Raw genomic sequence first — 72,089 nt, 5'->3', positions numbered from 1 at the left:
AAGACCCTTGCGCCCATCGGTCTCAACGTAGACTTTGATCTGAAGCCATTCTTGTGATTATTGTGACTTTGCCATTGTAATTGTGTGTAAACTTGTATAGTCAAATTAATCTATGATCATATGCTATCCATTTGTTTGTATGCTGTTCTTTGTATGACATTTTAATATTTGATTATTAACCAATGATATTAGGCCACTCCTGGCCATGATTACAGACACCTGTGTCTTTTGACAATATATAAACGAGTCATACCGCAGTGTTTGTGATTATACTCTGATGAAGACAGCTTGGCTGTCGAAACGTTGGTATTACATTTTTGCATCTGAGCTCCAAGAGTGTGCGGCTTTCTTTTATTTTCATGCACTCACGAGACTCCCAGTTACTCAATAAATGTTCCTTTTGTTCCATAAAGATGATTTTTATATCCAAAATACCTCCATTTGTTTGGCGCGTTATGTTCAGAAATCCACAGGCTCGAGCGGTCACGACATCGCAGACGAAAATTCCAAATAGTATCCGTAATGTCCACAGAAACATGTTAAACGTTTTTTATAATCAATCCTCGGGTTGTTTTTAAAATATATAATCGATAATACATTTATCAGCTTTTTCAATAGGAGAGGGAGAGACAATGGCTGCCCCACTCTGTTTGCGCAAGCAAAACTCTGCGAACACCCAGCTATCCACTGACGCGATGTTATCTTTCTCGCTCATTCTTCAAAATAAAAGCCTGACACCTTGAGGAAGCCATAGGAAAAGGAATCTGGTTGATATCCCTTTAAATGGAGCGAAGGCAGGCTATGGAACATGGGGCTTTTAAAAAAGAAGCCACTTCCTGGTTTGATTTTCCTCAGGTTTTCACCTGCAATATCAGTTCTGTTATACTCACAGACAATATTTTGACAGTTTTGGAAACTTTAGAGTGTGTTCTATCCTAATATATATATATGCATATTCTAGTTTCTGGGCCTGAGAAATAGGCAGTTTCAAATGGGTACGTTTTTTAGCCAAAAACAAAAATCCTGCCCCCTACACTCAAGATGTTTTAATGGTGATTTGTCATTGTCAAAAGATAAAAGAGGCAGATTTGACTGTAAACGTCAGTGTAGTAAAATTATTTTAGAACCTAGACACCGTGTACCGGAACCTATTCTAATCCAACCCCGCCATTGTCACAACCCAAGTAATATCTCCATACCACGTCTAATGAATCCTATTTTGGAATGTTAACATGTGTTAATTATAGTTTTCCCACAAGGATGTAGCTGGATAAATGGAACATGAAATTCTACCTGGCCCGTTAAACGAAATGTGGGGCACACCACCATTCAGGTAGAAACATATGAGCGCTCTCCACATCAATATGGCTCAGCTACGTTTAATGATCATTATTGGATCTGTGGTAACAAGGCATATCTTATTTACCAACAAATTGGACAGTGTGCTATGTTTTTGGTCAACTAAATATCTCCATTGTTGTAATGCATAAAAATAATTACTCCATTCCACACAGATTAAGACGGATTAGGAGGAGCATTTCACAATTGAATGACGTTCCAAGAGAGTCACGACTTGAGAAGTTTTGGCATGGATTAATTCTTTGACATGGGGCATCGGATAATGACCATGACTTAGTCCAATTGGGATTTAATTTATAAACTTTGGTAAATTTAAACCACTTCAGCATTTTCGATAATGAGACCGGAATTACAAGCAGCTCGCCTTACAGAATAGATTAGCACTTGATATGTTACTAAGGGGGGGGGCAAATTATAGGTGAACATTGCTGTACATTCATACCCCAGGGTGAGGGTAACTTGACTATTGTCGTGGAACATCTGGAAGAGCTCAGTGCCGATCTCACAAAAGAACACCAACCGGACAACAATTGGAATCCGTTTGGATGGGTTCAATCATTATTTGGTGTTATGGGAACAACAGTTTCCATTGGCTCATTAATGGCCAAGTAATATTTTTTGCTGTGCTATTTCTTATTGTCTGTGTTAAAAATCTTTGTTGTAAAGTGCTGGATACTGCCCTCACTCTGCCATTGCTTGATGTTCATGCTGACTCTGAGGATGATGATGATGAGAATAATGATGATGTATCTATAAATGATAGAATGCCTGATTTTCCAGACCTATTTCCCATTCCTGATTACATATCTGATGATGTGGACCCTAACCCTGATCTTAGAGCTAAGGGTATTGAACTAATGGTCCGCTCAGTTTGTTGGACATATCCCAAGAAAGGTAGATGTTCTTGGCGTTAAAAATCAATGAATGGTAAGGATGGACATTTTCATAATTCTGACATCCTATCTTTGTGCGTAGTGTCAGCATGATGATTGTCCTATTGCTGTAATGAAGCTTGTGTGTGATTTTATCTTTTGTTTCGTTTTCTATTCCCGATTGACTGTTTTTGGAAAAGAAAGGTCTAAAACTCAGCAACCCAAAGGAAGGGTGTTTATAATGGATGAAATATCAGGCACCAGAAAATATGTACATGTTTATCAATAATCATGTAATGCTTGTACCCTTACATTTTTCTGGAAGACACTTTGTTTCTTGAGAGGAGAATGTGATGGAAAAATGATGTGTTTACCTAATTTGTTGGATATTTAACACGTATTTACTTTACAAACAGTCAAAAATTTCTGTACTGCTAATGCTGTGTTAAGTTCTTGACGCTAACCATCCTTTAAGTGGGATAATTGTCATCAGCAACTGCTGAAAAGCATAGTGCCACAGTCAAATAATATTACTAAAATATTCATATTCATGAAATCACAAGTGCAATATAGGAAAACACAGTTTAGCCTTTTGTTAATCCACCTGTCGTCTCAGATTTTGAAATCATGCTTTACAGCGAAAGCAATCCAAGCGTTTATGTAAGTTTATCGATCGCATGACAAAACATTAAGTACACTTAGCTTGGTCACGAAAATCAGAAAAGCAATCAAATTAATTGTTTACCTTTGATGATCTTCAGATGTTTTCACTCATGAGACTCCCAGTTACACATGAAATGTTCCTTTTGTTCCATAAAGATTATTTTTATATTCAAAATACCTCCGTTTCTTTGGCACGTTATGTTTAGAAATCCACAGGAAAGAGCGGTCACGACAACGCAGACGAAAATTCCAAATAATATCTGTAATGTCCACAGAAACATGTCAAATGTTTTTTATAATCAATCCTCGGGTTGTTTTTAAAATATATAATCGATAATATATCAACCGCAACGATCTTGTTCAGTAGGAGAGGGAAAGGAAATGGCTGTCCGAACTCTGTTGCGCGAGCAAAACTCATGTGACCACCTGACGCGATGTTAGCTTTCTGGCTTATTTTTTCAGGAATCTAATCATTTGAACCTGTTGCATAAATTTTGTAAAAACAAACATGTTGGTTAGCAAATCTAAAACCTTTTAAAAAATTGGTGCTGTTTCATCATTCAGCGTAATAGTCAAACTAACTTTTTCCCACTCTTAGCTACAATGTTAGCATGTCCCAAAGGTCAATACTGTTCAGATCGTACATTAATGATCTTCTTTCTGTCTGTACAGGGCCTGAAGTTCCAAGGTATGCAGATGATACAGTGATATATGCTTTCATAGATCAAATGGTGGCTCGCTCAGTCTAGGTTCTCTACCTGGCTATCAAATAATCTAGGTCATTTTATACCAGAGAAAGTATCTATTTCAATGGGACTCGCTGAACAGGGGGATGTATATAAATCTTCATAAAAACATGAAACTCACTGTTTATTCTTTTGGATGAGGGTGCCCTTTTATTGCCCTTCTTAATTGCTGGGATTACATTTTTATTTTTATTTTTATTTTTATTTCACCTTTATTTAACCAGGTAGGCTAGTTGAGAACAAGTTCTCATTTGCAACTGCGACCTGGCCAAGATAAAGCATAGCAGTGTGAACAGACAACACAGAGTTACACATGGAATAAACAATTAACAAGTCAATAACACAGTAGAAAAAAATGGGCAGTCTATATACAATGTGTGCAAAAGGCATGAGGAGGTAGGCGAATAATACAGTTTTGCAGATTAACACTGGAGTGATAAATGATCAGATGGTCATGTACAGGTAGAGATATTGGTGTGTAAAAGAGCAGAAAAATAAATAAATAAAAACAGTATAAAAAACAGTATGGGAATGAGGTAGGTGAAAATGGGTGGGCTATTTTCCTATAGACTATGTACAGCTGCAGCGATCGGTTAGCTGCTCGGATAGCTGATGTTTGAAGTTGGTGAGGGAGATAAAAGTCTCCAACTTCAGTGATTTTTGCAATTCGTTCCAGTCACAGGCAGCAGAGTACTGGAACGAAAGGCGGCCAAATGATGTGTTGGCTTTAGGGATGATCAGTGAGATACACCTGCTGGAGCGCGTGCTACGGATGGGTGTTGCCATCGTGACCAGTGAACTGAGATAAGGCGGAGCTTTACCTAGCATGGACTTGTAGATAACCTGGAGCCAGTGGGTCTGGCGACGAATATGTAGTGAGGGCCAGCCGACTAGAGCATACAAGTCGCAGTGGTGGGTGGTATAAGGTGCTTTAGTGACAAAACGGATGGCACTGTGATAGACTGCATCCAGTTTGCTGAGTAGAGTGTTGGAAGCCATTTTGTAGATGACATCGCTGAAGTCGAGGATCGGTAGGATAGTCAGTTTGGCAGCGTGAGTACCTTGTCACACACATTAGAAGTGTTCTGCATTTTTAGATGTCTTTCTAGTAGCCTGCCTGTCTCCTCACCTCCCTCATAAAAACTGTTTCTAAGCCTAAAAAGTGCATATTCTGCATTTTTGTTTTACATTTTGTTCAACTGAAATGTGATATCTGTGAAATGTCTTGCCAAATCCCTTTCCAAGACACATACAGTATCTCAGTTTCTAATCTTTTTACTGCTTCAGCCCCTTCTCTCTTCTTTTTGAACGCATATGCTATTATTTTCCCTCTAGTATATGCTTTAGAGGTTACCCATACTGTGGAAATCCTTTCAGTTAAGCTGATGTTGATCTCCAAAAAAGGATCTAAGATCATCTGCTAGTGATTGGCTAAATAGCTAATCTTGTAAATGCATGGGGTTGAGTCTAAATCTACCCTTCCTCACATTTCCAGAGTTTATATCAACATGTAACTCTACTATAGCATGATCTGTGAAGGTGATGGGCCCAATCTTGCAATCAATCACATTATCAACCATGAAATTAGATATCAAGAAGGAATCTATTATGGAGTGTGTCTTGTGACAGTGGGTGAAAAAAGCATATTCTTTACCATTCTTAATCTCCATGTCTGTAAGGCCCATATCTTCTGCTAGCATACAGTGGGCCAAAAATGTATTTAGTCAGCCACCAATTGTGCAAGTGGGAGAACATGCATAATTGGTGGCTGACTAAATACTTTTTTGCCCCACTAGATGTATTGCAGGTCTATCCTTTGGCATGGAGTTACCTGTAAATGTACTTCTATCAATCATATTGTCCATCACTTGGTTAAAGTCTCCAGCAAGGACAATCTGCCCCTCCATATTTCCCAGTAAAATGTTGACCTCATGAAAAAGAATTAGGGTCCTCCTCGTTAGGAGCATATATGTTGCATAACACTACCTTAATCCCATTCATGTCACACTCTGATGTTTCACCTGTCTTTGTGCTTATCTCCACCCCCCTCCAGGTGTAGCCCGTCTTCCTCATTATCCCCAGTGTATTTATACCTGTGTTCTGTTTGTCTGTTAACAGTTTGTTTTGTATGTCAAGCCTACCAGCATTTTTCCACATGCTCCTGTCTTGGTCTCGTTCCTGTTTTCTAGTTTTCACAATTTTACCATTCTGCCTGCCTCGACCCTGAGCCTGCCTGCCTTTCTGTACCTTGTCACACAACCCTGGATTTTTGACCTCTGCCTGCCCTGACCCCGAGACGGCCTGCCATTCTGTACCTTATGGACTCCGAGCTGGAATACTGACCTCTGCCTGCCCTTTGACCTATCATTTTGCCTGCCCCGTTCCAGTAATAAACGTTTGTTAATCCGACACTGTCTGCATCTGGGTCTTCTCCTGAAACGTGATCATGTATAAGAGCCTCAATGCAGATAAGCCTGCCAAACTCAGTGTTGCTTCAATATTACAAAATTGAATATTTTGCTTATCAGAATAATACATGAGCTATGATACACTTCTGCAACCCAGCCTCTAAATGTCAGTGCTTCTGTATCTGTTAAATGTGATTCCTGCTTGAATACAATATCCACCTGATTTGATTTTAAATATGTAAAAATATTTTTCCTCTTCACTTGGTTACCACAACACTTTCTGTTCCAAGAAATTATGTTGACATAACCATCAGCCATTTTTGCTCTGAGTTGTTATAGCCTGTGTAATTATAGTTAAGTGTACCATTTAACACGTGACAATTCTAATTTACATCATTATATAAAATGTCACAATATATGCTGCTGCTGTACAATAAAACAGTGCAAATAAATTTAGAAAACCAATCCCAAAATAAAACAAAGAAACTAGGAATCATCACAGAACTGTTTTTGATGATGCAGAAGATAACCTGCAGCCTCAACTCAAAATTCCTTATGTAAGGCAATTAAGGATCAGCCACTTTTTTTCCATTTTCACCTAAAATGACAACCAAATCTAACTGCCTGTAGCTCAGGCCCTGAAGCAGGGATATGCATATTCTTGGTACCATTTGAAAGGAAACACTTTGAGGTTTGTGGAAATGTGTAAGGAATGTAGAAGAATATAACACAATAGATCTGGTAAAAGATAATACACAGAAGAAAAACAAAAAAATATGTATTTTTTTTGTACCATCATCTCTGGAATGCCATAATATATTATTCCATCCCAGGTGCAATTTAGATTTTGGCCACTAGATGGCAGCTGTGTATGTGCAAATTGTCAGACTGATCCAATGAACCATTGCATTTCTGTTCAAAATGTTGTATCAAGACTGCCCAAATGTGCCTTGAAAACTGTGCACTCTCCTCAAACAATAGCATGGTATTATTTCACTGTAATAGCTACTGTAAATTGGACAGTGCAGTTAGATTAAGAATTTAAGCTTTCTGCCAATATCAAATATGTCTGTCCTGGGAAATCTTCTTGTTCCTTACAACCTCATGATACTCAACTCGTCTAAAGAAGGCCAGTGGTATTGCTTTTTTAATCAGCACATCAGCACAACAGGACAACAGTTTTCAGCTGTGCTAACATAATTGTATCTGTACCGTTTTAAACTCACTTTCTGCACCTGCTTTCTGACTCCTGGCGTGTACGTTACAGAATAACACCTGTTCAATGTCCCCCGGAGGGTCGTAAACCACTGACTACCGGATCTCACCCTCTTTTCATGTTTCCCACCTCACGCTGGTGGTTCCTGGTCCCCTGGAAGTTTCAAATATTTTATTAGTTACAGTTCATATGGAAATCAGTCAATTGAAATAAATTCATTACTAATCTATGGATTTCACATGACTGGGAATACAGATATGCATTTGCTGGTCCCATATACCTTACAAAAAGGTAGGGGCGTGGATCAGAAAAGCAGTCAGTATCTGGTGTGACCACCATTTGCCTCATGCAGAAACACAGATCTCCTTCACATAGAGTTGATCAGGCTGTCAATTGTGGCCTGTGGAATATTGTCCCACTCCTGTTCAATTCCTTTGTGAAGTTGCTGGATATTGGCGGTAACTGGAACATGCTGTTGTACACTGAGATCCAGAGCATCCCAAACATGCTCAATGGGTGACATGCAGGCCATGGAAGAAGTGGGACATTTTCAGCTTCCAGGAATTGTGTACAGATCCTTGCAACATGGGGCCGTGCACTATCCTGCTGAAACATGAGGTGATGGAGGCAGATGACTGCAACAACAATGATCCTCCGGATCTCGTCACTGTATCTATGTGCATTTAAATTGCCATTTTATAAAATTCCTTTGTGTTCGTTGTTCGTAGCTTATGCCTGCCAATACCATAACCCCACGACACAATGGAGCACTTTGACATCAGAAAACCGCTCACCCACGCGACACCATACACTTGGTCTGATGTTGGACGTACTGCCAAATTCTCTAAAACGACGTTGGAGGCAGTTTATGCTAGAGATTTCTTCTACCATTCAATTATCTGGCAACAGTTCTGAGGGACATTTCTGCAGTCAGCAATTGCCTTCAAAATATAAGACATCTGTTGTGTTGTTTGACAAAACTGCACACTTTAGAGTTGCCTTTTACTGTCCCTAGCACATAGTGCACCTGTGTAATGATCATGCTGTTTAATCTTATTGATATGCCACACCTGTCAGGTGGATGGATCATCTTGGCAAAATAGAAAAGCTCACTAACAGGATGTAAACAAATTTGTGTGTAAAATTTTTAAGAAATAAGCTTTTTTTTTTTTTTGTGTATGGAACATGGGACCACCACTTTATATGTTGCGTTTATATTTTTGATCAGTGTCGTAAGTACACCATCATGCTTTCGGGATAGGTGTCCTTTCAAAATTATTTCCAAGTCGAAGCCAGTTTTTTTCCGAGTTGTCTCAAACTCACTGAAGTCTGAGATTTCCCAGTTCCAAGTTTCCAGTAGTTTTGAATGTTGCAGAAATCATGCTGGATTGACATCATGGCCAGTGTTCTCAAATTTTACCAATTGGATATCACGGAATTGGGGAGAAAAACAGGGTAAATAAATAAAAAGGATAAACATTCACATGCAACACCATGTACCAGAAGTTACGATCTTGTCTCATTGCTGCAACTCCCCTAAGGACTCAACGAAGGTCGAGACCTAAGCCACACTGCTTCTTGACATCCTGCTCGCTTAACCCGGAAGCCAGCTGCACCAATGTGTCAAAATGACAACCGAAGTCAGCTTGCAGGCACCCGGCCCGGAGTAGCTAGAGCATGATGAGACAAGGAAATCACGGCTGGCCAATCCCTCCCCTAACCCAGACGACACTGGGCCAATTGTGCTCCATCCCATGGGTCTCCCAGACTAGGCCGGCTGTGACACAGCCTGGATCAAACCCGAGGCTGCAGTCGCGCCTCAACACTCAATGTAAAATTTGCGATTTCCAACTTGTTGTTTGATGTTCATGTCCAATGGCTGATGAGCACCGATATGTTTAATCTATAATTTATCTTCATATGACAAGGGTTGAAAAGGATTTGCCAGTAGATTGTCGACTTCATTCATTATTGATGACTTCTTGTCTAGCTTGCCTTGATCAGTCCGATCAATGCTGCGGTAGATATAACGTGACTTGACATCATTTTATCTGTGGCCAATGACCTTGAGCCTTCATGGATGGGCACTTCTAATGTAAGTCTATGGCAGCACCCAAGAGGCTTGAATTTTTTAGCTCTACCCATAGATTTTGCAGTGATGTAGTGTCCCGAGTGACAGAACACTGAGCCAATCACGGCACAACTAGAGACCACAGAAGCACTGAGCTAGGCTGAAACACCTGCATTTTGGAGCTCAAGAAAGCAAAAAAAGAGACCTGTTTGCATGCGGCTGTCACACCAGCCTTCGCTTTGGCTCCCCATCCTGTCCAGCTCAGGCGTTCGGTGTTGCCGAACCTACTGCTGGCAAACGCCCTTCACTCATCAACCCCTGACTTGTCTCGTCATCATTACACACCTGGTTCTAATCCCCACTATCACTGTATATATATACTCCCTCTGTCATTGGTCTTTGTCGGTCATGTTACTTGTTTTTCTGAGAGGAATCTCTCCTACTATTTCCTAAGCACTTCATAAAACGTATGTTACATACAGTGTCAACATTTTCGATCACTATGCTTGATGTACAGTTACAAGATGACATGGCGTCATACTCCAGGTTGTTCTGAACAGAATGAGCCTGTTTGTCTATATTCCGTCTCTCACAGTTGATAAACAATTACAGACCTCTACATGCTTTGTAGGTAGGAAAACCTGCAAAATCGGCAGTGTATCAAATACTTGTTCTCCCCACTGTATATGTATACACTTTGGAGAAGTGTGTGGCCAATTGGAGACACCAGTTAGTCCTCTCCCTCAAACCCTTTGTAAGGGTTGTCGTCGGTGGAAGAAGGATCAGACTAAAGCGCAGCGTGGTAAGTGTTCATGATGATTTATTCAAAATAAACCGAACACTGAAATACAAAACAATAAACGATGTGAACAAAACGAACACCGAAACAGTACCGTGTGGCGACAAACACCCACAAACCAACAGTGAAACCCAGGCTACCTAAGTATGATTCTCAATCAGAGACAAGTAACGACACCTACCTCTGATTGAGAACCATACTAGGCCAAACACAAAAACCAACATAGAGAAAAAAACAGACTGCCCACTCCAACTCACGCCCTGACCATACTAGAACAAAGAATAAAATAACAGAACTATGGTCAGAACGTGAAACCCTTGTCATTTTTTATCTTATGTTACATGATGCACCTACCCCACATTTTCCAGGAATATTCTTATCATGTTACTGGATGTATCCAGGGTATTTTTAGATTTTGTTATCAACAAATGTGGCGTAAAGTAAAGTAAATGTAAAATGCACACAAAATCAACCGTGTTTGGAGTCAGTCTTGTTTCAGGTGAACTGCTGTGTCCTCGACTGTGGTCTAATAATTTTCCCGTAATCTCCAAACGGTTTTCTTGCTTCACGAGTCACATCTTTTTCATGTTCTTACCAATGTTTTGTTTTAGTTGTATGAAAAGCTCTTCCAAAATAAAGTAATTATACTGATCATGATGTTGTGGTTGTTGTTGTAGTAGTAGTGCCATACCAGATCCCTGTTCTGGTCCTGCAGCAGGATGACCAGGAGAAGGCAGGCCTTAGTGAAGATGCTGCTTCCCTTGTCAGGCACCTTGTCTCCTGCCTTCTCCCTGTAGATCTGCAGCAGATCCAGCAGCATGTCCACAGAGTTCTCTACGTCACACACCGCCTTGATTGTCTTGTCATACTGGTGGAGGGGGACACTCTTAAGGAAGGAAGGCAGCCACGAAGGCAGATAATGTTCATGTTTAGTAAAAAAATATATGAAAAAAAACATTTGATATTCTGAACAGGGCAATACATATCACATAAAGTGAAAATAATAAGAATGACTTTTTTTTACCTGTGTGGGATTGATTTGGGCCTGGGCACAACACAACACAACACAACACAACACAACACAACACAACAACACAACACAACACAGTGGCTGTATGAAAGCACTACAGGATTGTGGGAGGAGGACCCACCTTGGAGAGGTTGAGGAGGATCTGGATGACATAGGTAATGAACCCCATGCAGGAGATGATCCGTTTGCAGCTGCGGATGAGCGCCGAAGATGACCAGCGTGGCTCCGTTCGACACCAGACGCTCACAACACTCCGGGGACAGCCAGAATGCACACAGGCACACAATCCTTCTACTGCCAATCAGTTTCCCTAACACAGAGTTCATCATATCAGTAGTCCAATAGCACCATCCAGTGTACTACTCTGGCTCACATAATTTGCTGCAACCATTCATATGGTAATGAGAAACATTTTAAGTACACCAAGTGTACAAAACATTAGGAACACCTTCCTATATTGAGTTGCACCCCTTTTGGCTTTTTTCCTTTGTCGGGGCAAGGTGACGAAAGCATTCCACAGGGATGCTGGTCCATGGGGCGGTGTGGTCTGCCCAACGTCTGCCCAACGCATCACAGGAGCAAACTACCTGGCCTCCAGGACACCTACAGCAAACGATTTCACAAGAAGGCCAAAAAGATTATCAAGGACAACAACCACCCGAGCCACGGCCTTCACCCCGCTATCATCCAGAAGGCGAGATCAGTACAGGTGCATCAAAGCAGGGACCGAGAGACTGAAAAACAGCTTCTATCTCAAGGCCATCAGACTGTTAAATAGACATCACCGGTTATGTAACCTGCACATTAGAGGCTGCTGCCCTTTAAACATATTCTTGAAATCACTGGCCACTTTAATAATGGAACACTAGTCACTTTAATAATGTTTACATATTTTTGCTTTACTCATCTCATATGTACTGTATTCTATTCTACTGCATTTTAGTCTATGCCACTCTGGCATTGCTTATCCTAATATTTATATATTCAATAATTCCATTATTTTACTTGTAGGTTTGTGTGTATTGTTGTGAATTGTTAGATATTACTGCACTGTTGAAGCTAGAAACACAAGCATTTTGCTACACCCGCAATACCATCTGCTAAGCATGTGTTTCAATGTGTTTCAATCTCGTTGTTTCTGAGACCACATTATAGAAGAGAAGTGATAGTTGGCCTCAGACAACAAAACACACTGATCCAAGGTCAGTTGACTTCATTCATCCTAATAGGAACAGTACTTTATCGGTCATCTTAACTGATCCTAGATCAGCAGTTAAAGGTAAAGTTGGAGTCAGAAAGGTTAAATACACCTTAGCCAAATACATTTAAACTCTGTTTTTCACAATTCCTGACATCTTCCAGACATATTAATAAGAATCTCCAATCCAAAATGAAATCTAGAATCGGCGTCCTATTTCGCAACAAAGCCTCCATCAGATATTTTGTCATTTACAAAATATCCTCCAACACTCAGCAAATTGGATGTAGTCTATCACAGTGCCATCCGTTTTGTCACCAAAGCCCCATATATTACCCACCACTGCGACCTGTATGCTCTTGTTGGCTGGTCCTCACTACATATTCGTCGCCAAACCCACTGGCTCCAGGTCATCTTTAAGTCTTCGTTAGGTAAACCCCTGCCTTTTCTCAGCTCAATGCACACACACACACACGGACACGGACACGCACACACACACACACATAGCAACACCCACCCGTAGCACACGCTCCAGCAGGTATATTTCACTGGTCATCCCCAAAACCTACACCCCCTGTGGCCGCCTTTCCTTCCAGTTCTCTGCTGCCAATGACTGGGACGAATTTCAAAAATCACAGAAGCTGGAGACTTATATAGTCCTCTCAAACTTTTCGACATCAACTGTCAGAGCAGCTTACCGATCACTGTACCTGTACACAGCCCATCTGTAAATAGCACACCCAACTACCTCATCCCCATATTGTTATTTATTTATTTTTGCTCTTCTGCACCCCAGTCCCCAGTATCTCTACTTGCACATCATCATCTGCACATCTATCACTCTAGTGTTAATTCTAAATTGTAATTATTTCGCCACTATGGTCTATTTATTGCCTTACCTCCCTAATCTTACTATATTTGCACAAACTGTACATGGATATTTCTATGGTGTTTTATTGACTGTGCGATTGCTTATCCCATGTGGAACTCTGTTGTTTTTTGTCACACTGTTCTCAACTTGTTCTCAACTGGCCCAACTGGTTAAATAAAGGTGAAATAAAACATTTAATTTAAAAAACAGTCGCGTCAAACAGCGTAGCCAGAATAACAGCAAAGTAGGTTTGCGTTGGTTTGCGTTTGTTTAAGCTGTTTTCTTGTGACATTTATTTGGATACATCCATAACAATGAGCTAATGATGCACAATTTCACCTGGCATAGAAAATGTGGTCTCTCGTCAGGACACTGTTGTTCAGAGCAGAAGAGCTAGCCAACAACACAATCACTTCAAACTGAAGCTGGAAAGACAGCCAACCAACTGCATTTCTATTGACATTTCTTTATATATATCCATAAAAATGATGCCAGCTGTTTCATGATTTCGACGGCTGAGAAAAGCTGCTTGCCTGTCTCGTCCCGACTGCTGACACATTCATTACTCTGGGACAGCTGGAGATCGAATTTAAATATCGAAACAATGCTGCAAATCACAGCGAGACAGACGGCAAGGTTTATAGAAATCTCCACTGTTGAAAACTAAATGTTAGTTTAAAAGAAATATGAGATAATATCTAGATCATTTTTTATAGTGGAGAAGTTGAAAAAATGCCTGGTTGGGCTGATGAGACAGCGGATTTTGCAGTCAGATGGACCAGAGTAAATAGTCATTTTAGCCGTTGGTAACTTGTGGAATAGACACAAGCTGGAATACGGTTTTAACCAATCAGCATTTAGTTTCCCAAAGGCTGAAGCAGTCCCCCTTTCTCGCCATCTCCAATTTCGCACAATTCTTGAGCTCAGGGCATGCCCGGCCCAGCATGCATTTGTAGGCCATTTGCTTCTATAGCCCCTTGCTTTAGCTACTGTCATTGAATTAGCTAAATATTTTCATAAAGAAATGTAACCTTTAATTAACTAGTCAAGTCAGGTGCAAAATCAAGGTGACTTACAAAATGAGGAACAAGAGCAAGAGAGGGAGTGCTGTGATGTAGTGTGTAACGGTTTTCTGTATGTGTAGGAGAGTCAGACCAAAATGCGGCGTGGCTAATTCGATCCATGTTTAATGAAACAAAGTAAACATGAATCAAATACAAAAACAAAAAACGTAACACGAAAACCGAAACAGCCTAATACTGGTGCAAAGTAACACAGAGACAGTAACAAGGACAATCACCCAACACCAAACAGGCTACCTAAATATGGTTCCCAATCAGAGACAATGACTAACACCTGCCTCTGATTGAGAACCATATCAGGCCAAACATAGAACTAGACAAACTAGACATGTAACATAGAATGCCCACTCAGCACACACCCTGACCAACCAAAACATAAAAACATACAAAGCAAACTATGGTCAGGGTGTGACAGTACCCCCCCCCCCCCCTAAGGTGCGGACTCCGGCCGCAAAACCTGAAACTATTGGGGAGGGTCTGGGTGGGCCCCCACTTCACCATAGTTTTAGTCCCCCACCTTGTCCGCTTTCGTGGTCTCCGAAACACGGCGACCCTACTTAATGACCCCACTGGACTGAGGGGCAGCTCGGGACAGAGGGACGGCTGCTCGGGACAGAGGGGCGGCTGCTCGGGACAGATGGGCGGCTGCTCGGGACAGAGGGGCGGCTGCTCGGGACAGAGGGGCTCTGGCGCCTCTGGGCTGAGGGGCTCTGGCGCCTCTGGGCAGAGGGGCTCTGGCGCCTCTGGGCAGAGGGGCTCTGGCGCCTCTGGGCAGAGGGGCTCTGGCAGCTCTGGGCAGAGGGGCTCTGGCGCCTCTGGGCAGAGGGGCTCTGGCAGCTCTGGGCAGAGGGGCTCTGGCAGCTCTGGGCAGAGGGGATCTTCAGACTCCGGCAGCAGCGCCGGACAGGCGGGAGACTCCGGCAGCAGCGCCGGACAGGCGGGAGAGTCCGGCAGCAGCGCGGGACAGGCGGGAGACTCCGGCAGCAGCGCGGGACAGGCGGGAGACTCCGGCAGCAGGACAGGCGGGAGACTCCGGCAGCAGCGCCGGACAGGCGGGAGAAGCGCCGGACAGGCGGGAGACTCCGGCAGCAGCGCCGGACAGGCGGGAGACTCCGGCAGCAGCGCGGGACAGGCGGGAGACTCCGACAGCAGCACCGGACAGGCGGGAGACTCCGGCAGCAGCGCCGGACAGGCGGGAGACTCCGGCAGCACTGGAGAGGAGGAAGGCTCCGGCAGCACTGGACAGGCGGGAGGCTCCGGCAGCGCTAGAGAGGAGGAAGGCTCCGGCAGCGCTGGACAGACGGGAGCACCTGTGAGCCGGAGAGACAGCCTGGTGCGGGGGGCTGCCACCGGAGGGCTGGTGCGTGAAGGTGGTGACGGATAGACCGGACCGTGCAGGCGCACTGGAGCTCTTGAGCACCGAGCCTGCCCAACCCTATCTGGTTGCATGCTCCCGGTCGTCCTGCCAGTGCGGCGAGGTGGAATAGCCCGCACTGGGCTATGCAGGCGAACCGGGGACACCATGCGCAAGGCTGGTGCCATGTAAGCAGGCCCAAGGAGACGCACTGGAGACCAGATGCGTAGAGCCGGCTTCATGGCACTTGGCTCGATGCCCACTCTAGCCCGGCCGATACGCGGAGCTGTAATGTATCGCACCGGGCTATGCACCCACACTGGGGACACTGTGCGCTTCACAGCATAACACGGTGCCTGCCCGATCTCTCCAGCCCCCCAGTAACCACAGGAAGTTGACACAGGTCTCCTACCTGGCTTCGCCATACTTCCTGTGAGCCCCACCCCAATCAATTTTAGGGGCCGACTCTCGGGCTTCCATCCACGCCGCCGTGCTGCCTCCTCATACCAGCACCTCTCCGCCTTTACCGCCTCCAGCTCTTCTTTGGGGCGGTGATATTCTCCAGGCTGTGCCCAGGGTCCTTTACCATCCAACTCATCCTCCCATGTTCAGTACTCCTCTTTGGGCTGCTCCTGTTGCTTCTTCTCCTGCTGCACCTTGGGGCGGCTACACTCCCCTGGTTTAGCCCAGGGTCCTCTCCCATCGAGGATTTCCTCCCATGTCCAAGAGTCCTGTGTCTTTGGCCGCTGTTGCTGCTGTCCGTTACCACGCCGCTTGGTCCTGTTGTGGTGGGTGATTCTGTAACGGTTTTCTGTATGTGAAGGAGAGTCAGACCAAAATGCAGACAGACAGCTTGATGAAAACCGGTCAATATTCAGGTCCCCAAGGAAGTAGACCTCTCTGTTTACATCACATACACCATACACGGATTGAGCAGCAGTACCAGGAGAATGCGTGTGTCACGTTTGTTGTATGGAGGAGACCAAGGTGCAGCGTGATACGAATACATACTCTTTAATTAAATGAAGAAACACAAAAAAACGTACAAAATAACTAAACAAACGTGAAGCTATGTAAACTGAGTGCTGACACAGGCAACTATACATAGACAATAACCCACAGATAAACCAAGGAACATGGCTACCTAAATATCCCAATCAGAGACAACGATAAACAGCTGCCTCTGAGTGAGAACCAATCTAGGCAACCATAGACATATAAACCCCCAGACTAGAAAACCCCTAGACATACAAAAAAACTAGACAATACAAAAAATCAAACACACCACCCTTGTCACACCCTGACCAAACCAAATAATAAAGAAAACCAAGAAAACTAAGGTCAGGGCATGACAGAGTGAGTGAGTCTCGAGTAAAGCCCCCATTTGTTTGTGTAGCAAAACCTTTCAGGATTTTAGAGTCCTGGAGAGGCTGTGAAAAGCCTAGCTTGTTCTATTTCAGATCCGGTTGTTTCCACCAACGAATTGGCTGAATCAAGAAGGTTTGCCGCATCCCATAATAGCCTGTCGTCTGCCTCTGAAATGTAATTTAAAACGGTGAAATCCCCCGGTTTGGTTGTTTCATTGTGAATGTTCGGTGAGCCGGATTCCTCCATGTGCTCTAGATGTGTGAGGTCTTCTGTGCCGTTGGACGCCGGGGGGGAATCTGAAAGAAAATAATACAAACAAAATAGGTTATTAACTTCTTAAGGTATAGGGGGCAGCATTTTCACTTTTGGATAAATAGCGTGCCCAATTTCAACTTCCTGCTACTCATGCCAAGAATATAAGATATGCATATTATTAGTAGATTTGGATAGAAAACACTCTGAAGTTTCTAAAACTGTTTGAATCATGTCTGTGAGTACAGGCAAAACCCCGAGGACTAACCGTTCAGATTATTTTTTTTAGGTCTCTGTTCAGTGAGTTCTCATTGGGAAACGATATTTCTTAGGCACTTGTTTTACCGCTTCCACTGGATGTCACCAGTCTTTGGAATTTGGTTGAGGTTATTCCTTTGTGCAATGAAGAAGTACGGCCATCTAGGAAATGGGTAACACTGTTGAGAGTTGCGCAAGACTTGAAAAGTAGCATTGGTTTGTTGTCTTCCTGTATTGAACACAGATAGACCAGTCTTCAATTTGATCGATTATTAACGTCTAAAAATACCTAAAGTTGTACTACAAAAGTAGTTTGGAATGTTTTGGCAAAGTTTACAGGCAACTTTTGAGATATTTTGTAGTGACGTTGCGCAATTTGGAAGCTGTTTTTTTCTGGATCAAACGCGCCAAATAAATAGACATTTTGGATATATATGGACGGAATTAATCGAACAAAAGGACCAATTGTGATGTTTATGGGACATATTGGAGTGCCAACAAAATAAGCTTGTCAAAGGTAAGGCGTGTTTTATATTTTATTTCTGCGTTTTGTGTAGCGCCTGCAGGGTTGAAATATGCTACTCTCTTTGTTTATTGTTCTGCTATCATCAAATAATAACTTTTTATGCTTTCGCCGAAAAGCCTTTTTAAAATCTGACATGTTGGCTGGATTCACAACGAGTGTAGCTGTAATTTAGTATCTTACATATGGTGTATTTTGTCGGGATGTATCAGCGTTTACAGATAGGCTATAGCCTATTTTTCTAAGCTAGGCCTATGACACTGAGATGTGCAGTCTGAAGTGGATCATGAGTCCCAAGTCATCCTATAATTAACATTGCCACCAGCATATGCCTAAAAAAACTCTAAATCCCCAACCTTCAAACAAGTGTCATGCAGTGCACAACAACAACATTCATCGTTTAGTGTCATATCCATCTTTGAGAATGGCCCACTGGAATGTACTAAAATTAAAACAGGTGTGCACTTCACACCCTGTGTTAAATGCTGTGGGTCTCTTCATATGCATTCCACTCATTACATGGCATGCCACTGCTGGTGATCTTGTCCCATTGATTCTGCTGGAGGTGTTACGGTAAGTTTGGGTTGACATGGTATCAACTGAGGGTATCTGAGGTATTGGGAGCATTAGGGTGAGGGTTACTTTGGTAACTTGAGGGTTAGTTTGGAGGCACCTTTGGCAGCGATTACAGCCTCGAGTCTTAGCTGTGACGCTACAAGCTTGGCACTCCTGCATTGTCTTGGCTGTGTGCTTGGGGTCGTAATCCTGTTGGAAGGTGAACCTTAGCCCCAGTCTGAAGTCCTGAGCCCTTTGGAGCAGGTTTTCATAACCTACCCTCAATCCTGACTAGTCTCCCAGTTTATGCTGCTGAAAAGCATCCCCACAGCATGATGCCGCCACCACCATGCTTCACCATAGGGAAGGTTTCCTTCAGATGTGACGCTTGGAGTTCAATCTTGATTTCATCAGAACAGAGAATCTTGTTTCTCATGATCTGAGAGTCTTTAGTTGCCTTTTGGCAAACTCATAGTGGGCTGTCATGTGCCTTTTACAGAGGAGGGGCCTCCGTCTCGCTACTCTACCATAAATACCTGATTGGTGGAGTACTGCAGAGATGGTTGTGCTACTGGAAGGTTCTCCCATCTCTACAGAGGAACTCTAGGGCTCTATCAGAGTGACCATTGGGTTCTTGGTCACCTCCCTGACCAATGCCCTTCTCCCCTGATTGCGCAGTTTGGCTGGGTGGCCTGCTCTCGGAAGAGTCTTGGTGTTTTCAAACTTCCTCCATTTAAGAATGATGGAGGACACTGTGTTCTTGGGGACATTCAATGCTGAAGAAATATTTTGGTACCCTTTCCCAGGGCACTACAGACAATTCCTTCAACCTCATGGCTTGGTTTTTGCTCTGACATTTACTGTCAACTGTGGGACCTTATCTACACACAGGTGTGTGACTTTCCAAATCATGTCTAATCAATTGCATTTACCACAGGTGGAGTCCAATCATGTTGTAGAAACATCTCAAGGATGATCAATGGAAACAGGATGCACCTGAGCTCAATTTCAAGTCTCATGTTTAATACATTTGCTAAACAAATGTAAATCCTGTTTTCACTTTGCCATTGTGGAGTATTTTGTGTAAATTGCTGAGGAAAACATTTAATTCAATCAATTTTTGAATAAGGCTGTGTCACGCCCTGGTCGTAATATATTGTGTTTGTCTTCATTTATTTGGTCAGGCCAGGGTGTGACATGGGTTTATTGTGGTGTGTTTTGTCTTGGGGTTTTGTGGGGTGTTGGGTGTGTGGCTTAGTGGGGTTATCTAGCAAAGTCTATGGCTGTCTGGAGTGGTTCTCAATCTGAGGCAGGTGTGTAATCGTTGTCTCTGATTGGGAACCATATTTAGGCAGCCATATTCTTTGAGTGTCCTTAGTGTCCTTGTTCCTGTCTCTGTGTTAGTTTACACAAGTATAGGCTGTTTCGGTTTTCGTTACGTTCTTTGTTTTGTAGTGTTTGTTATTGATTCATGTTTTACGTTTGTTTATTAAACATGGATCACAATCTACACTCTGCATTTTGGTCTGACTCTCCTTCACCACAAGAGAACCGTTACAGAAAGTGTTTAGTATTATATAGTCATTATTTAATGGAACTCCCTTCCATGTCATATTGCTCAAATGAGCAGCAAACCTAGTTAAAAACAAACAAACAGATAAAGCAACACTTCACAGCACAACACCTCTCGACCTATTTGTCCAATATATTTTGTTAGTTCCTGATTGGATTTTTATCTGGGTTTCGCCTCTAGCATCAGTTCTGTTGCACTCACAGACAATATCTTTGCAGTTTGGGAAACATCAGAGTGTTTTCTATCCAAAGCTGTCAATTATATGCATAGTCAAGCATATTTTCGTGACAAAATATCTTGTTTAAAACTGGAATGTTTTTCATCCAAAAATTAAAATATCGCCCCCTAGTCGTAAAAGGTTAATAAGACGGCTATGTGTGCTGTTTTTAAATTGAGCGTTTGTCTATTAATGTTCTGTATTATGTAATGTTTTGTGTGGACCTCAGGAAGAGTAGCTGCTGCTTTCGCAACAGCAAATGGGGGTCCTAATAATACAAAACAAAAAATGTGGGGTATCATCAGCATACAAGTGCAGGTTACATTTTTTTACAGACAAGTCAACGGGTTAATGTAAAGAGTAAATAGTACAAGACGCAGAATCGACCCCTGTGGGACACCTTTTCTTATGTCCAGAAAACCTGATCTAACACCGTCAGTAGTTACACATTGAGGTCTATCTGTCAAGTATTTTTTTAACCAGTTACATGCAGGCTGGTATAGGGCATTTGAGGAAAGCGTCTGAATTAGCAGTGAGTGATTAACAGTATCGAAGGCTTTTGACAGGTCAATGAAGAGGGGAGCACAATGTTGCCTTTAATCCATACAGTTAACAACATAATTTATACTGTAGCTAGGGATGCAACAGAGATAGTGTTATGATCTGGTCTAAAACCAGACTGATGTATGTTTAGAATACATTTCAAAGTTAAGAAAGATCTTAGCTGAGAATTAATCAAGGATTCTACAATTTTAGCTTGGTAAGAAAGTTTAGAAATAGGTCACAAGGGTCACAACCTTTGTGAAGGGGGAGTATATGGACCACCTTCCAAACCCAATGTTTTTAATGTAGTTTTTTTAGCCCATATATATTGTTGTAACTTTTTAGTCACTCAAATATCGCATGAATGCACATTAGACATGGCAAAATACATACAATTGCAAGACAATTTTCTTTAAAACTGCTACATTTTCTTTCACCCCATAACAAAATGTGTAGAATTGCAGGTAATAAGCTTTAAACCTGCAACATTCTCTTCACCAACATGAGGCGTGTGAAAAGTTTGTGTCATGAACAGAGCTTGTGCCAATAGAAATAGACGTGGTGCGTGTGCACACGCGGGATGTTCCCCAATGCTAGAAGGAGGGCCCCCAAGTGAAAAAGTTTGGGAAGCCCTGAGCTAGAGGTTGGTAGAGAGAAAAGCAATCGATTGACTGACCAGGGTCAAATAAACCACCATTTCTCTCAAATAAAAAGTCTGTCGAGATAAAATGATGATTAAAAGCAACACTTATCCCATTTTTCTCAGTTATGCCAGAGTCAGACAGAACTTGCTTAGGCAGAGAAGAAGATGCATTTGTATGTGCATGTACTAAATGTAAAAAGGATCTGCAGCAGAGTCAGAGCTTAAAAAGTAGCTTGATTTAGCTTACTTAATCGAGATAGTACATCTGCAATGTGCCGAGATGGGTGGTGCATGCATGTTTACTAACCTTCCGCTCCCATTGAAAGCTTTTGTTTGTTTCGTAAATGACATGGGTGCTATAGCATCTACAGCAGGGGTAGCCAATCCTCATCCTCCTGGACACCTACTGGGTGTAGAGGCTTTTGCTCCAGCCCTACTCAAAAAACACCTGAGGTAACGTTGGCCATCCCCGATCTACAGTATGCATGATGCCAGCTCATCTGAGTGGAAGTTCTATATTCCTGTATGCTGGGCATTAGGAGGAGCCATGCTGTTCATTCCTCCCTCCCTCTACGATGTGTTTTGTAAAAACAAATGAATGGATTAATCCACTAATTAGTATTGGAGGCAACCTTTTTACAGCCAAACAAATGAAAAGAGGAAAAACATAACTGTGACTGACTGGCAGGCCAGGTGGTGTGTCATTAAGCTCTGCTGTGCTGTGTGATTAAGTAGCCCCACAGCAGCTATGAGGCTGTGCTTCGAATGAATGGAGTGATAAATGCCTCAAATGAGTGACTTCTGTCTGCCTGCGGTCGCTATGGCAATAGAGGCAAGGCAGAAATGGAACTGTGGAATTGGTTGCCATGGAGGCACGCTGTGATGCTTTGTGAGACTCTTAAGTTTGCATATGTCCTTGTACTGGAATGGATAATGGTAGGATTCTTTTTTTCAAATGTGGAAAGAGAGGCTTTTGTGTCAAAGGCTATTATAGAACACAATGGTTGTGTGGGACAATGCAAAGCATGACTCATTGTAACACACGGCTAAGTTCACCCTCACTAAACACTTACCCTTTTCAATATCGATACAATTTTCTGGTGGTACTGAGTACTGACATATTGGAACGAGAATGTAAAAAAGAGAAAGAGAATGTATGAAAGACCTTTTCATTAAATAATTAAATAATATATACCAGAAAAGTATACTGTGACATTTCAATTCCCCCCCTGGGGATCAATCAATATTAGTTGAATCAGAAATGTTTGTGCACGGACAGAACAAAAGCCAGAAAACCCTTGGCCCTCCAGATCTGGAGCGTCCCACCCCTATGCTAACAGAAACACATCAATCAGACAATCAATCAAAACTATATTTCCTGTCCCCAGGTGCGTCTCGCCTGAAGGCGAGGTCAGAGGTACCGGTAACGGACCAGTGTTCCCCAACCCCTGCTACAGCCAGGCCATCTGTCATAGCCGTGGTGATGGCTACTCGTGTTTCTGCGTGCCTGGGTTCCAGGGTGTGCAGTGCCTGATAGAGGTGAACAAGTGTGTCACAGCCCTGCAGGAACGGAGCCACCTGTATAGACAGGGTGAGCAGGTACGACTGTCTCTGCAGCCCAGGGTTTACAGGTAAGATGAGAAGCGACAGCTCCTTCAGGGCTTTGTTCAGTAGTTACCAAATGGGAGAAAATGTTTTGAAACAGGCATGTGTTATGTGAATTTAGGTCGCAAACCTTCTTAAATGGTTTAGATCAAGGAGTGGCCAATCTTAGCTGCAGATGTCCGGTGTATGTGAGTGCAGGCTTTTGCTCCAGCCAGGAAGTAACACATCTCTTATTAAACTAGTTTTTAATTATAACTTTGATAAGTTGTATCATGTGTGTTCCCGGGCACAGGATGAAGATTGCTCACCACTGATCCAATGAGTAAAACAGATGCCATCTAGTGGCAATTTGAGTTATGTACACTAGTCCTCAAATCTAACCCTCTGTTCTATAGCCTCTTCTATGCCATAGCCCATACATTTAAAAATAGAAATACAAAAACATGAAATCAGGATATCTATAGGCTTTCCATGCTCGATAACATCCAGTTATAGAAATAGAGATTTGCTCATGAAAGATCATCTATGGGTAATCCTAGCTCTTTAGAGAATCTTAGGAAAGATTAAATACACACTTAGAAAATATTATATTTCTCTATGTAGTCCATCGCCCTGTGTTCTGGTTTACAGTATGATTGATCGGGGATTCAGAATTACATAGTAGAACACAGATGAAAGCCACGCAGGGGGGCTTATGTCAAAACTGACACAGAAACAAACATTAACAACACGAGTAAAGGAAACAGAGCCTCTAATATCAGTATATAATGATAAGTAAGCCATTCAACATGAAAGCATTTGACATTGAGTATTATCTCCACAGGTGCATGTTGATATTCCCCTTCATGTTTCCATAAACTGACCTGTCCAGATGATTTGGCCAATGTGTATTATACGACCAGAACCCTGTGACTGACTCTGTCGGCCATATTGGATGTTTGATGTTCCAGATGCCACCTGTGAGGTCCAGATTGATGAGTGTCAAGGGTGGGAGTTGTCATGACTACGTCAACAGTTTCTCGTGTACCTGCATGTCCAGTTTCACAGACCACTGTGAAATCGAAATTGACGAGTGCCAAGACCAGCCATGCCAAAAATGGGGCTCTGTGTCCTGAAGGGGTTTTAATGAGTAAGAAGTTTGTGTGTGTGTGAGAGATTTGAATTTTGTGGAGTAAAACAAGAAACGCCGTGCATAATGCTTGCTTGTATAGCTTCACTTTTTATTGGAAAGGTAATTAGCACTGAAACTGAAAGATATGTAACTAAAAATCGTTATCGTTCAGGTACAGCTGCAACTGCTCTCAGACCACCTTCACTGGGCGACACTGTGAAACTCCTCTCCTTCCATGCAATCCCCAGCCCTGTGTCAACAGCGCCACCTGTGTGGAGGACGAGGGGAACTATACATGTGACTGCTGGCCAGGTACAGTACAGTACAGTCACACAGTTACAGAACAGAAAGCACAGTAGTCATTTGTCATTTGTTCTTGAAATGGCACCTGCAGCCCCTCTCTAGACGTCCCCTAAGAAGGTATGAGAGTATGGTGGAGTGAGGGAAAGACAGGGATCTCATTCTAAGAACTTGGTGAGAACGTGGTTGTCCTATGGTTATTTTGCATTCAAGCTTCCCACAACTTCCTGGAAATAGTGCAGGATAATTGCTTTGTTTTGGAACATTCTCAGCACATTAAGGAACTTGACAAAAAAAACTTTATTTTCTTGGTTTCCTAAAGATTCACGAATGGTTCAATTTATTTTAAGTATTATTCTAGGAACACTAAATGATTTGACATTGGGAATGTTGTCAAAGTGCAGAGAACTTTCAGAAACAACATCCTTCTGTGGGAATTTCAGTACTTCCATACAACATTCCACACAAGTTCCCATCTGGTTCGATTTAATGTCATGTTTTTACTACATTCTGGGAACGTACTCAAAAATGGTGTGACTTAACTGATGTTCCTCAGTTCACCGGATGTGCTACCTGTCCCAGATCTGCTGTTTTAAATTCTCTAGAGACAGCAGGTGCTGTGAAAAGTAATGAAAAGCCAACTGACATTTACTCCTGAGGTGCTGACCTGTTGCACCCTCTACAACCACTGTGATTATTATTATTTGACCCTGCTGGTCATCTATGAACATTTGAACATCTTGGCCATGTTCTGTTATAATCTCCACCCGGCACAGCCAGAAGAGGACTGGCCACCCCTCATAGTCTGGTTCCTCTCTAGGTTTCTTCCTAGGTTCCGGCCTTTCTATGGAGTTTTTCCTAGTCACCGTGCTTCTACACCTGCATTGCTTGCAGTTTGGGGTTTTAGGCTGGGTTTCTGTACAGCACATTGTGACATCAGCTGATGTAAGAAGGGCTTTATAAATAAATACATTTGATTGATTGATTGATTGATTGATTGATTGATTGATTGATTGATTGATTGATTGATTGATTGATTGATTGATCGATTGATGGATTGATGTATTCAGAGAATGTATTGTTCTCTTTTATGTCAGTTCTTGGTAATATTCTGGGAATGTCAATAAGCTCTAAATTCTGTTCTCAGAACATAAAGAAAACTTTCCATGAAAACCACAAAAACATTTCATAGAATGTTCTTAGTGTTATTTAAAAACACATCCATTATGTTCTCAATATATTGAGAAAGCTATCCATAAGAAATAAAATAAATTTAACCCTTAGAACATGTTCTAAGAATGTTACTTAAAACATACATTCCGTTCGCAGAACATTTAGAAAACTTTCTATATAAACTATATAAACCACAAGAAAACTTCATGCTGCGTTCGTGACCAAGTGGGGAGTGGGAATTTACCACAATAGAGTTAGATGACTCTAGATTAATAAAACCTATTTTAGCATTGGCATTGCCATTGAGGTCTTCCACCATTTTAAAGTAGTCAACTGGGTAGGCCTTCCTATGAGTGAAGGAAGGATTACATGATTTCATCCGGGTCATCAGGAGGAATCAGCCAATTGATTATACTCGTGAGCAAACATTCCATAACTGTAGGTGGCAGTAAGATAGCTAACCTTGGCTTTATACCTGTTCAAACAACACAGTCTACCTGGCTGTATGCACCCTTTCAGTATGTTTCCAAACTCATAGAAGTAGTAGGGGAAAATGGACTACTTAAAAATGGAGATGGCCTCAATGGTTCTGTCCATACGCTCACAATCAACAACATGGGAAAGGGTGGTAACAAGCCAGTACAACCTAATGTCAGTACAACCTAATAAAACCTAATGCATTCAACTGAAATGTGTCTTCCGAATTTAACCAAACCCCTCTGAATCAATGGGACATAGAGAATGTTAGAGATATCATCTTTATGTATGTTTTCCACATAAGACTGGGTTAAATACACTGCTCAAAAAATAAAGGGAACACTTAAACAACACAATGTAACTCCAAGTCAAACACACTTCTGTGAAATCAAACTGTGCACGTAGGAAGCAACACTGATTGACAATAAATTTCACATGCTGTTGTGCAAATGGAATAGACAACAGGTGGAAATTATAGGCATTTAGCAAGATACCCCCAATAAAGTAGTGGTGCTGCAGGTGGGGACCACAGACCACTTCTCAGTTCCTATGCTTCCTGGCTGATGTTTTGATCACTTTTGAATGCTGGCGTGGCGGTGCTTCCACTCTAGTGGTAGCATGACACGGAGTCTACAACCCACACAAGTGGCTCAGGTAGTGCAGCTCATCCAGGATGGCACATCAATGCGAGATGTGGCAAGAAGTTTTGCTGTGTCTGGCAGCATAGTGTCCAGAGCATGGAGGCGCTACTAGGACACAAGCCAGTACATCAGGAGATGTGGAGGAGGCCGTAGGAGGGCAACAACCCAGTAGCAGGACCGCTACCTCCACCTTTGTGCAAGGAGGAGCAGGAGGAGCACTGCCAGAGCCCTGCAAAATGACCTCCATCAGGCCACAAATGTGCATGTGTCTACTCAAACGGTCAGAAACAGACTCCATTAGGGTGGTATGAGGGCCCGACGTCCACAGGTGAGGGTTGTGCTCACAGCCCAACACCGTGCAGGACGTTTGGCATTTGCCAGAGAACACCAAGATTGGCAAATTTGCCACTGGCGCCCTGTGCTCTTCACAGATGAAAGCAGGTTCACCCTGAGCACATGGGACAGACGTGACAGTCTGGAGACACCGTGGAGAATGTTCTGCTGCCTGCAACATCCTCCAGCATGACCGGTTTGGAGGTGGGTCAGTCATGGTGTGGGGTGGCATTTCTTTCCATGTGCTCGCCAGAGGTAGCCTGACTGCCATTAGGTACCGATATGAGATCCTCAGACCCCTTGTGAGACCATATGCTGGTGTGGTTGGCCCTGGGTTCCTCCTAATGCAAGACAATGCTAGACCTCATGTGGCTGGAGTGTGTCAGCCATTGATGCTATGGACTGGCCCGCCCGTTCCCCAGACCTGAATCCCATTGAGCACATCATGTCTCGCTCCATCCACCAAAGCCACGTTGCACCACAGACTGTCCAGGAGTTGGCAGATGCTTTAGTCCAGGTCTGGGAGGAGATCCCTCAGGAGAGACCATCCGCCACCTCATCAGAAGCATGCCCAGGCGTTATAGGGAGGTCATACAGGCACGTGGAGGCCACACACACTACTGAGCCTCATTTTGACTTGTTTTAAGGACATTACATCAGTTGGATCAGCCTGTAGTGTGGTTTTCCACCTTCATTTTGAGTGTGACTCCAAATCCAGACCTCCATGGGTTGATAAATTTGATTTCCATTGATACTTTTTGTGTGATATTGTTGTCAGCACATTCAACTATGTAAAGAAAAAAGTATTTAATAAGAATATTTCATCCATTCAGATCTAGGATGTGTTATTTTAGTGTTCCCTTTATTTTTTGAGCAGTGTATATTTGAATGGCCCTTCAACTGGTAATTACTAGTGGGAAACTCGTAAATTCCCACTTTGTTACAAACGTAGCACAGTCAAAAACATGATTTCCTGTGTTTTATATATACAATGAACAAAAACACAAATGCAACATGTAAAGTGTTGGTCAAATGTTTCATGAGCTGAAAGTTTTGTCACAACACAATGCCACAGATGTCTGAAGTTTTTAAGGCCGAGTACAGTTGGCATGGTGACTGGAGGAATGTTCACCAGTGCTATTTCCCGTCTCCAACATCATTTTAGAGCATTTGGCAGTGTGTCCAACCAGCCTCAGAACCACAGATCATGTGTATGGTCTGGTGAGGGCAAGCGGTTTGGGCTAGCCAACATCGGGTGAAATTGGAGGGCGCGCAATTCAAATACATATTCGCATTATTAAACATTCATGAACATACAAGTGTCATATAATTAAAAATCTTAACTTCTTGTTAACATCTTGGTGTTAGGGGGCAGTATTTTCATTTTGGGGAAAAAAACTTTCCCGTTTTAAACAGGATTGTAACGGCGTTCGTCTGTTGAATGAAGAAAGTCGGACCAAAATGCAGCGTGTAGGTTACTCATGACTTTAATGAACAGAATAGCGGTACATGAAATAACTGTTATACAAAAACAACAGAACGGAACGTGAAACTAATTACAGCCTATCTGGTGACTACAACACAGAGACATGAACAAACACCCACAAAATACAAAGCGAACTCAGGCTACCTAAATACGGTTCCCAATCAGAGACAACGATAAGCACCTGACTCCAATTGAGAACCGCCTCAGGCAGCCAAGCCTAACTAGACACACCCCTAATCATACACAATCCCAATGCTAATAAAACCCCAATACGAAACACAACATATAAACCCATGTCACACCCTGGCCTACCAAATACAATGACCAAGGCGTGACAGAACCCCCCCTAAGGTGCGGACTCCCGGACGCACCTCAAGAGCATAGGGAGGGTCCGGGTGGGCGTCTGTCCATGGTGGCGGTTCTGGCTCGGGACGTGGACCCCACTCCATTAATGTTCTATTTCCTCCCCTTCGCGTCCTGGGATAATCCACCTTCTCCGCTGACCATGGCCTAATAGTCCTCACCCAGATCCCCACATAACTGAGGAGCAGCTCGGGACAGAGGAGCAGCTCGGGACAGAGGGGCAGCTCGGGACAGAGGGGCAGCTCGGGACAGAGGGGCAGCTCGGGACAGAGGGGCATCTCAGGACAGAGGGGCATCTCAGGACAGAGGGGCAGCTTGGGACCGAAGCAGCCCGGGACTGAGGGGAAGCCCGGGACTGAGGGGAAGCCCGGTACTGAGGGGAAGCCGGGTACTGAGGGGAAGCCCGGTACTGAGAGGAAGCCCGGTGCTGAGAGGAAGCCCAGTACTGAGAGGAAGCCCAGTACTGAGAGGAAGCTCAGGCAGGTAGTAGGCTCCGGTAAATCCTGGCTAGCTGGCAGATCTGGAAGAGACTGGTTGTCTGGCAGATCTGGAAGAGACTGGTTGTCTGGCGGCGCTGGGTAGACTGGCGGTGCTGGGCAGACTGGCGGCGCTGGGCAGACTGGCGGCGCTGGGCAGACTGGCGGAGCTGGCAGCGCTGGGCAGACTGGCGACGCTGGGCAGACTGGGAGCACTGGCGGCGCTGGGCAGACTGGCAGCACTGGTGGCGCTGGGCAGATGGGAGACTCCGGCAGCGCAGGAGAGGAGAAAGGCTCTGGCTGCGCTAAACAGGCGGGAGACTCCGACAGCGCAGGAGAGGAGAAAAGCGCTGGCTGCGCTGAACAGGCGAGGCGCACTGGAGGCCTGGTGCGTGGTGCTGGAACTGGTGGTACTGGATCGAGGACATGCACAGGAAGCCTGGTGCGGGGAGCTGCTCCCGGAGGACTGGTGTGTAGAGGTGGCTCTGGATAGACCGGACCGTGCAGGCGCACTGGAGCTCTTGAGCACCGAGCCTGCCCAAGCTTACCTGGCTCGATTCCCACTCTAGCCCGGCCAATAGGTAGGGCTGGTATGTGCCGCACCTGGCTCTGCACCCGCACTGGAAACACCGTGCGCTCCATAGCATAACACGGTGCCTGCCCGGTCTCTCTAGCCCAACGGTGAGCACAGGGAGTTTGCGCATGTCTCCTACCTGGAATAACTATTCTCCCTTCTAGCGCCCCCCCAATCATTTTTTGGGGCTGCTTTTCCGGCTTCCAACCGCATCGCCGTGCTGCCTCCTCATACCTGCGCCTCTCCGCTTTAGCCACTTCTATTTCTTCCTTGGGACGGCGATATTCTCCAGGCTGAGCCCAAGGTCCTTTACCGTCTAATTCCTCCTCCCATGTCCAATTCTCCAAGTGGTGCAGCCTCTCCCACTGCAACTGCTCTTCATGATTAACAGGGAGAGTAGGCTCAGGTCTGACTCCTGACTCAGCCACTCTCTCTCTGCGCTTTCCCCCAATAAATATTTGGGGGTTACTTTCGTTTTGCGCTCTGCGCCGTGTTTTCCTTTTAGACTCCATTCGTCTATAGCCCTCTTCGCATTGCTGCAGGGAATCCCAGGCGGGCTCCTGCACTCGCTCTGGGTCGGCCGCCCACCTGTCGATTTCTTCCCACGTCGTATACTCCAAGCTTCTGCTGTCCATAACGTCCTCCTTTAGCTCCTGCCAGTTTACACACTGCTGGTCTGTGAGTGGTGGTGGGTGTTTCTGTAACGGCGTTCGTCTGTTGAATGAAGAAAGTCGGACCGAAATGCAGCGTGTAGGTTACTCATGACTTTAATGAACAGAATAGCGGTACATAAAATAACTGAAATACAAAAACAACAGAACGGAACGTGAAACTAATTACAGCCTATCTGGTTACTACAACACAGAGACAGGAACAAACACCCACAAAATACAAAGCGAACTCAGGCTACCTAAATACGGTTCCCAAACAGAGACAACGATAAGCACCTGACTCCAATTGAGAACCGCCTCAGGCAGCCAAGCCTAACTAGACACACCCCTAATCATACACAATCCCAATGCTAATAAAACCCCAATACGAAACACAACATATAAACCCATGTCACACCCTTGCCTACCCAAACATATAACAAAAACACAAAATACAATGACCAAGGCGTGACAAGGATATTTTGTCACGACAAAATGCTAGAATATGCATATAATTGACAGCTTTGGATAGAAAACACTATGGCGTTTCCAAAACTGTAAAGATGTTGTATGTGAGTATAACAGAACTGATGTTGCAGGCGAAAGCTTGAGAAAAATTCAATCCGGAAGTGCCCCAGGTTTTAAAAGCGCTGCGTTCCAATGACTCCCTATTGAGCTGTGAATGTACCATCAACGAGCTTACGCGTTCTACATATTCCCCAAGGTGTCTACAGCATTGTGACGTAGTTTTACACATTTCTGTTGAAGAATAGCCATAGGCGGCCACATTGCGTAAGTGGTCACATGGTGGCTCCGAGAGAGATTCTCGCGTAAAATACAGAGGTAGCCATTATTCCAATCGGTCCTAGTGAAAAACGAATTGTCCCGACGGATATATTATCGAATAGATATTAGAACAACACCTTGAGGATGGATTCTAAACAACATTTGCCATGTTTCTGTCGATAATATGGAGCTAATTTGGAATATTTTTCTGCATTGTGGTGACCGCAATTTCCGGGCGATTTCTCAGCCAAACGTGAAGAACAAACGGAACTATTTCGCCTACAAAAATAATATTTTGGGAAAAAATGAACTTTGGCTGTCTACCTGGGAGTCTCGTGAGTGAAAACATGCGAAGTTCATCAAAGGTAAACAATTTAATTTGATTGCTTTTCTGATTTCCGTGACAAGGTTGACTGCTGCTAGCAAGGCATAATGCTATGCTAGGCTATGATAAACTTACACAAATGCTTGTCTAGCGATGGCTGTAAAGCATATTTTGAACTTCCAATGAACCAAATGTGCTATCTGGGATGGAGAGAGAAGAAGGAAGAAGAGGATGAGAAGAGGGGTAGGAGAGAGAAAGAGAGGGGGGTATTGAAGGAGAGAGAGAGAGAGAGAGAGAGAGAGAGAGAGAGAGAGAGAGGGGGGGGAGAAGGAATGAGAGCAAAAGTTATCACAATGTTGGAAATGTATTTGTTATCTTTATAAATACAGAGGTGTGTGTGTGTATGTGTATGTGTGTGTGTGTGTGTGTGTGTGTGTGTGTGTGTGTGTGTGTGTGTGTGTGTGTGTGTGTGTGTGTGTGTGTGTGTGTGTGTGTGTGTGTGTGTGTGTGTGTGTGTGTGTGTGTGTGTGTGTGTGTGTGTGTGTGTGTGTGTGTGTGTGTGTGTGTGTGTCCCTCTCTGCTGGCCTGCATGTGTACATGTGTGTGTGTTGTCTATCCCCTCTATATGCATTACACTCTGTCTGTGTCCTGTTCAGGGTTCAAGGGTCGTCAGTGTGAGGTGGATGTGAGTGAGTGCAGTAGCAGTCCCTCTCTATGGTGGCTGGTGTATAGAGCTGTCCTGGCATAGCCTGTATGGTTCAGAGCCTCTGCGTCCAGACCACTACGACCCACAGCACGCTGCAGGATTCATATGCAGCTACCAACCAGGAACCACAGGTAATGTCCCATAGAGACATTATGAATGATTATTGAGAACTGTCAAAAATTGTCCAAGGTTCAAATTGTAGGGATGCTTGATGATTCTATGCACTCCCATAACAAATTAGGGCATGCTCAATTAAAATGTGAAAACCATAAGTATGGATATGGATTTTGGTCCAGCCTATTATTTAGGGCACGCCCAATAGTCAATGATCAGCTCTCAGTTTAATAACTATGTGACAGGTACCAAGCATGTGTATGTGTCACGCCTTGGTCATTGTATCTTGTGTTTTTGTTATATGTTTGGGTAGGCCAGGGTGTGACATGGGTTTATATGTTGTATTTCGTATTGGGGTTTGTATTAATTGGGAGTGTGTATTATTAGGGGTGTGTCTAGTTAGGCTTGGCTGCCTGAGGCGATTCCTAATTGGAGTCAGCTGATTCTCGTTGTCTCGGATTGGGAACCGTATTTAGGCAGCCTGAGTGCGTGTTGTATTTCGTGGGTGATTGTACCTGTCTTAGTGTTAGTCACCAGATAGGCTGTATTTGTTTCACTCGTTTGTTGTTTTCGTATTTTCAGTTATCTCATGTACGGCATTATTCTTCATTAAAAGTCATGAGTAACCTACACGCTGCATTTCGGTCAGACTCTCTACAAACAACAGATGAAGTTCATTACAGAATCACCCACCACCATTCACAGACCGAGCAGCGTGTGAACTGGCAGGAGCTAAAGGAGGACGATATGGACGGCAGAAGCAGGGATTATACGACGTGGGAAGAAATCGACAGGTGGACGGCCGACCCAGAGCGAGTGCAGGAGCCCGCCTGGGATTCCCTACAGCAATGCGAAGAGGGCTATACACGTATGGAATCGAGAAGGAAAGCATTGCTATACAGAGCGAAAACCGAAGGTAAAGGGGGAAAGCGCAGAGAGAGAGTGGCTGAGTCAGAGAATAGACCTGAGCCTACTCTCCCTGTTAATCGTGAAGAGCAGTTGCAATGGGAGAGACTGCATCATTTGGAGATTTGGACATGGGAGGAGGAATTAGACGGTCAAGGACCCTGGGAGCAGCCGGGAGAATATCGCCGTCCCAAGGAGGAAATAGAGGCAGCTAAAGCGGAGAGGCGCATGTATGAGGAGGCAGCACGGCGACGCGGTTGGAAACCGGAAAGTCACCCCCACAAAAAAATATTGGGGGGGGGGGGGGGCTAAAAGGGAGAATATTTATGCCAGGTAGGAAACCTGCGCATACTCCCTGTGCTCACTGTTGGGCTAGAGAGACCGGGCAGGCACCGGGTTATGCTATGGAGCGCACAGTGTTTCCAGTGCGGGTGCAGAGCCAGCTGCGACACATACCAGCCCTTCCTATTGGCCGGGCTAGAGTGGGCATCGAGCCAGGTAAGCTTGGGCAGGCTCGGTGCTCAAGAGCTCCAGTGCGCCTGCACGGTCCGGTCTATCCAGAGCCACCTCTACACACCAGTCCTCCGGTAGCAGCTCCCCGCACCAGGCTTCCTGTGCGTGTCCTCGCGCCAGTACCACCAGTTCCAGCACCACGCACCAGGCCTCCAGTGCGCCTCGCCTGTTCAGCACAGCCAGTGCTTTTCTCCTCTCCTGTACTGTTGGAGTCTCCCGCCTGTCCAGCGCAGCCAGAGCCTTTCTCCTCTCCTGCACTGCCGGAGTCTCCTGTCTGCCCAGCGCCGCCAGTGCTGCCAGTCGGCCCAGCGCGTCCAGTGCGCCTCGCCTGTTCAGCGCAGCCAGAGCTTTTTTCCTCTCCTGCACTGTTGGAGTCTCCCGCCTGTTCAGCGCAGCCAGAGCCTTTCTCCTCTCCTGCGCTGCCGGAGTCTCCTGTCTGCCCAGCGCCGCCAGCCGGCCCAGCGTCACCAGTCTGCCAGGATCCGCCAGAAGTGCCAGTCTGCCAGGATCCGCCAGAAGTGCCAGTCTGCCAAGATCTTCTAGATCGGCCAGACAACCTGAATCATCCAAGTCCACCAGCCAGCCAGGATTTACCGGAGCCTACTACCTGCCTGAGCTTCCTCTCAGTACTGAGCTTCCTCTCAGTACTAGGCTTCCTCTCTGTACTGGGCTTCCTCTCTGTACTGGGCTCCCTCTCAGTACTGGGCTGCTTCGGTCCCGGGCTGCCCCTCTGTCCCGGGCTGCCCCTCTGTCCTGAGCTGCCCTGCTGTCCTGAGATGCCCCTCTATCCTGAGATGCCCCTCTATCCTGAGATGCCCCTCTATCCTGAGTTGCCCCTCTGTCCCGAGCTGCCCCTCTGTCCCGAGCTGCCCCTCTGTCCCGAGCTGCCCCTCTGTCCCGAGCTGCCCCTCTGTCCCGAGCTGCCCCTCAGTTATGTGGGGATCAGGGTGAGGACTATTAGGCCATGGTCGACGGAGAAGGTGGATTATCCTAGGACGCGAAGGGGAGGAACTAGGACATTTATGGAGTGGGGTCCACGTCCCGAGCCAGAACCGCCACCATGGACAGACGCCCACCCGGACCCTCCCTATGCTCTTGAGGTGCTTCCCGGAGTCCGCACCTTAGGGGGGTTCTGTCACGCCTTGGTCATTGTATCTTGTGTTTTTGTTATATGTTTGGGTAGGCCAGGGTGTGACATGGGTTTATATGTTGTATTTCGTATTGGGGTTTGTATTAATTGGGAGTGTGTATTATTAGGGGTGTGTCTAGTTAGGCTTGGCTGCCTGAGGCGATTCCTAATTGGAGTCAGCTGATTCTCGTTGTCTCGGATTGGGAACCGTATTTAGGCAGCCTGAGTGCGCGTTGTATTTCGTGGGTGATTGTACCTGTCTTAGTGTTAGTCACCAGATAGGCTGTATTTGTTTCACTCGTTTGTTGTTTTCGTATTTTCAGTTATCTCATGTACCGCATTATTCTTCATTAAAAGTCATGAGTAACCTACACGCTGCATTTCGGTCTGACTCTCTACAAACAACAGACAAAGTTCATTACAGTATGGTTGTAGCTTGGGTTTATTTACAATTTTCACCCATTCACACTCTTCTTTTACAAAAGAGGAATATTCTAGTCGCCCTGCTGCTTACACAAGCCTGCTATCTGCCTGTAAGGCTCAGCAGGTAAGAGTAGTGGCTGGGTCTCCCAACACTGTTCTATAATTGACTTCCTAGCAGTCACCAGTGCTCACTCTGTAAAATGGCACTAATTGTATTAGTGTTAATCCTGAGGATCTGGCTTTCCCAGACTCCTGCCTGCAGTAGGACTCAGCACTGTGGTTAGTTGTGCATGGCTAAAGACGAGGACAGGGACTGCCGGATACCCTGATGACCTATGGTCACAATGAGATTGTACACACAGTGGTAGTTGACATCTAGGCGTGCGTGCAACTACTGTTGGGAAACTCATAAACCAACGCAATGCTGAACGTGGAAGTATGGATTTCGAGCATTCTATTGCTAAATGCAGGTATGGTTATGTTCTTCTTTGTGCTTTCATGTATGTGACTATTTGTTTCAATGACAATGCTATACAATCTCATTGAAGTAAATGGAATTGAGTGATTATTGTTGATCATCATCGTGTTTTAAGCTTCCCATCTTTTCTGTGTGTTGTTGTAAACTGGATTGAGAAAATATCTTCATCTAGTAACTTTTGTTGCTACTGTATATGAGATTGAATGGGTCTATTGGCCTGAGTAGAAGCCATGGTACTGTATTTTACCACTAACATATTCTTATATTAGGAATAGATGCTTATGGTTTCAGAACCTATACTATTCTTTATCTGAAATCAAATGGAATTGAAAACTAGACATGGACCTTTTACTTTACTTTTACTCTTAATTGACATACACTGATCTATATCAACGTTGACACTGCCAGTTGTTCCATCACCACCTGTCATGAACATAAAGCTTCCGGCTACAATCCAATCAAAGACACATTTACATTATCCCACCCCTGATTAGCCACTATTGGCTTAAAAAGCCAAACGTAACACAATATCTGCCAATTAATTACCAGCATCATTTCCCCTCTGTCTTGTCATGACTGTCCTGTAAGAATCCGAATGGGTCAGATCGGCTTGGCAGTGGATGGCAGTAACCAGACCCTCTCTCACCTACAGAGGGGAGGAGGGAGCTGCTGGGGGATTGACAGTTCACACCCTGTTGTAAATTAAAGGAGAGGAGATCTAGGGTCTCCCTCTCCAAAATCCACAAAGGAATGTGCTTTGTCTCCAGAGACTTTCCACGCTGAAACTTTAACGCGTTCAAAAGCGAATACTGGAACAATATTTCTAACATTAGAACGTGGGGAATGGTCAGAGGTGATCTAAAGAATAAAAATGTCATATGGGATGCTATTTTAAAGTGTTATAAAGGAAATACTTTAACTTAAAGTATATTGAATACATTTACTAAGTCTCAAGCCTTACCGTTGTATAGAAAATATGAACATTTATGAAAGTATTTTTTGTTAAGATAGGAATCTGATTTTAGAAGCCATGAGAGAGAATTTGTCTCCTATAAACTTTGCAGAGTAAGTAGCCACGCCCCAAGTGAGGTCAGAGTGCGTGTCAGCCTGACGAAACCGTCCCTTTCGACCAGAGTGCATAAAAGGATGGGTAAAGAAATTAACAGTTAGACCAGAACATCGCCAGGCTGCAGCTTCTTGTGTAAAGTGGTTTGAACTCTGAATACCAACACGGCATGGAGAAAAAAACTCCCCTCTCAGACAGTCACTGGTACAGCTGATTAGCTGTCATAAAAAAGTATCTAGAAAAGTGAATTTAATTGAGACCATTCTACTATCCTTCAAACCATCCTTTTCTACTACTCTTCTAAAATCACTGTAGTACGCTACTCTCATCACCCAATGGGAACCATCGATACGACTGGCTAGCCTATCTTCAAAGGAGCATCAGTAGATGAGACAGGTCTGGACCCCTTTCAGACAATCAGAGCCTTACAAGCATGCCGCTGAAAGGTCCATCACCCTTCCTAAGGAGGGCTGGTTCTCACAGAGACCCACAGCTAATTAAGGCATTTCAACGTAAATACATTCATGATTTCTTACTCCAAATGGGCGGCAAAGTATATGATTACTGTGAGAATAGCTTCTAAAATGTATCAATGATAAGTGTATTTTTCTCTCTCTATCTCTCCATGTCGTTGTGTAACAAGCCGCCATATGGTGTGTCAGTCCGCTAGGGACCTTTTCCTAATGTATTAAGTGTATGTTATCGTGTGTTATCATTTAGTTAGCTAGTAAATAAATAATTTAACTTGTTATGGCTGCAATCCCACTATCGGGATAAGTGTCATCAACAACCGCTGAATAAATATTTATATTAATGAAATATTCATATGAATATTATATTAATGAAATGCAATATAGGAAAACACAGTTTAGCCTTTTGTTAATCCACCTGTCATGTCAGATTTTGAAATTATGCTTTACAGCGAAAGCAATCCATGCGTTTGTGTAAGTTTATCGATCGCACGACAAAACATTAAGTACACTTAGCATCAGGAAGCTTGGTCATGAAAATCAGAAAAGCAATCAAATTAATCGTTTACCTTTGATGATCTTCGGATGTTTTCACTCACGAGACTCCCAGTGTCATGCAGGTGAAAGAGGACCCAAACGCGACTTAACAGAAACAGAGTTTATTAAAGTCCAAAACGGAATAACAGAAATCCTCTAGATTTGTAGAGGGGAAAACAACTGGAGAAGCGGCCACAGACTGCAGGTCGCTTCGGGTAGGCGCAGGCCGTAGTCGACTGAGACACCTGCTCACACGTAGCATCTGATGAAGGCACAAAACACGACAGGACAGGGTGATACACAATCACGGCAAAAACACGACAGGACAGGGCGAAACGCAATCACAGCATGGTGAATACAATACAAGGAACCGACGGCACAGGAACGGAACACAAAGGAATAAATAGGGACTCTAATCAGGGGAAAGGATCGGGAACAGGTGTGGGAAGACTAAATGATGATTAGGGGAATAGGAACAGCTGGGAGCAGGAACGGAACGATAGAGAGAAGAGAGAGCGAGAGAGTGAGAGAGGGAGGGGGAGAGAGAGGGATAGGAGGGAAAGAACCAAATAAGACCAGCAGAGGGAAACGAATAGCATGGGGAGCACAGGGACAAGACATGATAATAAATGACAAACATGACAGTACCCCCACTCACCGAGCGCCTCCTGGCGCTCTCGAGGAGGAACACTGGCAGCAACGGAGGAAATCATAGATCAAACGGTCCAGCACGTCCCGAGAAAGAACCCAACTCCTCTCCTCAGGACCGTAACGAAAAACGATAAAAAGGGAAACTAGGGTACTACTCTAAAAAAAATGAGAACTAGGGACAGACTGAGACACAGCAAGGGCAGGGACAAGAACAGGAGAGATGCGATGGCAGGGAACAGACTGAGACCCAGCAAGACCAGGAGCAGAAGCAGAAAAAAATTACCAGACTTCTTCTGCGCGCAGTCTGAACACGCAGCCACGAAACGGCGCGTGTCACGCTCCTGAGTCGGCCACCAAAAGCGCTGGCGAATAGACGCAAGAGTGCCTCGAACACCGGGATGACCAGCTAACTTGGCAGAGTGAGCCCACTGAAGAACAGCCAGACGAGTGGAAACAGGAACGAAAAGGAGGTTACTAGGACAAGCGCGCGGCGACGCAGTGTGCGTGAGTGCTTGCTTAACCTGTCTTTCAATTCCCCAGACTGTCAACCCGACAACACGCCCATAAGGAAGAATCCCTCGAGATCAGTAGAAGCCACAGAAGAACTAAACAGACGGGATAAGGCATCAGGCTTGGTGTTCTTGCTACCCGGACGGTAAGAAATCACAAACTCGAAACGAGCGAAAAACAACGCCCAACGAGCTTGACGGGCATTAAGTCGTTTGGCAGAACGGATGTACTCAAGGTTCTTATGGTCTGTCCAAACGACAAAAGGAACGGTCGCCCCCTCCAACCACTGTCGCCATTCGCCTAGGGCTAAGCGGATGGCGAGCAGTTCACGGTTACCCACATCATAGTTGCGCTCAGATGGCGACAGGCGATGAGAAAATAAGCGCAAGGATGAACCTTATCGTCAGACTGGAAGCGCTGGGATAGAATGGCTCCCACGCCTACCTCTGAAGCGTCAACCTCGACAATAAATTGTCTAGTGACGTCAGGAGTAACGAGGATAGGAGCGGACGTAAAACGTTCTTTTAGAAGATCAAAAGCTCCCTGGGCGGAACCGGACCACTTAAAACACGTCTTGACAGAAGTAAGAGCTGTGAGAGGGGCAGCAACTTGACCGAAATTACGAATGAAACGCCGATAGAAATTAGCGAAACCTAAAAAGCGCTGCAACTCGACACGTGACCTTGGAACGGGCCAATCACTGACAGCTTGGACCTTAGCGGAATCCATCTGAATGCCTTCAGCGGAAATAACGGAACCGAGAAAAGTAACGGAGGAGACATGAAAAGAGCACTTCTCAGCCTTTACGTAGAGACAATTCTCTAAAAGGCGCTGTAGAACACGTCGAACGTGCTGAACATGAATCTCGAGTGACGGAGAAAAAATCAGGATATCGTCAAGATAGACAAAAACAAAAATGTTCAGCATGTCTCTCAGAACATCATTAACTAATGCCTGAAAAACAGCTGGCGCATTGGCGAGACCGAACGGCAGAACCCGGTACTCAAAATGCCCTAACGGAGTGTTAAACGCCGTTTTCCACTCGTCCCCCTCTCTGATGCGCACGAGATGGTAAGCGTTACGAAGGTCCAACTTAGTAAAGCACCTGGCTCCCTGCAGAATCTCGAAGGCTGATGACATAAGGGGGAAGCGGATAACGATTCTTAACCGTTATGTCATTCAGCCCTCGATAATCCACGCAGGGGCGCAGAGTACCGTCCTTCTTCTTAACAAAAAGAACCCCGCCCGGCCGGAGAAGAAGAAGGCACTATGGTACCGGCGTCAAGAGACACAGACAAATAATCCTCGAGAGCCTTACGTTCGGGAGCCGACAGAGAGTATAGTCTACCTCGAGGAGGCGTGGTCCCTGGAAGGAGATCAATACTACAATCATACGACCGGTGAGGAGGAAGGGAGTTGGCTCGGGACCGACTGAAGACCGTGCGCAGATCATGATATTCCTCCGGCACTCCTGTCAAATCGCCAGGTTCCTCCTGAGAAGTAGGGAGAGAAGAAACGGGAGGGATGGCAGACATTAAACACTTAACATGACAAGAAACGTTCCAGGATAGGATAGAATTACTAGACCAATTAATAGAAGGATTATGACATACTAGCCAGGGATGACCCAAAACAACAGGTGTAAACGGTGAACGGAAAATCAAAAAAGAAATAGTCTCACTGTGGTTACCAGATACTGTGAGAGTTAAAGGTAGTGTCTCAAATTTGATACTGGGAAGATGACTACCATCTAAGGCAAACATGGGCGTAGGCTTGTCTAATGGTCTGAAAGGAATGTTATGTTTCCGAACCCATGCTTCGTCCATGAAACAACCCTCAGCCCCAGAGTCAATCAAGGCACTGCATGTAGCACCCGAACCGGTCCAGCGTAGATGGACCGACATAGTAGTACAAGATCTAGATGAAGAGGACTGAGTAGTAGCGCTCACCAGTAGCCCTCCGCTTACTGATGGGCTCTGGCCTCTTACTGGACATGAATTAACAAAATGTCCAGCAACTCCGCAATAGAGGCACAGGCGGTTGGTGATCCTCCGTTCCCTCTCCTTATTCGAGATGCGAATCCCTCCCAGCTGCATGGGCTCAGTCTCAAAGCCAGAGGAGGGAGATGGTTGCGATGCGGAGCAGGGAAACACCGTTGATGCGAGCTCTCTTCCACGAGCCCGGTGACGAAGATCTACCCGTCGTTCTATGCGGATGGCGAGAGCAATCAAAGAGTCCACATCTGAAGGAACCTCCCGGGAGAGAATCTCATCCTTAACCACTGCGTGAGTCCTCCAGAAAACGAGCGAGCAGCGCCGGCTCGTTCCACTCACTAGAGGCAGCAAGAGTGCGAAACTCAATGGAATAATCCGTTATGGACCGTTCACCTTGGCATAAGGAAGCCAGGGCCCTAGAAGCCTCCCCACCAAAAACTGAACGGTCAAAAACCCGAATCATCTCCTCTTTAAAGTTCTGGAATTTGATAGAGCAATCAGCCCTTGCCTCCCAGATAGCTGTGCCCCATTCTCGAGCCCGGCCAGTAAGGAGTGAAATGACGTAAGCAACCCGAGCTCTCTCTCTAGAGTATGTGTTGGGTTGGAGAGAGAACACAATCTCACACTGCGTGAGAAAGGAGCGGCACTCAGTGGGCTGCCCGGAGTAGCAAGGTGGGTTATTAACCCTGGGTTCTGGAGGCTCGGCAGGCCAGGGAGTAACAGGTGGCACGAGACGTAGACTCTGGAACTGTCCAGAGAGGTCGGAAACCTGAGCGGCCAGGTTCTCCACGGCATGGCGAGCAGCAGACAATTCCTGCTCGTGTCTGCCGAGCATGGCTCCTTGGATCTCGACGGCAGTGTAACGAGCGTCTGAAGTCGCTGGGTCCATTCCTTGGTCGGTTCCTTCTGTCATGCAGGTGAAAGAGGACCCAAACGCGACTTAACAGAAACAGAGTTTATTAAAGTCCAAAACGGAATAACAGAAATCCTCTAGATTTGTAGAGGGGAAAACAACTGGAGAAGCGGCCACAGACTGCAGGTCGCTTCGGGTAGGCGCAGGCCGTAGTCGACTGAGACACCTGCTCACACGTAGCATCTGATGAAGGCACAAAACACGACAGGACAGGGTGATACACAATCACGGCAAAAAACACGACAGGACAGGGCGAAACGCAATCACAGCATGGTGAATACAATACAAGGAACCGACGGCACAGGAACGGAACACAAAGGAATAAATAGGGACTCTAATCAGGGGAAAGGATCGGGAACAGGTGTGGGAAGACTAAATGATGATTAGGGGAATAGGAACAGCTGGGAGCAGGAACGGAACGATAGAGAGAAGAGAGAGCGAGAGAGTGAGAGAGGGAGGGGGAGAGAGAGAGGGATAGGAGGGAAAGAACCAAATAAGACCAGCAGAGGGAAACGAATAGCATGGGGAGCACAGGGACAAGACATGATAATAAATGACAAACATGACACCCAGTTACAAAAATTTTCATTTTGTTCCATAAAGATTAATTTTATATCTAAAATACCTACGTTTGCTTGTCGCGTTATGTTCAGAAATCAACAGGAAAGAGCAGTCACGACAACGCAGAGGAAAATTCCACAGAAACATGTCAAACGTTTTTTATAAATTAGGAATAGAAAAATGAACTCTATATACATCATATATATATGTACGTTGAGCCAGTAACCAAAAGGTCGCTGTTTGAATCAACCAGGTGAAAATCTGTCAATGTGCCCTTGAGCAAGGCACTTAACACTGATGTGCTCCTATAAGTCACTCTGGATAAATGTACAGCTATATCATTATCAATAAAACTGTATAAAAGATAACTTGCCCTCGGGGCCGAACCTCTGCCTTCACATTTCAGATTAAGATTACTTTAATGGTCAATTGAAAATCCAAAATGTGTGGTGTGGATTAGTGGTTAGGGCCGCTGCCTTCAGAGCGCACATATGGACCTTTCGTGTGGTTACCTAGGTTACTCATTAGTTCACAGCAAAACACAATTTTCTTGTCTGCTTGCATTAGTCAATTACAAAACTACATTTAAGAAAAGTACAAGTCTAAAGATTACTTTTCAACATTGCCTGGGGGGGTGTTGCAGCACATACTTCCCGTGGCTATGGCACTCCATGAACAGTGTTGCCTACACCCTGGGCTATAGGCTATGCAAGCCTCTCCTCATAGGCCATTCCTCTTCTCGTAAAGTCCAAGGAAAAGCTATAGTAAATGTATTTGTATAATTTTTTATTCTAGGCCTATTCAGCACTGAGCCCGTTCTTCAGGGTCTCTGCCTTTTGCTGCCACTAGATGTAGAAGAAGTGAGTGTTTCAACACTAATCTTAGGAATGGAATACCCTGGATAAAAACGTGTTTTTAAGTCTTATTTGATAGTGAGGGAAACATTCAACCCGACAATTGGTCAATTGTGTTCCTAGAGATTCTGGAAATGCCTCTGTTGACGTTAAACGTTTTTTGGGTGAATCCGAATCGTTTAGTTGGTTAAAGAAGGACTCCAGGCTATGGATCTTTTCACAACTAGTCATCTGTCATTTTAAAAGTAAAAGTCAATAGGGTTAATGTAAATGGTAAATTAAATGACTACTTGCAGGACGAAGATGCAAGCTTACCTGTCATGTCCACAACAATGGAGCAGCAGACCAAGCAATATGCGAGAGGAGTACAATTATTCTGGTCGTGTCAAATTCATTTATTTATTTTATTTTAACCTTTATTTAACTAGGCAAGTCAGTTAAGAACAAATTCTTATTTACAATGACGGCCTACCAAAAGGCAAAAGGCTTCTTGCGGGGATCGGTAATGGAATTTAAAATTGAAATAAGTTAAATAAAAATATAGGAGAAAACACACATCACAACAATTAATTTATCAGGTACTGAGGCCATCGATTCTGTTACTTGTTATTCGTGTGAGATATTTCCATTTTGGGATAGTTATTCACTGAATTGCTAGTACTAGTTGCTCATTCTGCTACAGTGGTTACAAATGTCTCGCTCTCCGTGGAATGCGAATGCATTATCACATGATACTGCCTTCTAATCCCTTCCCAAAGGGCAGTAACCTAAGGTAGGTGCCTTCGGATGCAGATAGGAAGCATCTCTTGTATTTTGGATAATAACAGTATGCTACACCAACATTAGATTCCCTTCATACAAAGTGTCAAAAAAAGTGCCCAGCACTGGGCATGAACTTGTGATGCTCAATGCCAAAAGCATGCTGATCAGACCACTGCACTACAGCAGTTGACCATGCAAGGCATTAGAATACGTGATGGTATGAGGTCGGTTGGTTAGCAGAGCCTTACCCAAATCATAGAGCTTGAGGTACGGTATTGCATTGTGTAGTCCACAAACACGGCATAAATGCCTGTCAGTGACAAAGGTGTCGAAGTTGACCTGACAAGATGTCGAGGATGATGAGGGTCAGCTCAGAGATGGCATCACGGGGTACATGACACCGCAGGCAGCTTCCTCTAGTCTAGAACTTAACGTCACACCAATATAGATTTACAAAAACAATTATTCTAAAAACATAAACCATACATATATGGGGAAGGTTAACATGTCTCCAGTAAGAAGTAATAGTGTAGTCATGTACTATAATAAGTTATATACATTATTCACGATTCATAATAGACGATAGTGCTTTCAAAGATGAGGAGAATAAGTATGTTTTCTTTACTAGAATAGCAGGAAAGGTGAAGAGTGAATAATTCCCACCTGGGAGCAGGGCATAGAGAAAGTTATTTTAAAAAAAGTTATGGGTTTCCACACCTTCACAGACTAAGCTGTTCCAATCATAGTATCATTGACCCACATCAACGTCCAGTCTCCCTTCCCTTCCAGGTACCCTTTGTGATGAGGTAGTGGACATGTGCAACCCCAGCCCTTGTGAGAACGGGTCTCAGTGTCAGAGCCTTGTGGGGGGCTATGTGTGCCACTGCTCCCAGCAAAGCCTTGATGAGTTCCTGTATGGGGGCCGGAACTGCAGCGAAGCGTTGGTGGGCTGTGAGGGCCATGAGTGTCAGAACCAGGGCTCGTGCTCTCCGTTCCTAAGCGACGGCCATCATGGCTACTCCTGCCACTGTCCCGCGGGCCTCACCGGGCTTCTCTGCCAGACCCCCACAGCCTTCTCCTTCGAGCAGAGCGGCTACCTGTTATTGCGGAGCCCCATGATGTCCACAGAGGCCTCCTGCAACATCACCCTGAGTTTCCGGACAGTGCTTCCCAGGGCCGTCCTCTTCCAGTGGGGCAGTGGAAGGCTGATCCTGGGTCTGGAGCTGTTGGGGTGCCATCTGAGTCTCAGCCTGAGGAGGGAGGCCTCGGCTGGGGGTAGGGCAGAGGCCCTGCAACTTAGCCAGACACTGGAGCTCCCCCTTAACGTGACTGATGGGAGGTGGCACTCTGTGGAGGCCGTGCTGGGGGACGGCCTACTCAGCCTCAGGCTCCTGGATGGCGTGGTCTGTCAGGAACAGGACTGTGAGAGGGAAGCCCAGGTCGCAGACACTCTGACTGGGACAGACTCTTCAGAGTCTCCCCTCCAGAACACCTTCATCGGTGGGGTGGTGGAGGAAGGTGTGGTTCTGGTCACGGTCCCGGCCTTCATCGGCTGTCTGCAGGACATATTTGTGAACTCCCAGCTGGTGGTTCCGGAGGAGTGGCTGAGCGACTCGGCAGTGAACATGACTATAGGCTGCAGCCACAGAGACAGATGCCAAGACAGCCCCTGTCAGAACAGAGGACAATGCACCAACCTGTGGCAGAGCTACCAGTGCCGGTGCCCCCGGCCATATAAAGGCCAGGACTGCGCTGAGGGTAAGAATGGAGGAATGAGTGGACAGAGTGGATGGGGGTGCTGAGTATAAGATGTAGTCGAGATCTCCTTTAATTTCAAGGGTTCATTTTTGTCCATTACATGCATAGCTACGTACCGGGGGGGGGGGGGTTATATCAGCTTTAATAGATAGATTGTGGCTTCCATCAATGTTACTGTCTGCATAATTAACAATCCCCCATATATATTTTTTGTAAATACAGTGCATTCGGAAAGTATTCAGACCCCTTGACTTTTTCCACATTTTGTTACGTTACAGCATTATTCTAAAATTGATTAAACAGTTTTTTTCCCTCATCAATCTATACACAATACCCCATAATGACAAAGCAAAAACTATTTTTTAGGAATGTTTGCAAATGTATTAAACATGAAAAACAGACATTTTACATTAAAATAAGTATTTAGACCCTTTACTCAGTTCGTTGCTGAAGCACCTTTTGCAGCGATTACATCCTCTAGTCTTCTTGGGTGTCACGCTACGCTAGGCACACCTGTATTTGGGGAGTTTCTCCCATTCTTCTCAGCTCTGTCAGGTTTGATGGGGTGCATCACTGCACAGCTGTTTTCAGGTCTCTCCAGTTGTGTTTGATCGGGTTCAAGTCCGGGCTCTGGCTGAGCCACTGAGACTTGTCCCGAAGCCACTCCTGCATTGATTTGGCTGTGTGCTTAGGGTCATTGTTCTGTCGGAAGATGAACCTTCACCCTGAAGGTTCATCATCGGAGTGCTCTGGAGTAGGTTTCCATCAAGGATCTCTCTGTACTTTCCTCCGTTCATCTTTCCCTCGATCCTGTCTTCTCTCCCAGTCCCTGCCACTGAAAAACATCCCCACAGCATGATGCTGCCACCACCATACTTCACCGTACGGATGGTGCAAGGTTTCATCCAGACGTGACACTTGGCATTCAGGCCAATCTTAGTTTCATCAGACCAGAGAATCTTGTGTCTCATGGTCTGAGAGTCCTTTAGATGCCTTTTGGCAAACTCCAAGCAAGCTGTCATGTAACTTTTACTGAGGAGTGGTTTCCGTCTGGCCACTCTACCATAAAGGCCTGCTTGGTGGAGTGCTGCAAAGATGGTTGTCCTTCTAGAAGGTTCTCCCTTCTCCACAGAGGTAGCCTGTAGCTCTTTCAGAGTGACCATCAGGTTCTTGATCTCCTCCCTGACCAAGGCCCTCCTCCCCGATTGCTTAGTTTAGCCGGGTGGCCAGCTCTAGAAAGAGTCTTGGTGGTTCAAAACTTCTTCCATTTATCAAGGATGGAGGCCCTTCCCCAGATCTGTGCCTCGACACAATCCTGTCTTGGAGCTCTACATACAATTCCTTTGACCTCATGGCTTGGTTTTTGCTCTGATATGCACTGTCAAATATGGGACCTTATATAGACAGGAGTGTGCCTTTTTAAATCCAGTCCAATCTATTGAATTGCCCACAGGTAAACTCCAATCAAGTCTTAGAAACATCTCAAGGATGATCATTGGAAACAGGATGCGCAATTTCGAGTCAGCAAGATGGCACCAACAGAGATGGTCGCCTCGCTTTGAGTCCTTAGGAAACTATGGAAAATCTTAAGTGTGATTACATACAGCCGGGAAGAACTGGTATATTGGATATAAGAGCGACGTCAACTTAACAACATTACGACCAGGAATACAACTTCCCGAAGTGGATTCTTCAGTCGGACTACCACCCAGGATATTGGATCTAAATCCCAGAGGCCGTCCCAAAACAACGTTGCCGCAGAAGAGGTAGACAGACCGTCCACCTCTTCCCAAGTATACTACCCGCTCATGTACAGTCTCTAGACAACAAGGTGGATGAAATTAGGGAAAGGGTTTGCCTTCCAGAGAGACATCAGAGATCTTAACATTTTCTGTTTCACAGAAACATGGCTCTCTCATTATATGTTGTCGGAGTTGGTAAAGCCACTGGGTTTCTTCATGCGTCGCGCTGACAGAAATAAACATCTGTCTGGGAAGAAGAAGGGCGGGAGTGTATGCTTCATGTTTAACGACTCATGGTGTATTCATAACAACATACAGGAACTCAAGTCCTTCTGTTCACCTGACCCATAATTCCTTACAGTCAAATGCCAACCACATTATATCCCAAGAGAATTCTTGTCAGTTATCGTCACAGCTATGTATATACCCCCTCAAGCAGTTACCATGACGGCCCTCAAGGAACTTCAGTGGACTCTATGTAAACTGAAAACCATATATCCTGAGGCTGCATTTTTTGTAGGTGTTTATTTTAACAAAGCAAATTTGAGAACAAGGCTACCTAAATTCTATCAGCATATTGATTGCAGCACTGGTGCGGGCAATACACTGCTACTCTAACTTTCGCAATGTATACAAGTACTGCGGGCCCCCCCTCTACTTTTCCATGGCTGAAGTGAGTTAGGCATTTATATGTGTTAATCCTCACAAGGCTGCTGGCCCAGACGGCATCCCTAACCACATCCTCATGCGCAGACCAGCTGGCTGGTGTGTATACGGACATATTCAATCAATCCATATCCCAGTCTGCTGTCTCCACATGCTTAATGATGGCCACCATTGTTCTTCTACCCAAGAATGCAAAGATAACTGAACTAAATGACTATCGCCCCGTAGCGCTCACTTCTGTCATCATGAAGTGCTTTGAGAGACTAGTCAAGGATCATATCCCCTTCACCTTGCTTGCCACCCTAGACCCACTTCAGTTTGCATACCACCGCAACAAGTCAACTGACGATGCAATCGCCTCCACACTGCACACTGCCCTATCCCATCTGGACAAGAGGAATACCTATCTAGGAATGCTGTTCATTGACTACAGCTCAGTATTCAACGCCATAGTGCCCAAGCTCATCATTAAGCTGGAGGCCCTGGGTCTCAACCCTGTCCTGTGCAATTGGGCCCTGGACTTTCTGACGGGCCACACCCAGGGTGCATGCTCAGCTCCCTGCTGTACTCCCTGTTCACCCATGACTGCGTGGCCATGCATGCCTCCAACTCAATCATTAAGTTTGCAGATAGTCGACTCCTGAAGTGTGAGTGGACTGAGCAATCCTTACTACTCTCTACACCTGCCTCTTCTACCCCTACTCGGTCCCCTTCTTTCACCTGCCCTACCCTGTCCTTTGCCCATGCATACGCAGTCCTGCCTTTCCCTGCCCTGCACACAGCCATGCCAACCTCAGGAGTCTGAAGAAATTTGGCTTGTCACCTAAAACCCTGTCAAACTTTTACAGATGCACAATTCAGAGCATCTTGTCGGGCTGAGTCACCGCCTGGTATGGCAACTGCACCGCCCTCAACCTCAAGGCTCTCCAGAGGGTGGTGCGGTCTGCACAATGCATCACCGGGGGCCAACTACCTGCCCTCCAGGACACCTAGAGCACCCGATGTCACAGGAAGGCCAAAAAGATCATCAAGGACAACAACCAGCTGAGCCATTGCCTGTTCACTCCGCTACCATCCAGAAGGCGAGGTCAGTAAAGGTGCATCAAAACTGAAAAACAGCTTCTCTCTCAAGGCCATCAGACTGCTAAACAGCAATCACTAACTCAGAGAGGCTGCTGCCTACATAGAGACTCACTCGTTTATTAAAACAATACCGTCTATTGCATCTTGCCTATGATGCTCGGCCATCGCTCATTCATATATCTATCTAAGAATATGTACATATTCTTATTAGATCCCTTTAGATTTGTGTGTATTAGGTAGTTGTTGGGGAATTGTTAGATTACTTGTTAGATATTACTGCACTGTCGGAACTAGAAGCACAAGCATTTCGCTACACTCGCATTAACATCTGCTAATCATGTGTATGTGACCAATGAAATTAGATTTGATTTGACATTGACTTGAGGCTCATAGCTAAGGGTCTGAATACTTATGTAAATATTTCATTTTTTTATTTTTAATACATTTCCAACATTGTCTAAAAACCTGTTTTTGCTTTGTCATTGTGGAGTATTGTGTGTAGATTGAGGATAAAACGTTTTTATTTAATCCATTTTAGAATAAGGCTGTAACGTACCAAAATGTGAAAAAGGGAAGCGGTCTGAATACTTTCCGAATGGTCTGTATATGTACAACATTCTATTTGTTGTAATATTTATTTATAATCATTTTAATTCAAAATTAAGTTTTGAATTAAGCTTCATTCATAAACCATATGCCATGGAATCGGCACATCAAAAAACTCTTCCCAACGAATTTGCAATCTATATGGCACAGCTGTCAATTTTTTGGTCCTTAAATTAAAGTGGTATGCCTTTTTTTATCACAATTTTCTTTAAAACCTCTTAGTGATCCCTTCATGCGCCACTCCCGTTGACGGGATTGATTTGACATCACCCAGTGAAAAAGTAGTGCGCCAAATTCAAAAACAGAAACACTCATACAAGTGTTATATATGGGTTTAAAGATTAACTTCTTGGTAATCCAGCCAGTGTCAGATTTCAAAAAGGCTTTACAGCGAAAGTAAACCATGCTATTTTCTGAGGACAGCACCCCAGCAAACATACACATGAAAATCAGAATTCAACCCACCAGGCACAACACAAAAGTCAGAAATAACATATAATGCATGCCTTATCTTTGAAGATATTCTTCTGTTGTGTCCATTAAACATCATAAATGGTCCTTTTGTTCGATAAATTATGTCGTTATATATCCAAAATCCATTTATTTGGCGCGTATGATTCAGAAAATACACCAGTTCCAACTCACGCAAGTTGACTACACATTATCTAATTAGCTACCTGTAAACTTGATCCAAACATTTCAAACAACTTTCCTAATCCAAATTTAGGTATTTTTAAACGTAAATAATCAATAACATTTAAGACAGGATAAACTGTGTTCAATACCGGAGGAAAATAAAGTGTAGCGAGCTTTCAGGTCACGCGCCTCAACCACATCAGGACACTTCACTCGACCCTCGTTCTGAACAGGGCTACTTCTTAATTTCTCTAAGGAAAAACATCAACCAATTTCTAAAGACTATTGACATCCAGTGGAAGAGATAGGAACTGCAAGCAACTGCCTTAGAATTCCAGATTCCCAATAAAATCCCATTAAAAAGAGAGTGACCTCAAAAAAGAACTCCTAGATGGTTTGTCCTCTGGGTTTCGCCTGTCAAATAAGTACTGTTATACTCACAGACATCATTCAAACAGTTTTAGAAACGTCAGAGTGTGTTCTATCCAAATCTACTAATAATATGCATATCCTAGCTTCTGGGCCTGAGTAGCAGGCAGTTTACTTTGGGCACACTTTTCATCTAGATGTGAAAATAGTGCACCCTAGCCTTAAGAAGTTTTAACCAATTATGTTCTTTAGTGCAGGGCTGACAGACAAATTCCTTACTTTCTCCTCCTTTCACTTGCCTCTTCCATTTTTGCGGTAATGCTGCAATTAGTTGGTTGTAATTTTGAGTAGAGCAGACATTTCCATATATTTTGTGTGACATAACTCAACCAATCCTATATATATATATATATATATATATATATATAGTATTTTTTATATTTTGTTCTGTCTTTTCTGGTGGATTAAACTGAAATTGCAACCAACTTCCTGTGGCTTGTTTTAAAAATAGTGATATTTTGGAGATGATTTCATTTTCAAATAACTGTGTGGATAGACGGACCAAGGCGGAGCGTGATTAAAATTCCACATTTTATTTAAGCAAAACTTTCAAAAACAGAAAACAAACAACAAAGCGTGACATCAGCAGTGCACCATGCACTAACTCAAAACAATATCCCACACAGCAGGTGGAAACAGGGAACCCTTATGTATGATCCCCAATTAGAGACAACGAACCTCAGCTGCCTCTAATTGGGAACCATACCAAGAGCACCAACATAGAAATAATAAACCTAGAACACCCCCTAGTCACGCCCTGACCTACTATACCACAGAGAACCAAGGGCTCTCCATGGTCAGGGCATGACAGTTGAAATCTAAATCAATGTAAAAAAGCCATTCTTCAACATGGGGTGAGACATTCTTACTTATCTGCTGGAGAAGAAGTTTGAATTTTAAGCATACATTTTGTATGACTGAAGCCTTCAGTGAAAGTTCTAATGCTTTAACATTTAATTAAAAATGTTACAATTCTGCCCTCCAAAGTCATTCATTATATAAAGTAGAACATCCTTAGTAGACCTACATAATAGAGAGAGCGTAGAGCAGATCAGTCAGAAGTCACAGTGAGAGATCTGTGTTGGATTACAATGAGGTAAGGCAATGCCTTACAGGGACACAGCAGCGCTTACGACACTTACAATACAAACAAAAATGAATTCACAACAAATGGTAAGTAATTTTGATTCTTTCTTTTCAGAGAGGGATATTAATAACCAATTGCCACAAAAGCAAATTAGTAATCTGGCAGTACCCAAGAAAAGACACACAGAAACACAAACGCTGTACACACATGCTGAGATCTAGGGTTAAACTACTGCTATCCTAGATGGTATGGATAATTAAAGTCCTTTGCTCTTAAATGCATGCAGATCACCAACGCTTGTGTGTCTTTATGTAATACGCATGCATGTGTATGTGCTTGGTGTTGGGGATGTGCAAGCAATGTGTGTGTGTCACAAGGATGTGGGGCAATTAACACACTATTACCCCCCTGCCTTATTTAATTACAGCACCTGTAGCCTGCTATCTGCTACTGGAACGGGAAGTGGGTGACAATGAAAGATTACATTTGTTCTGTGTCTATGCACCTGTGTGTATGTGTGTCATGTGGGAAAAAGGCAGACAGTGCAGTCTGTGAGTGCTATCTTAGACAGATCCGAGTGTGTCCTATCTAGTGTCGTCTGGGCTGCGTCTGTAACATGGGAACCTATGGGCTTACCACACACAATATGGCATAGACTTCTTGGACAGTGAGCGAGAAAGTCATACCACTAGAAGTTGTATTTGGTATTTTTGTCACACAAAACAAATGCATAATTTGTACTATTTGGGAACAAGTAGTTGAAACCCTGAATATGTTATAATAAAACAATTACCCTCATCTTCTGTCCTCTCCCTCCCTGTCCTTCTCTGTAGAGTATGAGACGGCCCGCTTCGGCAATGAGGACTCTCAGAGCTACGCCGTTTTCACCATCACAGATGATACAGGAAGTGACATCACTGTCTCCCTCTTTCTGCGCACACTCCGCCACGCTGGCCTCTTGTTGGTGCTCGCCAATAGCACCAGCCAATACCTGCGCCTGTGGCTGGATAAGGGGCGGGTCAGCGTTCAGCTCCATAACTTTGAGACCTTGACCAGTGAGAGTTTGGTTAACGATGGGGACATCCACTTTGTGAGCGTGGTTGTGGACCGTGAGCATTTGGTCCTATACGTGGCCAACCAGAAGCAGGGCTCGGTGGAGGTCAGGACGGTGGACAGTCAGATGGGGGATGTGGTGTATGTGGGGGGTCTGGCAGAGCAGAAGGCGTCATCAGCATTCGGGGGCTACTTTAAAGGCTGTATCCAGGACCTGAGGATCAACAGTGAGAGACTGCAGTTCTTCAGGCTGGACACCACAGTGACATCATATCCTCTGGTGCTCATGGCTAATGTCACGGCGGGCTGCGCTGGGGTCGACTCCTGTAGTGTGAGTGGACTGAGCAATCTTTACTACTCTCTAAACCTGCCTCTTCTACCCCTACTCTGTCCCCTTCTTTCACCTGCCCTACCCTGTCCTTTGCCCATGCCATACCCAGTCCTGCCTTTCCCTGCTCTGCACGCAGCCATGCCTTGCCCCTGCCCTTCTGAACCTTCTGATTCTCAGCCTTCATTAACTTACTCGCCATCACTGCGTTTGAAAGCCACATATGTCACCAGTCCCACACAATCAAATTAAATTGTGTTTAAGGGTGAGGTTAAAAGTGTTAATTGGAAATGCTGTTTCGTAAGAGAAGACGAAAGAGAAGACGAAAGAGACAAGAAGACAGGGAGACAATAAGGAACTGTCAACTGTTAGGGTGCGTTCACACAGGCAGCCCAATTCTGATCTTTTGCCAAATTATTGATTTGATTGGTCAAATGACCAATTAAAGGAAAAATATCAGAATTGGGCTGCCTGTGTGAACGCAGCCATAGGACTCAGTTAGGATCAGTGCTAGGGCTAGATTACCTGACTAAAGCACTTGAAACCTTTTAATAACATAGGCCGTAATGGCTTTAATGTCCTCCATCTCACAAGGTTCGCACAAAGTAATTGAGGTGCTTAAAATACTTGACTTTACAACTCTGAAATTGGTACTCTGAAGTTGGTACTTGAAAAGTACTTGAATTCAAAAGAGAGGAGAAGAGAAAATGATCAAATGTGTTCATATGAATATTATTAGAAAAATGTATTGGTCTTGTGAATTAATTTCCAGGCAGACTACCAAGTTTCATTTCCTCACGTGTTTCGGCTCTGGTTACCAGGCGAGCTTGCTCATTCCACTCACACTGCCGTTCAGCCAGGCAGGTACCAAACTGACTGATTAGTCAACGCCAAACATCACATCGATAGCTAAAATGCCAGGCGAATGTAGATTCGACCCTGCCTGGCAGTATAAATGGGTTTTGCCAGACCCAACATTTTGTTACGTTACAGCCTTATTGTAAAACTGGTTAAATAATTGGGTTAACCAGGTAGGCAAGTTGAGAACAAGTTCTCATTTACAACTGCGACCTGGCCAAGATAAAGCAAAGCAGTTAGACACATACAACAACACAGAGTTACACATGAAGCAAAACAAACATACAGTCAATAATACAGTACAAAAACAAGTCTATATACAATGTGAGCAAATGAGGTGAGATAAGAGAGGTAAAGGCAATAAAAAGGCCACGGTGGCGAAGAAATACAATATAGCAAGTAAAACACTGGAATTGTAGATTTTCAGTAGGTGAATGTGCAAAGTAGAAATGCTGAGGTGCAAGGGAGCAAAAATAAATAAATAATAAATAAATACAGTAGGGATGAGTAAATTGTTTGGGCTATTTATAGATGGGCTATGTACAGGTGCAGTGATCTATGAGCTCCTCTGACAGCTGGTGTTTAAAGCTGGTGAGGAAGAGAAGTGTTTCCAGTTTCAGAGATTTTTGTAGTTTGTTCCAGTCATTGGCAGCAGAGAACTGGAAGGACAGGCGGCCAAAGGATGAATTGGCCCTGGGGGTGACCAGTGAAATACACCTGCTGGAGCATGTGCTATGGTGGGTGCTGCTATGGTGACCAGCGAGCTGAGATGAGACGGGACTTTATCTAGCAGGGTCTTGTAGATGACCTGGAACCAGTGGGTTTGGCGACGAGTATGAAGCGAGGGCCAGCCAACGAGAGCGTACAGGTCGCAGTGGTGGGTAGTACATGGGGCTTTGGTGACAAAACGGATGGCACTGTGATAGACTGCATCCAATTTGTTGAGTAGGGTGCTGGAGGCTATTTTGTAAATGACAATGCCGAAATCGAGGATCGGTAGGATGGTCATTTTCACGAGGGTATGTTTGGCAGCATGAGTGAAGGATGCTTTGTTGCGAAATATGAAGCAAATTCTAGATTTAACTTTGGATTGGAGATGTTTGATGTGAGTCTGGAAGGAGAGTTTACAGTCTAACCAGACACCTAGGTATTTGTAGTTGTCCACATATGTCAGAAACGTCCAGAGTGGTGATGCTGGGCGGGCGGGCAGGTGCAGGCAGCGATCGGTTGAAGAGCATGCATTTCGTTTTACTTGTATTTAAGAGCAGTTGGAATGATGGAAGGAGAATTTTATGGCATTGAAGCTCATCTGGAGGGTAGTTAACACAGTGTCCAAAGAACGGCCTGAAGTATACAGGATGGTGTCGTCTGCGTAGAGGTGGATCAGAGACTGAACAGCAGCAAGAGCGCCATCAGTGATGTATACAGAGAAAAGAGTTGGCCCAAGAATTGAACCTTGTGGCACCACCATAGAGACTTCCAGAGGCCCAGACAACAGGCCCTCCAATTTGACACACTGAACTCTATCGGAAAAGTAGTTGGTGAACCAGGTGAGGCAATCATTTGAGAAACCGAGGCTGTTGAGCCTGCTGATGAGGATGTGGTGAGTGACAGAGTCAAAAGCCTTGGCCAGGTCAATGAATACGGCTGCACAGTATTGTTTCTTATCGTTGGCGGTTAAGATATCGTTTAGGGCCATGAGCATGGCTGAGGTGCACCCATGACCAGCTCTGAAACCAGATTGCATAGTGGAGAAGGTACGGTAGGATTCGAAATGGTCGGTAATCTGTTTGTTAACTTGGCTGTCGAAGACCTTAGAAAGGCAGGTTAGGATAGATATAGGTCTGTAGCAGTTTGGGTCAAGAGTGTGTCCCCCTTTGAAGAGGGGGATGACCGCAGCTGCTTTCCAATGTTTGGGAATCTCAGACGACACGAAAGAGAGGTTAAACAGGCTAGTAATCGGGGTTGCAACAATTTCGGCAGATCATTTTAGAAAGAAAGGGTTCAGATTGTCTAGCCCAGCTGTGGCCTCCATCATTCTTAAATGGAAGACAAGACTCTTCATAGAGCTGGCAGCCCGGCCAAACTGAGCAGTCTGGCATTCTCTGGATTTATGGTGCTTTCAAGACAATGGGAACTCGGGAAAAAACAAGATTCATCATGATGTCAGTGATCTTCAGGTCGGAGCTCTAGAAAGATGCCCGAGTTGGAATTGCGAGTTGGATGACCGTCCAAAATGTATTTTCCTAGTCGGAGCTCAGTTCCAGTTGTCTTGAAGTCACTGAAGTCTGAGATTTCCCAGTTCCAAGTTTCCAATTGTTTTGAACACGGCAGAAGTCATGCTGGATTGACAGCACGGCCAATGTATTCAACCTTTTCTGGCCCATAGTGTTGAATTCTTATCATTTTAAGCTTGGAAAAGAGACCTTTAAACCTAGACTTAGGCCACACACCCACTCCACTGAACAGCAGACTAGTGATTGCTTTGCAATGCTTACAGTTAGTCACTGATTCCTTCCAAACCACTCATTGTTGAATTTGCTATTTTGTCACACAACACTACGCCACAGAAGTTTTGAGGGAGCGTGCAATTGGCATGCTGAATGCAGAATTGTCTACCAGAGATGTTGCCAAATAATTTAATTTAAATTTCTCTAGCATAAGTTTCTCTACCATAAACTGCCAACGTCATTTTATAGAATTTGGCTTCTTCTTCACCTGCAGGATTGTCTGAGAACAGCCACCCAGACAGCTGATGAAGCTGAGGAGTATTTCAGTCTGTAATAAAGGCCTTTTGTGTGGAAAAAACTCATTCTGATTGGCTGGACCTGACTCCCCAGTGGGTAGGCCTGGCTCCCGAGTGGGTGGGCCTAACCCCCCCCCCCCCCCCGAGGCTGACTGATGGCTGCGCCCCTGCCCAATCATGTGAAATCCATAGATTAGAGCCTAATGAATTTATGAATTATAAAAGATAACCTGACTGTCCCTATATCCTTTAGTAGGAGAAATAATAATAATATTAATAAATGGTATTTTCTTTCTCTCCCTCTCCAGAGGAACCCTTGTCAGAATGGGGGGATGTGCTACTCCATGTGGGATGACTTCACCTGCACCTGCCCCCACAACACTGCAGGGCGGCGCTGTGAGAAAGTCAAGTGGTGTGAGCTTGCCCCCTGTCCCGCAAAGGCGGAGTGCCGCACCCTCAACCAGGGATACGACTGTGAGTCATTCTTCCCTAAATCTGCTCGTCGGTCTGTGAGGTAGGACTGGGATTAGGACAGATTAGCCCGTGGTTGTATTAGTGATGATTTACATGGCCGTCTGTCTGCCCTGTCACCCCTATGATTAGCTGTCCTGGAAGGAAGACAGAAACAACACTGTCACTCAGAAAAAGCAGAGGATACAGTGTTGTTGTGTCTGCCTAGCACACATTCGCTCATCATTCAGCCTCCTTGTGGTTGATTTTCTATTTATTTGTTCATGTAAATTTTTCGCTTTATTCCTACTTTTATTCCATGGTCCATATTCCATCACGTTTTGGACTGATCCTGAGGGTTAAAGCCTTTATTAATTGACCACATATTTACATACATATCCATTCTTTTCCTTCCCAGGCTTCTCCAGCGCTACCTTCCTTGCCGACAGCAGTGTACTGTCTTACCGCGGTAACGGCCGTATCCAACGTGGCCTGGCCAGCATCACCGCCAGCCTGCGCACCCGTAAACGCCACGTCGCCATCCTGCATGCCGAGCGCGGGCCGGAGTTTGTGACGGTGTCTGTGCAGCATGGCCTTCTCTTCTTGGAGCTACAGAGCGGGGAGGGCTCGTCCACGGTTTCCCTGAAAAGCCGCGTGGGGGTCAGCGACGGGGATTGGCACAGCGTCCACCTCTTCATGGTCACCCCATGGGCAGAGGTGTCCCGCTGGACCCTAGTGCTGGATGAGGAAGTGGATGAAGCTGGGAGCTCCAGCAGCGAAGGGGGAAACCTGGACTTCCTCAGGGAGGGGGTGGACATCCAGCTGGGGGGGCTTGGGCCCAAGGCTGGCTGGAGCCTAGAGGGGTGCCTGGGTACTGTGGAGGTGGGGGGCATCGCCCTGCCTTACTACAGCCCCTTAGAGGTCAACCTGCCCCGGATTCAGGAGGAGCAGTTCCTTCGGACATCCCCCAACCCACCCCGTAGCGGGTGCAGTGGAGGCCCAGTGTGCCAGCCCAGCCCTTGCATGAATGGAGGTAGCTGTCAGGACCTCTGGAACCTGTTCAACTGTAGCTGTGAGGAGGGCTGGACCGGACGCCGCTGTGAGCGTAACACAGACACCTGCGCCTCCAATCCCTGTATCCATGGCAACTGCAGCATTCAGGGGCTGGCATATGAGTGTGCCTGTGAGTTTGGCTACACCGGGGTGGACTGTGAGGAGGAGGTGGATGTGTGTGAGAACCATCTATGCGCTCATGGAGGCACGTGTCTACATGGAGTGGACAAGTACGCCTGTCTGTGTGCAGAGAACTACACCGGACCTTACTGCAAGTGAGTCACATGGGTGGGGTTAGGAATGGAACGGAATATCATATTAATTTTTATACAGAGGAATGAACACACAACCAAACAGTCACCTTCCTTTTATCTGCAAAGTTTTGTATTCCAAAATTGCAGTCCCTTTGAGATTAGACACAATTTGCTAAATGTTTAAGTATTAAGTCCACAAATAGGCTTTAATAACAAACAGTTGAAAGAATAACATCAAAAAAACTATATTTTATGTTTTGAAAACATGGATTCTGCATTTGGAATATTTCACTGAGATAAAAGTATAATCCAAGGATCTTTTAAAGCAATCGGACACCAGTGGGACTCCCTTTTAGCTCTATTATGGATAGGACACACCAGTGGGACTCCCTTTTAGCTCTATTACACCGTAAGGAAAAAGGAAACCATGTAAATGTTCAGATCTCTGTAAAGCACTTAAACCATGCATGAACTGTGTGTTTTAGTTGCAGCATTTCTGTTCGACTTAACGTCATATATGGCTCCAGTGTGTCGCTGTAGTCTGTGTAGGAACATTGCTGCAGTGTGTCACTGTAGTGCACTGTGTGTGGTGTATTTATCTCCCTGGGGGTTCAGCGCTACTGCCTCTCATCTCCCGTTTGCCTTGGAGCATCATCGAGGGAATGCCTTCATCCATTTATCTTGTAAACACACACTCTCTCTCACATGCACTACCAAACACTCTCTCTTTCTCTCTCGCTCACACACATTCTCTCACATCGCTCCTTCACAAGGGCGTTTTTGAAACAACTTCCCTCGGCAAGCTCGAGTTTCAGACAAGATGTCTATCTTTGCTGGAAAGTTTTCATCCTAAATCATTTTTTTTATTCTAAACTCAGCAAAAAAAGAAACGTCCTCTCACTGTCAACTGCGTTTATTTTCAGCAAACTTAACATGTGTAAATATTTGTATGAACATAACAAGATTCAACAACTGAGACATAAACTGAACAAGTCCTGGAAATGGAATAATGTGTCTCCGAACAAAGGGGGGGTCAAAATCAAAAGTAACAGTCAGTATCTGGTGTGGCCACCAGCTGCATTAAGTCCTGCAGTGCATCTCCTCCTCATGGACTGCACCAGATTTGCCAGTTATTGCTGTGAGATGTTACCCCACTCTTCCACCAAGGCACCTGCAAGTTCCCAGACATTTCTGGGGGGAATGTCCCTAGCCCTCACCCTTCAATTCAACAGGTCCCAGACGTGCTCAATGGGATTGAGATACGGGCTCTTCGCTGGCCATGGCAGAACACTGACATACCTGTCTTGCAGGAAATCACGCACAGTATGAGCAGTATGGCTGGTGGCATTGTCATGCTGGAGGGTCATGTCAGGATGAGCCTGCAGGAAATGTACCACATGAGGGAAGAGGATGTCTTCCCTGTACCGCACAGCGTTGAGATTGCCTGCAATGACAACAAGCTCAGTCCAATGATGCTGTGACACACCGCCCCAGACCATGACGGATCCTCCACTTCCAAATCGATTCCGCTCCAGAGTACAGGCCTCAGTATAACACTCATTCCTTCAACGATAGACGCAAATCTGACCGTCACCCCTGGTGAGACAAAAGCGACTCGTCAGTGAAGAGCACTTTTTGCCAGTCCTGTCTGGTCCAGCAACAGTGGGTTTGTGCCCATAGGCGACATTGATGTCTGGTGAGGACCTGCCTTACAATAGGCCTACGAGCCCTCAGTGCAGCCTCTCTCAGCCTATTGCAGACAGTCTGAGCACTGATGGAGGGATTGTGCATTCCTGGTGTAACTTGGGCAGTTGTTGTTGCCATCCTGAACCTGTCCCGCAGGTGGGATGTTCGGATGTATCGATCCTGTGCATGTGTTGTTACACGTGGTCTGCCACTGCGAGGACGATCAGCTGTCCAGCCTGTCTCCCTGTAGCGCTGTCTTAGGCGTCTCGCAGTACGGACATTGCAATTTATTGCCCTGGCCACATCCTCATGCCTCCTTGCAGCATGCCTATGGCATGCTCATGCAGATGAGCAGGGACCCTGGGCCTCTTTCTTTTGGTGTTTTCAGAGTCAGTTGAAATGCCTCTTTAGTGTCCTAAGTTTTCATAACTGTGACCTTAATTGCCTGCAGTCTGTAAGCTGTTAGTGTCTTAACGACCATTCCACAGGTACATGTTCATTAATTGTTTATGGCTCATTGAACAACCATGGGAAACAGTGTTTAAACCCTTTACAATGAAGATCTGTGAAGTTATTTGGATTTTTACAAATTATCTTTGAAAGACAAGGTTTTTTGCTGAGTTTATGTATTCTCTCTCTCTCTCTCTCTCTTTCTCTCGCTCTCTCTCTCTCTCTCTCTCTCTCTCTCTCTCTCTCTCTCTCTCTCTCGCTCTCGCTCTCGCTCTCTCTCTCTCTCTCTCTCTCTCTCTCTCTCTCTCTCTCTCTCTCTCTCTCTCTCTCTCTCTCTCTCTCTCTCTCTCTCTCTCTCTCTCTCTCTCTCTCTCTCTCTCTCTCTCCAGTGATCGCATTGAGGAAATGCCATGGTACATAGACATCAGAAAATTGTAAGTTTTATTATTTGATACTCCTCCCACCTATTTCAAGAAATGACATAACAACCAGCACCAGTGTTTTCCCCCTACATATCCGGACATTGTAAGTCCATCAGAGCAGGACAGAGTCTGTGATGTTTTAAAGTCCTATAGGAGTGGTTTAATGTCCTGTTCTTGAGGAGCAGTCGGGGGTCTAAATGTCTCTATCCTGATCGCCCCCTACATCCTGTAGTCTCCCAGTGGGGAGACAGACGGTACATCCCACTCCCCCAAGTTCACACACGCATATTAGTAGACAATAAAACCCTTTACCCTATAACCCCCTGCCCCCCATTGTTTAACGCCGGGTGGTGCTTCTTCTACGCACCGCTACTCGCTCAACCCCGCTACCGGAAGCAAGACAATGTCCTTCCCCCTTCCCATCGAAATCTCTCATATGCACACACACCCTCTAGAGGAGTGTGCCTGTCTGATTGTGTGGCCTGTATGTGGTTTTCTCTCCTCAGTAGGCCCAAGCTGCCCGTGTCTGTCTGTGGAGATGCGGCCAGAAACTACATCTGCTTCAATGCAGGGAACTGCACTGAGAGAGACCTGTCTTGCGACTGTCTACCCGGCTTCACAGGACACCGGTAAGAGAAAGAGTTCAATAAAGAAAAGAGAAGGATACAGAGTGAAAAGGAAGGACGATGGTAGAGATCATCTAAAAGTATACCCAGGAAATAGGTGAAGTTTGTAAAACATTCATTAGACTCAGACCATCCTGATGTTGTGTGTCGTCTCTTTTTTTGCCTCTGTTTCTATATCTGACCCTCATCCTGCGTGAAGCTGTGAGCAGGAGGTGGATGAGTGCAAGTCCAACCCCTGCCTGAACGGGGGCTACTGCCGAAACCTCATTAACAACTACCACTGTGTGTGTGACATGAGTTTCGCCGGGGACAATTGCCAGGTCGACGTAAGCGACATTTACTTTTACATGGCTGTTCTGTTCTGGCAGAACCTCTTCCAGCTGATCTCTTTCCTCATCCTGAACCTTGATGACGCTCCTGTGATCGACTGGGGAGGGCAAGTCGACTGAGAGAGAGAGAGTGTGTGTGCTCGTGCGTGTGTGTGTGCATGTGTTTGTGCATGTGCGTTCGAATGGTGTATAAACTTGAGATTTATGATGATGCGTGTTTCAGGTGTTAAATGCCTGTTCAATGAAAAACAGCTATGTTCTAAATAGGTGAGTGCTGTTATATCTGTGTCTGTGTATTACATTACCACTGGGGTTAGCAAAGGGGATTCTTTAAACTCGGTGTTTAGGGATTAAATCCAGCTGTGACAGCTGACCACTGAGAACTTAAGAAACAATAGGAGTTGTTCCTGAACTGGGCCAATGAGAAATTGGAGCCCTGGACAAGACTTAATGTCTCTGAGTGTAAAAGTACAACTTAGCAATAGGTTTAATTGTTTTTCTATTGTTCAGGTGAGCCAAGTTCAAATGTATTATCTTCCTTTTCTGACAAGAGCACAGAGCTGTTTTTTTTGTGCCTTAAAACAACAGGTTTTTTTTATGGCAGCAGATTTTTATAAAAAAGTGGTGTGAGTTTGGAATATCCTCTCTGTTGAATATGACAATATGAATATCCTTTGGGCGATGTTGCTAAACTAACACAGATCACGTAGCATTGTATTGTACATTAGACTAAGCTATACAGAAACTATAATAATGGGTATTTTCCATGGACCAAACGGAAAACAAGACACAGGTTTTTGCAATTACACAGAATCGTCAGTGTAGAACCACCATTGTTTTATTATTGAAAAACAAATTCACTTTTGGAAAATAAAAATACATACAGTATTTTCTTGGATGAATCTTGTCTCTGAAAGCAAAATGTCTCACAATATATGGTCAGGCTCATGTCCATTTGATGTTGTGTGTTCCTTGAGGATAATGGTACTGTACATACAAATACTGTAAGTGGTGTAGCTAGATGGATTCCCCTAGGCCCTTGAAGGCAGCGAATCACACTTACCGTTTATCAATTTTAAACTAATCAAAATTCTGTCACACGTTCTCTGTTGTTGTCTATACCTACAAATCAGTCTGTCTCTATGTCCATCTCTCTATCTGTATGTCTCTATATATATCCGTCCGTCCGTCCGTCTTTCTACAAAAGTATGTGGACACCACTTCATATTAGTGGATTCGGTTATTTCAGCCACACACGCTGCTGACAGGTGTATCAAATCAGGCACACAGCCATGCAATCTCCATAGACAAACATTGACAATAAAATGGCCTTCCTGAAGAGCTCAGTGACTTTCAATGTGGTACTATCATAGGATGCTACCTTTCCAACAGGTCAGTTCGTCACATTTCTGCCCTGCCAGAGCTGCGTTGGTCAACTGTAAGTGATGTTATCATGAAGTGGAAGGTCCAAACAACCTCTGGAAGCAACATCAGCACAAGAACTGTTCGTCGATTTCCATGGCCGAGGAGCCGAACACAAGCTTAAGATCACCATGCGTAATGCAAAGTGTCGGCTGGAGTGGTGTAAAGCTCACCGCCATTGGACTCTGGAGCAGTGGAAACGTGTTCTCTGGAGTGATGAATCACGCTTCCCCAACTGGTGAAGTCTGACGGACTAATCTGGGTTTGGCGGATGCCAGGAGAACGCTACCTGCCCCAATGCATAGTGTCAACTGTAAAGTTTAGTGGAGAGTAATAATGTTTTCATGGTTCAGGCTAGGCCCCTTAGTTGCAGTGAAGGGAAATCTACCACCACAGCATACAATGGCATTCTAGACGATTCTGTGCATCCAACTTTATATCAACAGTTTGGGGAAGGCCCTTTCCTGTTTCAGCATGACAATGCTGGTCATAGACTTGGAAAGCCTTCCCAGAAGACTGGAGGCTATTATAACAGCAAAGGTGGGACCAAATCCCTATTAATGCCGATGATTTTGGAATGAGATGTTCGATGAGCAGGTGTCCACATACCTTTGGCCATGTAGTGTATCTTGCTCTCGATGGGTCTGTTTCCGTTCTGAGGTGTTTTGTCATGTCTTACTTTTTTTAAACCACTTTCTGTCTTCAAATAAACATTTCCTGTTTTTTCATCCTCATCGGTTGTTTATCCTCCTTTCACTACCTGTCTTAATTTATCCAACATTTTGTCTTCCAGTCCTAATTCTTTCCACCTCAATGATCTGAGAAAATAAAGCAGTAGGTTTTGGAGAAAGTTGGATGGCTAAAGCTTGCCATCAGAAACGGCTCCAAAACATCCCACTTGGCAAAAACTGGTTGACTCAATGTAGATTCCACATCATTTCAACAACAAAAATCTAAATCCAATGGCATGGTGACAATTGTTGTTGATTTCACGTTGAATTCACGTTAGTTGACAATTAATGGGAAGTGTCCTGTAGCTGTCACTGCTCTAGGACCTGGTGACAGTGGAAAGTCAACCCCTGAAGCTGCCACTAAATGTCACTTCAACACTCTGCCATGACTTTACCTCTCTTGTCACAGTTTCAGAGTGCTCGAACCTACACTTGCCAACAGTTATTCCACTGGTCATAGACTTGTCAATGTAAGTTCCGGGCAGAGGTGTGTGTGTTTGTCTGTTTATGTACGTATGTACGGGCAGACATAGATCCATTGGTGTAAGTACTCCATGGGTATTCCGGTGAGCTGTGTGGCACGGCTGTTAGATAGAGATGGTGCTTGGCCAGCTAAAAGCTGCCTTTGTTTCCATCTGAAGTGCAACTCCGCATTGATCTGGTGGCGTACCTGCAGGTTGGGACTGTTTCACAGAAATGCACGAGGGCAGCTTAACTGGCAGACATGCTCGTTCCTCTAGAGACAGTCTCACACACACACACACACACACACACACACACACACACACACACACACACACACACACACACACACACACACACACACACACACACACACACACACACACACACACACACACACACACACACACACACACACACACACACACACACACACTGTATATATAGGCACACAGTACAGGACACATCTTCCTGTCAGACACCTAGGTGCTGAGATGCGCACTGTGTAGCTGCAGTAGGGAGAGACTGTGTGTGGGGGCTTTCTCTGCCATAGAAACTGCTTAGAATGCAGACTGGTTAGAGAGTAGAGTCCTGAACCTGTCTGCCTCTGACTGATGAAGACCCTTGGCTGTGGAGTTCTCTGGGTCTGGGTACTCTGTGTTACGTTCACTCTGAGAGTAAACCCGTCTCATCTGACAGGTAAACAAACAACATATTATTGTTGAAACAAGACAGAGTAGTATGGTTCCCGAATGTTGTTGTGGTGTTATTGTTTTCATTGAGGAATGTTTTACAGTGGCACCGCAAGGGCATGTTGCTAACTCTTTACCTGTGTGGAGGGAAGTAACTGTTGACTTGTTTTAACTGGCCATATCTCCCAGAAGCTCCTCAGCATGGCTCCAATATGATACCAGGCAATATGACATGTGTAAGGGCATTTTGGCGGTGGCTCAGTATGATGGCACGTTTTGTCAAACCCATCAGATATACAACACACAGATTGCTGTGAATCAGTGTCAAAAACAGTGATGATTTCACTTGCATATTGGGTCATTAGGAAAATGCTATGATTTTGTGTTGTTTGATGGTTGTCTGTGGTTTGGATTCAAATTGTGTTTACACAGTTGTGTGTGTGTTTCTGGGTGTGTTGATGCGACCCTGCGTGTGTGATTCTCCTCTGACGGAGCGTAACCCCAGGTGTCTTGCACAGGGCGGAGATGCTTGTGCCGTGTGTGGATAATAGTCCTGTTGCTGGAGTTAGTCTCAGCCAAAATCTGGGCAGGGTTCACCCCTCCAGTCTCCTACCCAGTCTGGGTCAGTCCCTGGTACGAGCTCTACTGCCTACGGACTCGAGAACAGATCCCTCATGACGCTGGTAGAGGACTTGGAAGCGGAGTGCCTTGTGTCTGTGTTCCTTCCCTCCCTGGTCTGACCAGTATTTTTTTATCATGATGTTAATGCACTTTTGCACCTTTTAATTGATGTTCATGTTTTTCCTGCTTCCCCATTTTTTTGTGTACTTGTACTTACCCCCGTCTCCCCTCCTCCTCTCCCTCCCCCCTCCTCCTCTTCCTCCCCTCTCCTCAATCCATTTCCCTCTCCAGTTGACCTCTGAGGGCCTAACCTCTGACCTGTTGCTGTCAGTCACTCTAGTGTCTGTTGTGCTGCTGCTGGCCCTGGTCAGTACCTCCATGGACCTGATGGCGCTGAACCGGTGGCGCTGAACCGGATGGCCATCCACGGCACCTACAGCCCCAGCCGATAGGAGAAAGAGTGATCTCGCATAGAGATGTGGACATAGCCCATCCGACACTCATGGAGAGACTTATATAGAAGACTGGGGCCAGTTCCAAACCCACCACTCAACACTGTCCTGACATTGTTCCATTGAGAGACTCATATAGGAAACACACTCACTGGCCTGGACCCAGTTTCAAACCCATCACCCAACATGGCTTTTGCAATCTAACTCATCCCAAACCACCTCGATTGGGTTGAGGTCGGCTGATTGTGGAGGCCAGGTCATCTGATGCAGCACTCCATCACTCTCCTTCTTGGTCAAATAGCCTTACACGGCCTGGGAGGTGTGTTGGGTCATTGTCCTGTTGAAAAACAAATATTAGTCCCACTAAGCGCAAACCAGCTGGGATGGCGTATCACTGCAGAATGCTGTGGTAGCCATGCTGGTTAAGTGTGCCATAAACTCTAAATAAATCACTGTCAGTGTCACCAGCAAAGCACCATCACACCTCCTCCTCCATGCTTCACTGTGGGAACCAAACATGCGTAGATTATCCGCTCACCTACTCTGCGTCTCACAAAGATACGACGGTTGGAACCAAAAATCTCAAATTTGGACTCATCAGACCATCAAATATAAATATATATTTTAATTTGTTTAACACTTTTTTGGTTACTATATGATTCCATATGTATTATTTCATAGTTTGGATGTCTTCACTATTATTCTACAATGTAAAAATAAAGAAAAACCCTTGATTGAGTAGGTGTGTCTGTATATACAGTGCCTTCAGAAAGTATTCAGACCCCTTAATTCTAAAAATTGATTTATGTTCGATCGGGTTCAAGTCCGGGCTCTGGCTGTGCCATTCAAGTATATTCAGAGACTTGTCCCGAAGCCACTCATGTGTTGTCTTGGCTGTGTGCTTAGGGTCGTTGTCCTGTTGGAAGGTGAACCTTCACCCAAGTCTGAGGTTCTGAGCGCTCTGGAGCAGGTTTTTATCAAGGATCTCTATTTACTTTGCTCCATTCATCTTTGCCTCCATCCTAACAAGTGTCCCAGTCCCTGCCGTTGAAAAACATCCCCACAGCATGATGCTACCACCACCATGCTTCACTGTAGGAATGGTGCAAGGTTTCTTCCAGACGTGGTGTTTGGCATTCAGGCCAAATAAGAGTAGACAATCTTGTTTCTCATGGTCTGAGAGTCTTTAGGTGCCTTTTGGCAAACTCCCAAGTGGGTTGTCATGTGCCTTTTACTGAGGAGTGGCTTCCATCTGGTCACTACCATGAAGGCCTGATTTGTGGATTTCTGCAGAGATGGTTTTCCTTCTGGAAGGTTCTCCCATCACCACAGAGGAACTGGAGCTCTGTTAGAGTGACCATCGGGTTCTTGGTCACCTCCCTGACCAAGGTCCTTCTCTCCCGATTGATCAGTTTGGCTGGGCGGCCTGCTCTAGGAAGAGTGCTTCCAAACTTCTTCCATCTAAGAATGATGGAGGCCACTGTGTTCCTGGGGATCTTCAATGCTGCAGAAATGTTTAGGTACCCTTCCCCAGATTTGTGCCTCGACACAATCCTGCCTCAAAGCTCTACTGACAATTCCTTCGACCTCATGGCTTGGTTTTTGCTCTGACAACTGTGGGACCTTATATAGACAGGTGTGTGCCTTTCCAAATCATGTCCAATCAATTGGATTCACCACCAGTGGAATCCAATCAAGTTGTAGAAACATCTCAAGGATGATCAATGGAAACTGGATGCACCTGAGCTTAATTTCGTAAATGTAAATAAGGTATATATGTTGTTGTTGTTGTTGTTGTTTTTTATAAATTTGCTAAAATTGATAAAAACCTGTTTTTGCTTTGTCTTTATGGGGAATTGTGTGTAGATTGCTGAGGATTCTTTTTTACTTAATCCATTTTAGAATAAGGCTGTAAACATAACAGAAACGGCAGAAAGTCAACGAGATTTATCCAACTTAGGATCAAATGCTTGTATGTCCAAAGGCCTGTGTTACATCAAAGAGAACATCCCATTCAAATGATGCTAGTTTTTTGTATTAATTTGGGACTGTAATTGTGAGTGTATGGCGTAGGCTGGACTATTGTTGGTTTTGAATGTGACAGCATGACAACCGGTTTGGTATCTCCTACATGGCTATCAGATATTTATGGATCTCACTCTCTCATAATCAGTTATAATAATAACAGTAATTTCACTGGTAGGCTCAATTGAATAAATCTTTGTCTCCCCTGAAATGCGTTTCGTTGCACTAATATAAAGCATCACTGAGGATGCAGTAGCATGTCTAGCCACCAGATGACAGTGTGTCTCCATGTTGAACTATCCATTAACATTCTCTGAGATGGGAAACAGAGAAGAGTGAGGCAGATGTCTATCCCCTGCTGCTGCTAGTGGCTTACCACCATATCACCTGCAAACATCAGATTTGGTCAGATAAAGGCATACCTACAGGCAGTGGTGTGCTGCCTCATAGTCACCAATGGTCAAATAAGTACTGTCTGCATCTTATAGTGTGTGTGTGTGTGTGTGTGTGTGTGTGTGTGTGTGTGTGTGTGTGTGTGTGTGTGTGTGTGTGTGTGTGTGTGTGTGTGTGTGTGTGTGTGTGTGTGTGTGTGTGTGTGTGTGTGTGTGTGTGTGTGTGTGTGTGTGTGTGTGTGTGTGTGTGTGTGTGTGTGTGTGTGTGTGTGTGTTAGCTGCAGTGGTTTGGGCCATCTCTGGCGGTGTGGTTGTTTGACTGACTGACTGACAGACACCTTAGGAGGACAGCCTAGAGCTCTGCCTCTCGCCCTGCATCTACACACTCCCTGTGTGTCGTCGTATCTCGACACAGAGAATGCTAGTCATGGCTTTGTTTTGCAGGGATAAATACAAAACTCATACAATGCCACAAAATAGAGCAGTACCAACACCACACAATACCACACACCACCTACACCTAGAAACAGGCATACGCGACCTAGGATACAGGGATAGGAATGACACACACCCACAGTGGGGTTATTATAGACAGGAATTACACTGAGACGACATAGTTGGAGATCTGAAGATCGGAACCAGGAGCAGTGTGTCCTCTCCCTCCATCTCTCTCCTCTATAGGAGCTGAACGAAAGGTAAGACAATTAACATAGCACGTCGATGGATACCCTGAAGAAAGACATACTTCCATGACACTCTCTCTCCCCACAGCGACAGATCTGGTACATTCACCGGAATAAAAGAAGCTTCTTCTCCCTCCCAGCACCATTAAATGTTGATGTACGGTATCAAAAATATATAACAAGTATGGATGAATACATATTTCAGCTGAAACAGTAAAGCGCTATCATATTCACTCACATAGGCTACATATGCTGCTGTGTGGGTGGGTGCGTGCGTGTGTTTGAGGGATCCCATAAGGGATGCCAAACGTATTCCTGATACAGTGTGAGAAATGCATACATTTTTTGTATGTGAGCATACAAAGACGCGCAGCCATGCGTTTCTCTTCCATCATTCTATTCCTCTCCTTTTCTAGTAGAGGCCTCCCCGGAGATAATGCCTTGCACTGGCAGGCCTGATCCAACACACAAACACGGACGCACACACACACATCGCAGCATTCTCTCTCACTCTCTCCCTCCCTCCCTCCCTCCCTCCCTCCCTCCCTCCCTCCCTCCCTCCCTCCCTCCCTCCCTCCCTCCATCCATCCATTCCTCTCTCCCTTCCAGTGGACACAGGGAGCTGCCAGTCATTCCAGCAGCAGCTCTTCTCTTCTTGTCAGACAATAGCTCTGCAGGATTTTCGACAATTCATGCCTCTTAAATACTGTATACTCTTGCTCTGTAGCTCTCATTTGCATCCATTCATATTTCACGACGACTGCCCCCACGATAACAATACACTGCCACATTACTGACCACACTGAGCATGGAACAAAGTATCTGAAGAGTTACAGTGCCTCCAAAAATGATTCACACCCCTTGACTTTTTACAGACTGAATATGAAATTGATTACATTTACCTAGCCTACACATAATAACCCACACTGTCAAAGTGGAAAAATACAGCATCCCGGGTGGCGCAGTGGTTAAGGGCGCTGTACTGCAGCGCCAGCTGTGCCATCAGAGTCCCTGGGTTCGCGCCCAGGCTCTGTCGTAACCGGCCGCAACCGGGAGGTTCGTGGAGGGCGACGAACACAATTGGCCTAGTGTCGTCCGGGTTAGGGAGGGCTTGGCCGGTAGGGATGTCCTTGTCTAGGACGCATGACTTTCAACCTTCGTCTCTCCCGAGCCCGTACGGGAGTTGTAGCGATGAGACAAGGTAGTAGCTACTACAACAATTGGATACCACGAAATTGGGGAGAAAAAAGGGGTAAAATTCAACAACAACAAAAAGTGGAAAATATGTTTGTGGTAACGTTTGCAAATTAAATAAAAAATGAAAAGATGAAACGTCTTGAGTCTTTGTTAAGGCAACCTGCCTAAAAAAGTACAGTAGTAAAAATGTTCTTTAAACAAGTCACATAAGTTATGGTCCCTGAGTAGAGCAGTGAATTTCAAACATAGATTCAACCAAAAAGACCAGGGAGCTTTTCCAAAGCCTCACAAAGAAAGGCACTTATTGATGGATGGGTAATAAAAAAAAAGAAGACATTGAATATCCCTTTGAGCATGGTCAAGTTATTAATTACACTTTGCATTGGGTATCAATACACCCAGTCACTACAAATATACAGGCATCCTTCCTAACTCAGTGGCCGGAGAGGAAGGAAACTGCTCAGGGATTTCACCATGAGGCCAATGGTAACTTTAAAACAGTTACATAGTTTAATGACTGTGATCTGAGAATTGATCAACAACATTGTAGTTACTCCACAATGCTAACCTAATTGACAGAGTGAAAAGGGGGAACCCTTTACAGAATACAAATATTTCAAAACATGCATCCTGTTTATAACATGGCGCTAAGGTAATACTAC

At 44.9% G+C, this 72,089-nt stretch overlaps 2 protein-coding genes across 3 annotated transcripts; one reads left to right on the top strand and one right to left on the bottom strand.

Annotated features, from left to right (window-relative positions):
- Positions 1–10,572: 10,572 nt before the first annotated feature.
- LOC124038686 (abnormal spindle-like microcephaly-associated protein homolog) lies at positions 10,573–16,149 on the bottom strand. Its single transcript, XM_046354774.1, has 3 exons — positions 16,082–16,149; positions 11,286–11,415; positions 10,573–11,020 (listed from the first exon to the last, which is right to left on the bottom strand). Exons 1-3 carry the CDS (start codon positions 16,147–16,149, stop codon positions 10,742–10,744), a joined length of 477 nt encoding a protein of 158 aa, XP_046210730.1. The 3' UTR covers positions 10,573–10,741.
- A 19,843-nt stretch (positions 16,150–35,992) lies between these two features.
- Positions 35,993–67,444, top strand: LOC124037147 (protein crumbs homolog 1-like). 2 transcript variants are annotated; one of them, XM_046351809.1, is made up of 8 exons: positions 35,993–36,162; positions 45,278–46,246; positions 53,329–53,879; positions 57,789–57,954; positions 58,349–59,258; positions 62,302–62,424; positions 62,621–62,747; positions 66,970–67,444. In XM_046351809.1, the coding sequence occupies exons 1-8, from the start codon at positions 36,114–36,116 to the stop codon at positions 67,087–67,089; spliced, it is 3,015 nt and encodes a 1,004-aa protein (XP_046207765.1). In that variant the 5' UTR covers positions 35,993–36,113; the 3' UTR covers positions 67,090–67,444. The 2 variants fall into 2 exon arrangements, with proteins under 2 accessions (XP_046207765.1, XP_046207764.1); XM_046351808.1 differs by lacking the exon at positions 66,970–67,444 and having other exon boundaries at positions 62,621–63,995.
- The last annotated feature ends 4,645 nt before the right edge of the window (positions 67,445–72,089 follow it).

Source organism: Oncorhynchus gorbuscha, linkage group LG06, assembly GCF_021184085.1.
Source record: "Oncorhynchus gorbuscha isolate QuinsamMale2020 ecotype Even-year linkage group LG06, OgorEven_v1.0, whole genome shotgun sequence".
Lineage (NCBI taxonomy): Eukaryota > Metazoa > Chordata > Actinopteri > Salmoniformes > Salmonidae > Oncorhynchus > Oncorhynchus gorbuscha.
Note: the sequence above shows the minus strand (reverse complement) of the source record. Positions and strands in the feature narration are given on the sequence as shown.

Coding starts and splice junctions, on each gene's coding strand:
- LOC124037147 (XM_046351808.1), top strand. CDS start 36,114: ATGCTGAACGTGGAAGTATGGATTTCGAGCATTCTATTGCTAAATGCA. Junction 59,259..62,301: donor TACACCGGACCTTACTGCAA/GTGAGTCACATG, acceptor TTCTCTCCTCAG/TAGGCCCAAGCTGCCCGTGT. Junction 62,425..62,620: donor CCCGGCTTCACAGGACACCG/GTAAGAGAAAGA, acceptor TCCTGCGTGAAG/CTGTGAGCAGGAGGTGGATG.
- LOC124038686 (XM_046354774.1), bottom strand. CDS start 16,149: ATGGAAGCCCGAGAGTCGGCCCCTAAAATTGATTGGGGTGGGGCTCAC. Junction 11,416..16,081: donor AGGAAGTATGGCGAAGCCAG/GTAGGAGACCTG, acceptor CTGTCCCCGGAG/TGTTGTGAGCGTCTGGTGTC. Junction 11,021..11,285: donor TCCTCCTCAACCTCTCCAAG/GTGGGTCCTCCT, acceptor TCCTTCCTTAAG/AGTGTCCCCCTCCACCAGTA.